Source organism: Juglans regia, chromosome 2, assembly GCF_001411555.2.
Source record: "Juglans regia cultivar Chandler chromosome 2, Walnut 2.0, whole genome shotgun sequence".
NCBI lineage: Eukaryota > Viridiplantae > Streptophyta > Magnoliopsida > Fagales > Juglandaceae > Juglans > Juglans regia.
Window position 1 is genome coordinate 17,984,037 of NC_049902.1, and position 72,089 is coordinate 18,056,125.

The 72,089-nt window shown below is 37.9% G+C and overlaps 1 protein-coding gene across 1 annotated transcript; it reads left to right on the forward strand.

Moving 5' to 3' along the window:
• Nucleotides 1-14,822: 14,822 nt before the first annotated feature.
• LOC108989934 (E3 ubiquitin-protein ligase HOS1-like) lies at nt 14,823-42,568 on the forward strand. The gene is made up of 10 exons (XM_018963706.2): nt 14,823-15,097; nt 27,845-28,235; nt 28,565-28,699; nt 28,784-28,959; nt 31,144-31,548; nt 31,616-31,774; nt 33,096-33,593; nt 34,349-34,486; nt 41,122-41,807; nt 41,944-42,568. Exons 1-10 carry the CDS (start codon nt 14,981-14,983, stop codon nt 42,110-42,112), a joined length of 2,874 nt encoding a protein of 957 aa, XP_018819251.1. The 5' UTR covers nt 14,823-14,980; the 3' UTR covers nt 42,113-42,568.
• The last annotated feature ends 29,521 nt before the right edge of the window (nt 42,569-72,089 follow it).

Here is a 72,089-nt window from a genome sequence, read left to right on the forward strand (position 1 = left end):
ATTAAATCATTACATATAATTAAATCAATTCTATTAATAGTAGTTATTATATCACCATATGTAAGATTAATAAAATCAATAATATCATCTGACTTTACTAATGATTCTCGTACCTTTTGCGTGAAGTAATATAGAAGTCCAGCTATGAACTTTTCCTTGCAGTATGGTTGTTGACAGTCATTTCTAATCATAACTTTAGTTAGAAATACATATTTATACCAACAAAAATCAGATAATTGAGGACATCTTAAATTAATTAACAAATCACTAATTTTTTCTTTCAATTGAATAGGAACACCAACGAAGTGTTTGGTTAATACATATATTAAAGTATTTACAGCATCTTCTAATGGTAAACCATCTTTTGTTTTAATTATTTGCATATTTTCATCATGTTTATATGTAGTTAATATTTTTATCCTTTGTTCATGTAAAATATAATGATCCCACCAGCCCTTTAATTGGCCAGTAAAACCTGTAACAATAATATGTGCTACTTGGTGATCAGTTTTTCTATTACTTTTATAAACGTTAGCAACCATAATCATTTTTTGGAAATGATTTAATATTTCATACTTAGATAATACATCTATATTCCTTTCCTATAATACATCTGGTGCAAAAGCAGATCTTACTATATGTTCTCTTTCTTCGAATTGCATATCAGGTAGAGTAGGCCTCGGATATCAATTACGAATAATAGAAACATGATATTTAGAATCCCTAACTGAAAAACTATTAAGATGATTTCCTCTAATCTTATTTATTTGTAAATCTAAATTTTTATATTGGTTTTCAATATTGCTTATTTTAGAATCAGATAATACTGGTAAGTCTATCTTACTTAATACATTAATATGAGGTTATTTTGAGATATATGTGGTATTAGTAATATTTAATTTTTATAATTTATTAGATATTTATTCTAATAAATCATTTTTGTTTCTGGATAAATAGTTTTTAGATGAGATGAGATTTCATGGAGAACAAATAAAGGGGTTTCTTTTGCTTCTTTAATAGTAGGATTAATAGAAGATATTTGAATTTCAATTCTTTCTAATTGTTTACTCATAACTTTTAGATATAAATTGGTGTAATTATTTTGTTGGATTATATTATCAGTGTTTTTACCTTCTATTGTATTATTATATTTTTTTATTAGTGTAACCAATATTTGAGTATTTCTTTGATTGGACTTGATGGCTTCAAAATGGGGTATTCTTCATAAACAATTTGATTATTTTCTTTTTTAATCCATTGATTTGTAGTCATGTTTATGGTTGATAATTGGTTTGATTGATAGATTTCAAACCATGTAAAGAAATCTATATTAATCTATATTCTTTCTAGATACTCATAATATTTTTCTCGAATATAATCTCTTTCTATTTTTGTAAAAGTCGAGAAAAATACTAATCTTTTGTGACTATTTTTTTTCTTTCATATAATTTTGTTTGAAATATTTTTTATTAATTTTAAATTCTTCTTTACTCAAGGTGTATATTTGGGTATCATCTCTAATTACTTGTGAATATGTTGAAGAAAAATTTTTCTTTTCAGGATTATAAGAGGTGGATGCCGTATCTGAATGATCAACAGTATATATTGGTGTATCAATAATATTTTCGGGAATAATTTTCTGAATCTGTGTGTTTAGATTTTGGAATTTAGTATCAAAATTTTGATATCTATTCCGAGAAATTTATGTAAGAAACTAGAAGGTGCTGGAGAAGAATAATGTGATAAAGATTTCTTAAAGGTTGAAAATCAATTTGGACTGTTCCGTCCATTTTTTTTATCTATATATTTAAGACCATCTTTAGAATTATTTTTTATTTTAGGTAATGAAGTAATGCTCTCTACTTGTCATTTATTAGGAAGAGTAATTTGATTCAAATTAATTTGTTTAGGAATTTATACACTAAAGTTTTGTCTACTAGATTATAATAACAATGTATATTCTTTTGGATTGGTAATAAGAGCTTGTGGTTCTAATGTTGTTTTTATCTATTATAATGAATCCTACATATCAGTATCAAATAATATGATAACCATTTTTTTTAATGTTTAATGTTAAGATATGTAAGATATTAGTATCAAATAATGAAAGAGAATAATTGAGATAATAATTAAAATAAACTGGACCTTGGAACAAGTTTGATTCTACCATGCCAAGTAATGAATCATGAAAATTATAGTGTCATCCATCCCTTAGACAGAGTAATACTTAGGTGTTTAATCTATTTCTAGTGATTGATTTTATAGCTATTTGTATTAATCTAATATGTATGAAAGAATATTTATGTTTTTTGTGATGTTTGATAACTTATGTAACGTCCATCGTTGTGGTGAGATTTTTTATAAAATGATTTTAAAAAGGACGACGAGAATTACCGTTCGATTTAAAACTTTTTACTTCCATACCCATGGTGTAAGACTCTAAGTTATAAAATAAAATGTGATTTGAGAATAAAAGAGTTTTACAGCAGAAAACATCAATCTTAAAATAAAAAGGCCTCTCATACAGTTAAAACTCTCGTGCCTAGACTTTTGTACTCTTCCCCTTGGGCCATGTCCGTCTCGAAGCGTACTGCTCATTTAGTTCCTGTGGAGGGAGGGGCACACATAAAAGCTAAAATGAGTCGAATACTCAGTAAGCATTACTTCATACCGTTAAAATATAATAACATAGGTTTTCATTCATGCATTCATCACTCTATACATACTATACGTACATGAGACATGCATTCGTTTGAAAACATCACTAGGCAGGATTTTTCTTTAAAAATTGTTTTATTTCCGTAAAACGTATCTCCCATCAGTGTCTTCATTTCTTCAAGAGTTTGATGCATTCATACATTCTTTTTTATCACTTTCTTTGGCCGGTACATACTGTTACGCCCCTTGTGTTGGGTTAGCGGTCTTCCTTTAGACCCGGACTCTGCCCATGGCCACGGGTTGAGAATCCCTTTCAATTAAGAGGCAACACTTGGTGCACTATTAGTACTACTTACCCGTCATTGCAATTTGCCCAGTCCTTTGGTACCCTTTTCATTTATTCATGTGATCGTTATATATTTTCATACATTAAACGTCCAGTCCTTTCTTTCAGTTCCTTTCATTCAGTCATTTCATTTTCATTTAACAGTTCTTTCATGGAAAAACGTTATTTAAAAGCATGGGTTTAAACATCATCTTTAATGACATTCATAAAGTATCAGTTCATAGGGATATTTTAACATTAGTTCATAGGGACGTTTAAAACACTTTCTTCGCATCATTTGAAGCATCGCTTAAAAGCACGAGGCATAGGCCTCGCATCTCATTTCGTGAAAATATATACAATAGATACCGCATATAGTCATTCATTCACATGCATACAATTAATATTTTGGTTGCATAAAAAGGGGCTGCCAAGAAGGGCCATACATACGTATACCTTTAAACACTTAGCACGCTTTTCATAAAATGCCGTTTCATTTCGTTTCGTAACGTGTCGTAAAGAAAAACGTTTATTTCTTCATTTTCATATCGTTTAGAAAATTCTAGAAGAGTATAAACATAATACTTACCTAGACTCTATGCCATACTCATTTCATGCAGTGTTCATGTGCGTGTCAGATGGCAACCTACATGCATACACATAACCTTGACGTTATTCTCCATCTAGTGCATAAGCAACTAAACTTAAGATATAACTACACTTTACTTGAAACACTCTCCTTATATCTCGTACTCTTACATGTCCCTTTACTATGTTAAAACTTTTGGGATCTACTTACGGTCACTACTCAAGGTCTTACCTCGAGTGCTCATCCACTAAAGTGAACCTCCACGATTCACCTTAGGATCAAGATGCCAAGACTTTCGTTTTACTCTTCCTATTGACCACATTCGGATGCATGATTCCGACCGACAAAGTCACGCATCACAATCCTAGACAATACACCTGTCACTATCTTCATGCATCTTAGCTCACACTAAATCCTCATTTCCATCCATACATGCTACACGGCTCTAAACCAACTTTGAGGCTTAAGCACCGTGCAACTATGCTTAGGACAGATTACCCATCACATATGGTGAATCCGTCTGACACATGTGTCTAACCAGATTACACACGTACTGTAATACCTGAGTCCCACTACGTAGGTCCTTATTTTATTTTATTAATTCTTTAAGTTAAATATTTTGAGATAAGAGTTTTTATTATTTTTTATTATTTTATTTTAAGATGAGTATGCTTTATTTTAAAATATGATTTATTAAAATAAAGCAATGGTATGATTTTTAAGACTTTGAAATATTTTCCCTTAAACCCTCTAATTTTTATCTATTCAAGAAATGGCCCAAACTCCCTCTACCATAGGATGGGTAAGTGAGGAAAATATCTCCCCACATTCAATCTCCATTGTTCATCTTCATAGCTTATGAGACAAGTTTTGACTAAAACAATTGAGACATTTCTCTCTTGGACTCGTAGGCTTCCTAAGCAAGCTACTAAATTTCCTTTTCACCTTTTCTTGCACCTGTTAGTTCTAAGGCAAGCAAAGAGAGAATTTCTCAAGCCCTATCTAAGCGAAATCCCTTCATTCACATGAAAGACCCTCTTGGTTTCCTCTAGCCCGCACGATTTCCTCTTCCTTCTTCAAACCGATTTCTTCCATTTCCCCAAGCTTAAGATCCAACTAAAGTTTCTTCAAGGAGAACGATTTTGCAGTCGTGAATATTTAGATTTCCTCTTCCATTTCTTGTTTGTTGCTCGTTTCCGTATCTTGAAAGGGAAGCCAAGTCAGGTAACGCTCTTATCCTCAAGATTTCTTGAGGATTGAAATCGTGCTAAGCAAACTCGTGCCATGTATTTGGGGTTTTTGAATTTATGTGTTGACCGAGTGTTGTGTGGTAGTTTTTAGACTGATTTCTCATTTGTTTCTCCTAATATTTGTTCTAATAGGGTGGTAACCGAGTAGATAAATGATAGCTTTTATGTGTTATGCTTTGTTTTTGTTTCCAGCCGTGTGTTTTGCAAGGCAATTTTGTTGTAGTCCTTGTATTTTCTAGAGTTTAAACCATGTTTTAATTATGTTAAGTCTTGTCTTTATGTGCTAAATTAATGGAGTTGAGGTTTATAATTTTAGACATACTTTCCTCAAGGTTTATGCCCTAAGTAAGCTATTAAGAATTTTAATTAAACTAGTAAGCTTGCTTCGGGAATTCTGAGTTGCCGAGTGTTGTATCCATTATTTATGCTATGTTTTCAGAAAAATGTGATGCTTTTCTTAAGTTTTCTACAACTTTAGTATCGTTTAACTATGTAGTTGAGATTTTGCTTAAGTGAGGGATGTTTAAAAGCATGGATGTACTAAGGCTATTAGCTGTCCAAGTGTTGCAGAATTGTTTCTGCAATGCATTCTGTTTTGGGGCTTAAACCAACCCATTTCATCCTCTTTGTTCAATTTCACATTTTGTTCAACTAAAGTTAAATTTTAGTATGAAAAACCATTGAAAACAAGTGACAAAATCAACCTTCTTGTGAGCTTTGGCCCTTTTATTGGATTTACCTTCCATACGATATTACAAAGTCATCAAATGTCCTCTTTGATGAAAATTTCAGACTTGTAGCAATTCATTGTTCCTTTCCCTTTTTAAATAAATTCCTACCATCTATGCATTTCTAACCTATGATTTCCATCTACCCTTCATGTAGAAAATAATGACTTTTAAAGGGATAGCAAACATGCTATTTACTTTCATGAGTTTCTTTAAAATGTTTGGAATGAGGATTTTAATGTTTTGACCTAGTGCCATGTATGGTGGGTAGCTAAATGTGTTAAAGTTGTACCTTGTAGATAATGTTCATTAAGTGAGAAAGGGTCTAAGAAAACATTTTAATTCCACATTGGAATTAAAGTGAGTGTGTAAGAGTGTCGGTTAGTAAAACTTAAAGTAAGATGTATATTAATGTGTTTATTCCATTTCATTGAATATGAGTTTATTTTCAAGTTCAAAGGAACTCACTGGTAAAGCTCGCAGTTAAGTAGCTATGACCATGCTTCTTACACAAAGTTCTCTTTATGAAAGAATGTCTCTCTCTCTTTTCAAATGTTCTTCTAAAGAAAGAGTAAATGTATATATTATGTACAAGCTCTTTCTTGATAGTCCCTGTTAAGCACCTTATCGATTATAATTGTGTGTATGTGTGTAAGGTAATACATGCACGTAGGTTCTAAATCATGAGATTTTCATACATACTCTCACAAGAAACTTATTGATTATTCCTATATGTGGTATAGTATGAAAATGTATCTTATTTATAAAAATATATGTGCATTAGACAGAAAGATGATGAAAATGTTTTGATTGCAAAGAAAATGAAAGGAGCATCTCATGCCTTATGCTTTAAGTGATACTTTAAATGATGTGAAGAAAATATTTTAAAATGTTCCTATGAACTGATGCTTTAAATGACGTGAAGAAATTGTTTTAAAATGTCCTTATGAACTGATGATTTATGGATGCCATGAAAGATGATGTCTAAGTTCATGCTTTTAAATGACGTTTTTTTCATGAATGAACTGTTAAATGAAAATGACTGAAAGAATTGAAATGAATGAAAGAAATGATTGAATGAATGAATGTCTTATTATATGAAAATACGTAACAGCCATATGAATGAAAAGGGTACCAAAGGAATGGGCAGATTACAATGTCAGGTAAGTAGTGTTGGTAGTCCACCCAGTGCTACCTCCTAACTGAAAGGGATTCCCAACCTGTGGCCACGGGCGGAATCCAGGTCTAAAGGAATACCACCAAATCTAACACACGGGACGTAATAGAGTGTACCGGCCAAATAAAGTGAAACATGAAAGCATGGTTATTTCTTAAAATGTTATGCATGAAAGCATAATTATTTCTTAAAATGTTTATACATGAAAGTAAGGCTTATTCCATAAACTGTTTATGCATGAAGATTAGCAAATGTTTATGTATGCACGTTTTCAAAAGAAAAGATTATGTGATTAATAAGTTAACAGCATGGTCAACTGCTTAGTATTCGACTCACTTTGTGTTTATGTTTTAAACGTCCAAATAATGACGAAAAGGCTGGAGAGTAAGGCATTACTGCAGAGAGAGAGGCAGACGCTTAATGTCTTCTCTGTTGGTTCGACCTTGCATGGATGATGGGTTATATGTATAGATGTTTTATGTTGGGACGAAGTCTCTTCTTAACTAGAACAGTTATGTTTTTTTATGAACGTATGATGGACTCTGAGAGTCTTATGGATAAATGTTTGAGTAGGATGTCTGTCAGGTATTCCCTTTTATTAAATTAGAAATTTAGAGTACATGTGTGTCATGTTCATGCTGATCGCGTATTACTAGAAAAGAAAAAAAAAAGACAGGTGTGTACGTCGCGATTCCACCATTTCCGAGGCGAGGTTGTGACAAGTAACTTACCTCTTTATCACCTAAAACCAAAATATAATCCGTTGATCACATGCTTGTATGGATAAGCCTCATACTCCGATACCACCCTTCTATTAACCAGGCTAGCATGATTATTCATGTTACCCACTGACTCACTCAAAAATGAGTAGCACAAAGGCTATCCCAAATGCAGGAGGGTGTCGCGTAATAATTAGGAATAAATTCCTAGATCATCTCTTCAGGAAAAGTTACTTAAAATCAAATTTGTTTAAAATGGTGAAAATATTAAAAATAAAGAAAATAAAAATGTTGGTATGTGCAATGGATGGAAGAGTGCAACAAGAATGAAAAAGGCACTAGTCATGGACTAGATTCATATTTTTGGATTTTTGAGTGTCGAAATGAAATGTAAAAGACTAACAAATTGAAATTAACAATCAAAGAATCAACTAAACTGAACAATCTTAATTAATAATCTGAAAACTAACAATAAAACTGAAATTATTTAAGTCCTAATTAAACTTTAATCAATCTAATATGTAATGGATCTAAGAGATTAATAAAACTAAGCTAAGAATTAAACTAGATTAGAAAGTAATTGACAAAATACGAACTGAAAATTGAAAAACCCCAAAATTAAGATTCTAGGGTTCATCCTTGTATTCAAATCACAAATTCTCAAAATTAATCCATAGCAATTGTAATCACTGTTCAATGAAATCTTAAAAGAGCAAGAAAAATAGCGATATTAAGTAAAATAAATAGCAAATAAATTGCCCAATATCTAAGCCAAAAATCTCAAAATTTCTCCATAACTTTAAACTAAAATTAAATAAATAGTAGAGAGTGAAAAGAGCAAGTCAAATGAATGTACATGGAGGTGGTAAGCAATGGAGGAGGCGGCTGGAGCAGCAATTGGACCCTGGAAAAGTTCTTCAAAAGTGCAGTACTGCTCTCAAAAAGTCCTCAATTTCGTGCTAATGATATGCTTAAATAGGGTAGGAAAGAAATTCTAATGATTTCATATTCCCGCACACAAAATCGCTTAAATTTTAGGACTCAACTTGACAGCTATGTACACGCTTCAAAAGTTTGAATTTGGAAATTCTTATTACAGGTAACTTTGTAGCCCTTTAAGATAGCTTTCCAAAGCATCAGGAATCGTATCAATCTGATATTTGAGCAGAAAGTTATGATTAAAATACTAAAGTATATCCATTCTGTCTCCTAATGCATTTTGGACTCTGATCCGAATTATTCTCAAACCCCATTATTATCCTTATTTGAAGAGTCCTACATTCGTTGAAAGTTATTAAGTTGTTCTAACATCTTGCCCACTTGAAAGTCATTTGAATTTGAAATTAGAAATAAAATAATAGAAATTAGAAATAAAATAAAATAAGAATAATAGAATATCAAAAATATGTTGTGCATGTGAATGAACATTGTCTAATTAAATCACAAGTTATAAATTAAGCATAAATCATGCTATTAACCAATTTAAATCACAACTCAGATTTATTCATCTTAACCATTTTTTCATCTAAAACCAATAATAATGTAATGAAAAAAATAAAATATATTGGTTCTAAATGTATAAAATATGCAATAATTCAGCTCAATCACCCGCTCCTCTTGACAGTTCATCTCAATACTTAATACGACAAGACTACTCCATTCATAACTACACCTTACGTCATGTCATAGCTCGAGACTACTCACAAACTACACCGTTACCTTGTCAAGTCACCTGACATCCCGCTACATCATTTCTATGTCAACTCCTAACTCATCACGAGTACGGTCCCTCACGTACTCTTGTCACATCGTGACATCTCATCATGTTCCCGTTGCGTCATTCTTACACTAACTCCTCACCCATCACAAGCACGACTTCTTGTTTAACGATGTCACTTCGTGACATTCCCCCATCATGTTTCTGCTGCACTACTCTGATACTATCTGCCACTTTACATATACTCCTAGCCATAAGTCAACTACACAATGACACATGTGACCTTAAGACTACAAGCCACATCATAACTACTTTGGGATACTGTTCCACAGTTCCTGACACTACTCATCATGCTTTACGCTCATCAGTCACGCAACCATCCTTATCTTTCCGACACCCTACACAGTGTATCGCTGCATCTCATGGAGTACACTCCACGTATTCTCCCTTCACACACGCTACGCCACATTACCACTACGTCATACATGCCATATAGTGCACTACTCCACCACATAGAGTACGCTCTAGGTGTACTCTTCTCATTCCCTATTACGCCATGTTACCAATACCGCACATACTTCACAATCACATTTCATAGCACAACCCACCACACTACACAATACACTTTCCAACTACGCCCAACACTTTACTTACACAGCATATCACATCACCACACTACTTAGTGAACTCCACAAATACTAATAACACTGTCCACAACCTAACCAACTAACTAACATTTAACATAAATAACGAGGGATAGAGAGTTATACCATCGACGGGATAACTCGTGTGTTGCTCGCTGTCCGGCATGGCCAGTGGCGTCGGAAACCACTAGCTTGGGTGGTAGCGATCACTACAATGACCTTACAATGGGACTATCTCGGGGACCGAATTTAGGGTTTTGGCTACTAGATCTAGGCTGTGCGAGGATGGCCGATATGGTGGGAGTCCGTGGGTGGCGGCTAGGGCCGTGTGCAGTGGGGGTTAGCCACGTACAGTGGCTGTCCACCATGTATGGTGGCTGTCCACCACGTAAAGTGGTGGTGTGGGCTTAGGGCTAGTTTAGGGGAGGGCAAGGGAAGCTGAGGATGGCCTCATGGTGGCGGAGCACGGCAGAGCCGTGGGTTTCCAAGGGGAACCTGTGTATCTCAAATAGGGGAAATGGAGGGGGGGAGCACGGATGGTCGTTGGCTGGCCATGGAGGGCTTGAGAGGGGTACGTTGGAGCTGTGGTGGCGAGGTGGAGGCAGCATGGCGGCCTATAAAGGCAGATCTGGGCCAAAGGGTGGAGGAACACCCGTGAGAGAGCGTGGGGAAGCTAGGGACTTCGACTATGCATGGGGGTGGTTAGGGGAGGTCATCGATGGAAGGGGGGCTTCTAGTGGTGGTGAGGTGGCCGTGGGTATAGTGAACCCGTGCATGTGGAGGCTGCGTGCCTGCAGTCTAGGGAGGAGCTACCGACTTCGGGTCAAGGGGAGGAGGAAGGGGGAGGTCAGGGGATGCTCGTGGTGGTGCTCGATGGCCTGGGTGGCTGTGTACTGCGGCGCAAAGGGGAGAGAGAGAGTTGTGGGGGGTTCACCTATGGTGGGAAGGTGCTCGCCGGCATGAGGGGAAGATGTCGGCGGTGGCAGTGAGGTTGGGCGGCGTGTTGCGGCGCCGGGCTAAAGGAGGAAAGAATCGAGTGAGAGGGAGAGGGGACGTGCAGCGTAAGCTGAGGGACAGGGAGGAGAGAGAGGGAAAAGGGAAAGTGAGGGAGAAAGAGAGAGGGGTCTGAGTTTTAATCCTAACCCTTTACCTTGGGAACTTCAAAATGATCTAACGGTATGGAATTAAAACACTGATTCAAAATGCGTAAACATTAACTTAATTAAAAATACTGAGAGAAATTAAGATAGAATATTATTTAAACTAAACTTTAGTTTATAAAATAATATTATTTCATCATTAATATAATGATGAAGTCTTATTTAATATCTTTAAGAGAATAAAATCATTTAATTAATTAGAGTTTTCAACATAATTTAAATCACATAACATTTTAAATAACTGAAATCATTTTAATAAAATTATATTAAAATGATTTCCTACAATTATAATATTTTTGGAGCTCTTCAAAAATATTATAATTGTCTTATTTAAATTCAGGCTTAGTTCAATAACACTAAAAATACCTCATATAAATATTTTCAGGGCATTTAAAATATTCGAGGGTTTTAAAACACTGGACTTATTTTATAAATCACATAATATTTTTAAAAACATGCCATCGAGATTCGGCACGCATAACGAGACTCAGTCGAATTTGCTTACTTCAGAAAAAAGGTGCGGGGTGTTACAAATCCCTTTGTTAATAGTTATAATGATTCATAATCATTATTTAAATTAATGATTTTTTCTACTATTTTAATAGTATAATTTGTAAGAAATGATAATTTAGAAGAAAAAGTAGAATGTTTGTATATTTGATTTTTGGAACATTAGGAATTGTCCAATCTTGTAAATTTCTTTATATATCTATTATATTGTAATCTTCTTGATTGATGTTATCAGATTCTATTGGGATACTAGTAGAGGATTCATTATGTTTAAATAAAGAATTCATTGAGACATATTTTTAAAGCAAATATTTCCTATATTCAAAGATAAATAAATAGATTAAGAACTTGAGAGAACACTACGAGGACCACACTTAAAGCTCTTCAGTATAAATGGGTTGACCAAAGGATTTTTCATGGTTTACCAGCACAAACTTCTCAATATACTTTATTTTATTTTTCTATAGGTTATCTTTGTTAAAGATTTGTATCAATGACATTTTTTTTTTAATAAAGTAAGGATACTCAAATGGTTTCTTATATTAATTTCTTTTATTAAGAAGTCGCAATAATCTTCCCATTCTTCTATTGCCACTTGTCTACTTTGAAATATATGATATTTAGTTATCATTAATGTATAGTCTTGTTTCATTAATTATTGTTTTCTTTTAAGATCTTTTATATTATTCATCATATTTTCTAATTCCAGCCTTAAATTATAATCTAGACATTTTAAATCATAAAGATCACAATAACAACACTATGAACATAATAATAATTCATCATAAAATATATCATAAATAAAACAACAAGCAAAATAAAACAGTCATATAATACTAATAAGAACAACAATATAAATATAAATATAATATAAAATAATAGCCAATGGCTCTGATACAAAAAACGTATCCCAGGTAATATTTCAGATAATATTAATATTAATGTTTATGTTTAAGATTAAAATGTTATGTTATGTTATATTAATTTTATATTATAATATTAAAATTTATATCTTATATAAAATGTTATATTAAAAATTATAAGATTTATTTTATGTTATATGACACGTTATATTAATTTTATGTATAATAATAATAGACTTGAATAATAGAATTCCATATTATATTAATTAGCAATTTAGCATATAATATATGTTATAATATAAAAAATTATGAATATATATTGGCCTGGTTCGGTTTAAACCGGTTTTCAAAATATGAAAATCGGTACCGCACCGGTTTAAAACCGATTTAAATTTTGAAGATCAGTATCACACCGGACCGCTTACAAACCAGACCGAACCGAGTTCGGTTCGGTTCGGTTCAACCGGTTTTTCGATTTTTTTTATACCCCTAGTGAGAACTAAAGAAGGAAGGAGGTTAAGACTTGGTTTTGTACAGTAGATGATCTCATCTCACCTAACCATTACAATTTTTCTAAACTTTTATATAAAATATAATAAACAATTCAACTTTTTCGAATCTCAAAACAAAATTAATATTAAAAAATTATATTCTTATAATATTTTATTCAATTTTTAATTTTTATTTCATTTCATCTCATCTGTGTAACTAAAGAAGCCTTAGAAGATATTTGAATTTGGACAATAATTGTTTGAAGCACAGTGAAAATTTGAAATTATTGACTTGGTATTAGGGGTGAAGAAGTTTTGGTCCGGAATGGAAAAACCGACTGGACCGACTAGTTCGGTCCAGACCAAGCTGGGCTAAAACTGTGAGTAGTCGATTTCGGTCCCACAAATGGTGGACTGAATGGGTTTCGGTCCAGTCATGGGGTCTGTGATTTTTGGACCAGACCAGACCAAATTAGTATATATATTTTTAAATTATTATTTTATATATATATTATTTTATTTTATATAATAGTTATATAAGTTAATTATATAATTTTCATCTAATCTATTATCATTGACATTATAAAATGTTAAATAATATATGCTATCAATTAATAATGTATCATAAATCATATGATAATATATGTAGATACACAATACATTTATACATATTCTACTATTTACACTTAATTAAAGTAATTAAGTAATTTTTTTTAAATACTTAAGTTGCAAGAAAGCATTAATAATCTATGAACAATGAAGTTATTTGATATTCATTAACCGTATATAAAATGTTAGAATTTTAATTTTTAATATAAGACATTTATTACTATATATGAAAGCGGAGTCATATAATTCTGACGTGACATTCTACCCATAAAAGTAGGCTCTACCTATTAAATTTGAAGTGTTATGTTTATGAAGAGGTAAACTTTTTAAAAGTAATATTTCATTATGAACCATTTAAGTTTCATTTCTTTTATTACATATAAAGATATAAACTGATTTAAGACTCCACTCAAAAGCAGTAATTCGATATTTATATTGTTTTGATGTGACATTCTACCCATAAAAGTAGGCATTCTACCTATTAAACTTGAAATGTTATGTTTATGTAGCGGTAATCCTTTTAAAAACAATGTTTTATTATGAACTATTGTAATTTTTAAGTTTCATTTCATTTCTTACATATAAAGATATAAACCGATTTAAGTTTCCACAAAAATGTATTATTATAACCTTGATATTGTTTCGTCAAATAAACTGCCCTATAAACTATTTCGAATTTCTTCACTATAAAATTTGGTCTCTCTCTAAATCTCTATCCCTCATACACAACGTACACAGCCATCCGCGCATTTGTGTGGGTTGTAGGCTCGTTATTAATAATTATGCATACTAAAGTCTAAGTTAGTAAGCAAGTAGTAACTATCAATATTATAAATATAATTATAGTTAAATATTTTTTTAATGAGTTAGTTACATAATCCACATTAATAATTTACTTAATTTAATTTTAGTAATTTAAATAATTTTTTTATTAATTTATTTGTAAAAAGAAAAAGATGAAACAAAATAAACAAAATAACTTAGGACCAAACGGACTGACCGGACTGTATCGATAGTTAACTGTCCGATTCTAGAAAATAATAGGTGCACCATCCCAAGACCGGACCGATTTACCCCTACTTGGTATCCCACAATACACTTTACAATTTACACCACTATATTTTAAAGATAAATGATAGTTAAAATCGTGAAGTACGAAATCGTTGCGCAATCTTTTTAAAAAAAATGTGTAAATATTAAATTTATATAAAAATAAATTAAGTTTTTAATAATAGACCTCATTTTTTTTTAAAAATAAATATATGATATTTACACATTTTACAACTGTATATAAGATTATTCAATTTTTAATAATAGAAAGTACGTTTATTTTATAAAATGAAAATAATTCTCTCTATCGTTACTCCAAAAATATACCTCACGCTCTTTTTCAAAACCCCTCCAATTCTCTCCGAGGACTGAGATGTCTCTTTGAGCGCCAATGGCTATGCTGTCCTTCGATAAAACTTAACACCCACCTCTCAATTTCTTTCTCATTCGCGTTTTTGGGAACAGTCTGCTCTCGGGCACTCTCCGTGAAATGGACCGGAGATTCAACGGCCCAACCGCCCCTTCGAGTTCCACAGCCGCCGCTGCCACTGCCACAAGATTGGGTTCTCCTCCTCCGCGACCTAACTATAATAGCCGAGCCGTTCAGGTACTCAATTCTGTTTAACCCTACACATGCTCGTATGCGTCCACTTCTTTATACCCTAGCTGTTTTGTTCTTATGGGCGCTCTGCTGCTCTTCTTTATTTGCTGCTTTAGTTATTTTTTTCGTTTTCATTATAGAAAGCTGAAGCGAGTTTTTCTTTTAAGTGACGCCTTAGGGTTTTAGAATCAGTTGCGTAGGGAAGAGGAGCATAATGGGTTAGCTCATTAGTACTTTCCAGTGCTTATGTCCAAACTAAAACTACTATTTGGGCTTCAACTGATGCAAATACGGCTTCCACAAGCACTAAAAGTGTTTTCGTGACGGTGACTATCTTAAACCTCTGGGTTGACTACCACCCCGGGGGTTTTTAGGAAAGTATTGTACTTATAAGAAAATGAATTCGTACCCGTTTGTTCGTGTTGTTACCTTCATATCATAGACTAAGGGCAGGTTTGGGGGGTGGGATGAGAATTTTGTATTTTGTTTTGAAGTTTAAAATATTATGTTTTAATATTATTATTGTTTTGGGATTTGAAAAAGGTGTATTGGGATTTGAAAAAATTGAATTGTTTATTATAGTTTGTATGAAAAAGTTGCTTTGTTATGAACCCAATTACATTGGGCCAGGTTGATGGGCCTCCAACCCAATGCTATCTTTTATTTTAATTGATTGTTAAAGTTGTTAGTGGTCCATGGGTCTAGATAAGTGGCCCATGGCCTTTTTGCTGGTAGTTGTCGAATTAGGGGTTTCTTTTAGTATATGTAGAGGGAAGAGGGTAGTGAGGGGGGGATCTGAAAAATATTATAAACTTGTGTTGTTTTCTTTTGGGAGGAATTGGGGACCTCGAATATCCCAAGGCGTAGCTATTATCATTATCTTCCTTGTTCTTGATTCCTTTTTATTGTCTATATTACTGTTCTTTACGATTGGGTACTTAACAATTGGTATCAGCTAGCAATCGATCCTCATGGACGGGGTAAGATTTAACGAGGAGAAAACAAAGTTGCTTAAAAAAATTTTAGATAAGTTGTTGGAGGTGAAAGAAATAATGAAAGGAACGCAAGAAATTTGTAAGGGAATGCAGCAAAGTTGTGTTGAGATAAAGCAGACTCTACGGAACTGGCAAGACGAAGAGGAGGAAGAAAATGGACCGAAAGATGAAGATGAACTTGTGGAGGAATACTGCTTGGTCTGGGAAGGCCAAGCTGCAGAGGAGGGTGTAGAAAGGGCTACAGAGGTGGAAGAAATCGTCCCTGCTTCTTCTAATACTCAGAATCCAACTCTGAAATTAATTCATAACCCTAGACTCGTTCGTCACCACCATATGCCTCACCCAATATCCGAACCAACCCAAACAATAGGCCATCAACATCGTCTTTCTGCCCTTAACCTCCAAAAGGAAAACACTACAATATTCTCATTCTTCAATTATGACAGATGTAGAAAATTCTTGGTGCAAACGTTAGAGTTAGAAAACGTCTTCAACCTCAGCGTACCGGTTCATTGGGATCCCGGGAAAGAACTTCTTGGCATCTCGGATGGGCTGCTTGCAGTGACTGCAGCCATGCTCAAGCTTCAGGTGGCATCGGTGCTACCGATGGATGCCTTAATCAAAGTTCAGAACTCGTTTGAAATCAAGAAATCCCAACAACCCACAGTCGAGGAGCAGTCCTTGATGCCATCGTGGCTTTGCAGGCTCTCAAGGGTGGGAGTGGTAGTAGGACATTTCCTCTCGTACCACTTCAACATCTCAAAAGGGGCAACGATTGCGCCTCAGCTATTTGTGAAAACGTCAATTAGAAGTGGTGTTAAAGGTCGACGAACTCTCCCATCTCTCATTCACACACATTTTGATTTTGCTAGAATGAGTGAACTCTTGCTTCGAGTGGGTGAACTGGGCATAGAAATAAAATTGAGTTCTAGCTCAGAATTGTTGTCTTTGGTTGAATCGGGTATATTTAAGGGTTTAGGATTTTGCATGATATGTGACTTGGCATTGGGTGTGTGGGGTTTTGTTGGAGAATCGGTGATAAAGCAAAGAAGTGCGAGGGAATGGGACGAATCTACTGTTGAGATGGCAGAGGAGGGTAAAAATGTGCTCACTGAGGGCGTAGATTCGGATAGCAAGTCTGTTGTGATGCGTGCTTCGCAGCTGAAGAGAAGAGAATTGGATTGGGATGACAGCTTCGGTTATTTCATAAAAAAAAAACCCTTGGCTCGTCGGTTGCTTGATATTTTGCCCCATAAAATTATTTTTAGGCCTTTTGATAGAGGAAGGAAAAAAATAATGGAGGGAATCCCTTCCACCATGAAAACAGGTGTACGGTATGAGAGAGTTCCAGGTGTTTATCACTGTGGTTATCCCTCTCAAAAATCATATGGGTCAGCTTCTTATTTGATTGTTCATCCTGAAGGAAATATACTTATAGACAACTCGAGATATGTGGAGAGACTTGCAAGTAATATTGATGAAGCTGGAGTTTCTGGTGCCACACTACAGGCCGTGAATCTAAGTGATGGAATCAAATTAAATCAGAATAGCTGCAGAAAGGTTTTCAAATGGGTAGTGAGACTGGCAGTTCTAGTGAACGATGCCAAGGTTGTGCACTTCCTACATGTTGGGGTTATTCATGGTTCGTTTGATAATGGATTGAAGACAAATAATATTCTGATCAATGAGCATTAGGTGGCAAGGTTGAGTGACGATGGGATGTCCATTATCTTGGAAGGAAGTGACAAATTTGAGACAAAAGGAATTAAAAACTGGGGTGCAGCTCGTAAGATGTTTGATGAAATACTCAAGAGAGGAAACCGAATCAAGGTCATTAAAGCTATTCCTATACTTGGTTTATTTTTTGGTGGTATGGTCCTCAATCAGTTTGGCTTGTTTGGAAATCTTACTGATGTGAAAGTTCTGCCTAAGTGGGATATTTCTTTGTTGTTCGAGAATGGCTTGGAGCTTTCATTGGCACGCCTGAAGGCTCTTGCAAAACTTGTCTTTGGGCCGGATTTGGTCAACTGCAGAAGCATTGATGATGGAGTAGTGGTGGGTGCGGCTCTCTCTCAATCTTTCCCAACTTTTGTTTTGCAGTTTCTTGCATCGAAGGGAAAGTTCCTGCTCAGACGAGTTTTCAATGCTGTTGTAGAAGCCAGAAGCTCAGAGGCTTTTGTTGCTCTCTACGTACTTATTGTTGCTGGAATTTTTATATCACCCAGGAGTTTGGCTTCAGTGTATACGCTGGGAGCTTTCTTAGGGACCTCCATTAGTTTGCAACTTCATTTTCGAGAGTGGCCAGAGTTGGTATCACTCTTGGCAAGTTTGACCACCATTAAGACATTGATCCTAACTGCAGTAGGCATAATAAATGCCACTTTATCAGATGCCACTTTGAGCATAATAAATTACAATGTCAAAGCACATATAGGTAAATCCACCAAGGGAGCATTCAAGTATTGGCTTGCTTTTTCAGCATCAGTATCATCCCTTGGTTTCAGCACTTACGTTGCCTCGAGGAAAACAGACAAGTCTAGTTCTACCATATCAATGGTATACACATCAGAAGGAAGTGAAGATAGTACCATAGAAGTGGGGCAAGGCAATTTGAGCATCAAAATTTCAACCTTGAGGATAAGGTTTTTAAAGGAGGGGAAATTGTTATGAACCCAATTACATTGGGCCAGGTTGATGGGCCTCCAACCCAATGCTATCTTTTATTTTAATTGATTGTTAAAGTTGTTAGTGGTCCATGGGTCTAGATAAGTGGCCCATGGCCTTTTTGCTGGTAGTTGTCGAATTAGGGGTTTCTTCTAGTATATGTAGAGGGAAGAGGGTAGTGAGGGGGGGATCTGAAAAATATTATAAACTTGTGTTGTTTTCTTTTGGGAGGAATTGGGGACCTCGAATATCCCAAGGCGTGGCTATTATCATTATCTTCCTTGTTCTTGATTCCTTTTTATTGTCTATATTACTGTTCTTTACCATTGGGTACTTAACAAAAGCTGAAGCGAGTTTTTCTTTTAAGTGACGCCTTAGGGTTTTAGAATCAGTTGCGTAGGGAAGAGGAGCATAATGGGTTAGCTCATTAGTACTTTCCAGTGCTTATGTCCAAACTAAAACTACTCTTTGGGCTTCAACTGATGCAAATACGGCTTCCACAAGCACTAAAAGTGTTTTCGTGACGGTGACTATCTTAAACCTCTGGGTTGACTACCACCCCGGGGGTTTTTAGGAAAGTATTGTACTTATAAGTAAATGAATTCGTACCCGTTTGTTCGTGTTGTTACCTTCATATCATAGACTAAGGGCAGGTTTGGGGAGTGGGATGAGAATTTTGTATTTTGTTTTGAAGTTTAAAATATTATGTTTTAATATTATTATTGTTTTGGGATTTGAAAAAGGTGTATTGGGATTTGAAAAAGTTGAATTGTTTATTATATTTTGTATGGGGATTTGAAAAAGGTGTAATGATGAGATGAGATGAGATGAGAATTTTGTGTTTTGTCTTGTGTCCCAAACCTGCCCTAAAGATGCAATTTTGGGTTTTAGGTGCTCGAGAATAGTTGAATTGCTCTAGAGGTTCTCACTGTCTCATTTTGTTCTTTAGATTCACATGATTGTTTTATGTTGGTTTTTGAAGAACATCCTATAGAAAAAAAATCTTTGTTTCCTAAGACACCAAAGTAAAATTTCACATGCTCACATTGTGCATTTAGCATACATGCCTGCTGTTATATGGGGGCTTTAATTCTAACTATTTATGGTGATGATCCTTTGGTTCTTAGACATAATATTATTTTTTTTCCATTTTGTCATAGCGTTGAGCTGGTTTGAGTACATGTCCTACATTATCGGAAGGAATCATATGCAACAGAATAACACATGGATAAAAATTCTTGTTATGCAAAATCACGGATTTGAGTCTTTTCAATAAACTAGATCTACAGAGGTCAAGACTCATACCCTTGGAGTGTGCTTTTCAAAATTTGAGATCTACCTTGTAGAACGGCTTTCCAGATTTCTCAGATTTGCAGCAATTGAAACCCTTCAGGTCTCCTTTCCTAGTCTATTTCGGCTAATTGAGAGTGGGCTTTCTAGAAAAACCCTTGATATGCATGTAGCACACATAGGTCAAACAAGGACCTTTTTCTTTGGAAAATCAGTATGCCATCACCCCAATGTTTCTCTTTCAGTTTTGTGTCTTGAGGATAGAAGGTTGAAAGAACAATGCTCTCGTACCCTCTCTACCCCGTGCTGCACACCCTCGAGAAAGACAAAATTTTCAGACAAAAACTTGCTCCATATCAGCCAAGGCCAAGCAGTGTGTATATAGATTGTGAAAGGATCTATAGGGTATCAATGAAATTATAACTTCAATAGGATAAAGACTTGGTTATCTCATAACTAGTCCAAGTTTACTATTAATCATTTTATATCACAAAAAATTATAATTGCACTCTAGAATTCATTTAATTACTAAATACTACGATTTGATCCCTACATAAAAAATCCATAGAGAACTAAAACTTAACCTCTTCCCAAATTGTACAAGCTTTTTCCAAAGTCACATTCTATTGAGTAAATAATTTTTAATAATTTCTTTCCTAAATACTCAGGCCTTTGATTTAAAATAATCAACTTCTATTAAATTTATCTTAAATGGATTTTTGTATCTCAATAAAGATCATAGATTCTTTCTTGAAAATTCATGTTTTCACAATGTTGAATGTTATTACCGAATATATTGAGATATTGACACAATAAGGTCTCAATTCTAATTCATTAAAATGATCTACATGTCACATTTGAGTTCGCAATCTTCTCTGGATTAGGAATCATGTGCTGTTGTAGTAAAATTAAAACTGTTATTAAATCAACAATATATTTTCAAGATAATAATTACTCTGCTCCAGTTCAATATACTCAAAGTATATGAACATGTCAATTAGAAGTCTCCAGTTCCATGATTAAGAGAAATCATCATAATTGACTTGTGATAATTTTATAGAATAAAATTCTCAACTTCATCTACTTATCAAAAAATATTTTGTTAGTATAAAAGCCATTGTGATTTATTTATTTATTTTTATAAGTAAAAATTTTATTAACCTCAATTGGCGCAATCAAGTACACTGGATGTATACAAGATAGAACACCTAGCTTGAAAGAAGAAATAGATATAAGGAAATCATGAACATTAAGCCCATTAAAATCTAAAGTTATTGCGCAGAAAAAGGCATGTTGAAAAAGAATCTTCTAAGTTCCTCTAGCTAATGTTACTTACCGTCGAAGTTTTGATAGTTTTCTCTAGATACCCCACAAAAGGCATGTGGGGGCCATCTTCCATATTGCTGCAATTTGCGGGATGACATGAAGACTTCTACAAACCACCCTTAAACCCATTCTATCCCAACTCTGCCAAAAAAATTATTCCATAGGGCACTGGCAACCTCACAATGAAGTAGCAAGTGGTCCATAGTTTCACCACTTTTCCTATTCATGCTAAAAGGCCTTTCTTCTGCCACCTTTAAGCTGTTATGAATATAATCCCTTCTTCATGATCTTGTCATAGCTCTTTCTTCTCCTTTCACCCCTTATTTTGATAATATGGGTGCTACTCAGCTCGCAGCCAATAGGAGTTCAGGTTTTTGCTCTCTTATGTCCCAGATTGTTAAAATCCAAGGATTCAACTGCTTAATTCTTATCCTACATCTTCTTTGTGATTTACTGGAGAATGACAATTTGCAGTTTGGTTGAAACTCATAGATAAATACATGGTGCAAAATAGAATAATCTGAACTACTATCATTAAAGTTTGAGAAGCGTGTCTGATATGAAACCATTTTATGCTTGTGCCAATGAATCAACAAAATGGCTCTGGTAAGCTTCTTCTAAGCTGAAGTGACAGGGCTGCAAGTCATTGTAAACAAGGTAATTTGCAGAAAAAATATAATAAGTGTGAAAACCTTAGGGATCGTACCCAAAATAGGGAGTTGGAGGAGTGATGTTAGACTGTTGGTTTAAAAAATATCATATTTTTTGTTGTAATTTATATGTTCAGCTTATAGACTTTTGATACTTCTATAAAACTTGTTTCTAGTGTTTGCATATCAAGAAATGCTTGATTTACCTATTAAAAATATAGCATGACCAGTTCAGTTCTCTAGATTGTCAATATTGGTCTGAATACCTCTTTCTACTGTTTTCCTTCATTTATATAGAAAAGGGTTACAACTGAGCATTGAAGCCAGCGCTTAATTGCGGCTGGTTTTACTATACACGTTAGTTGCTATTTACACGTTAAGACTATTTACGGTACACAAAGAGTCTATTTACTGTACACGTTATCTATTTATCTGATATACTATCTAGATATAGAAAGCATAAAAGTATCTCTATAGAAAGCATAAAAGTATCTCTATAACATCCCCCCTCAAATTGATGCTGGTGGATCAAGAAGCATCAATTTGTCAACCAAGAACTGATGCCGATGCCGATGCCGAGAAAGAGCTTTAGTGAATATGTCTGCAGTTTGACGTTCAGTGGAAATGTGAGGAAGTGTAATCACATGTTTGTCAAAGGATTCACGTATAGAATGGCAATCGACTTCGATATGTTTCGTACGCTCATGGAAGACAGGATTAGCGGCGATCTGAATAGCACTGGTATTATCAGCATGAAGAGGAGTGGGATGTAGCTGAGGAAAACCAAGTTCACCCAATAACCCACGAAGCCATGTGATCTCAGAGCATGCGGAAGACATAGCACGATACTCAGACTCAGTAGAGGACTTGGAAACTCTGTCTTGCTTCTTACTCTTCCAAGAAATGAGTGCATTGCCTAAGAACATGCACCAACCAGTGACAGAGCGACGAGTATCTGCACATCCGGCCCAATCAGCATCACTATATCCCACCAACTGTAAGGAAGATTCTTTAGGAAAGAACAATCTGCGTGTAGAGGTGCCCTTCAGATATCGGAGAATGCGACGAACAGCGGCTAAATGAAGATGTCGGGGAGCCTGCATAAATTGACTAACTTGCTGTACAGCAAAAGAAATGTCAGGACGAGTAATCGTCAAGTAGTTCAAACTCCCAACAAGCTGCCGATACAAGGATGGATCTGATAGAAGCTCCCATTCTTCTTGACGAAGCTTAAGATTTACCTCCAAGGGAGTAAAAACAGAGTTACCCGATTGGAGACCACCCAATGAAATAACATCCTGCGTGTATTTGTGCTGGTGTAACAACATACCAGTTGGAGTAAGTTGTACCTCAAGGCCAAGAAAATATTGTAGGGGACCAAGATCTTTCATGTGAAAAGAGGCCTTGAGATGCTGTTGTAATTGCTTAATTAACTCAGTATCGGAGCCAGTGATCACAATGTCATCAACATATACGAGAAGCAATACGATTCCTGCGGAAGTCTTGCGAAGAAAAAGAGAGGAATCAAACTGACTCTGAGTAAAGTGAAAAGCAAGCATGTTAGAGCGAAATTTGTCAAACCATGTACGCGGAGCCTGTTTCAGTCCATACAAGGATCGGCGTAGCCGACAAACTTCTGAGGAAGGTGTGGCAAACATGCCGGGAGGTGGAGACATATAGATTTCTTCTTTCAAATCTCCATGTAGAAAAGCATTCTTTACATCCATCTGACGAAGAAACCACCCTTGCGAGGCAGCAAGTGCCAAGATAGTCCGCACAGTAGTCATTTTTGCAACAGGTGCAAATGTTTCTTCATAATCAATACCATACTCCTGTCGGTTCCCAAGAACCACGAGACGGGCCTTATATCTGTCCAGTGAGCCATCAGCTCGAAACTTGATTGAGTATACCCATTTACAACCAATAGGTTTGACATCAGAGGGACAAATTATAAGGTCCCAAGTGTGATTGTCTTGAAGAGCTTGGATTTCCTCTTGCATGGCCTGCTGCCAACACGCTTGGGTGGATGCCTGAGTATAAGAGTGAGGAACAGAAATAGTGTCTAGAGTGGCAGTAAGCGAGGTGTGAGGAAAACCATACCTATCTGGTGGATGTGTAACCCGAGTGGACTGTCGAGGTATAGGAATTGTAGAATCAGGTGACGGATCAGTGTCTGGAAGGGGCGTTGAAGAAGGGGTAAGACGTCGATGATACACCATACCTGGTTGAAATCGCTTAATACAAGGAGACACATCATCAAAAGCTGGAAGAAGAGTAATAGGAGGATTAGAAATAACCTGAGACTGAAAGAAATATTGATTTTCGAAGAAAATCACATTCCGTGAGATTCGGGATTTATTTGCATGAGCATCATAACAAATAAATCCTTTCTGAGAGGGACTATATCCCATAAAGGCACACATGACAGACTGTGCAGCAAGCTTGTGATGCTCAACAGGTGGCAGATGAACAAAACAAACACACCCAAAGGTATGAAAGGATTGATACTCAGGAGATATGCCAAATAATCGAAAATATGGAGAATCATAATCTAAAGTAGGAGTAGGCAAACGATTGATCAAATAGACAGCAGTAGATAAAGCTTCTACCCAAAACTTAGAAGGTACAGAAGAATCAATCAATAAAGTACGGACGACATCTAAGAGATGACGATTTTTACGCTCAGCGACTCCATTTTGTTGAGGAGTATATGGACAAGAACGCTGAGAAATGATCCCCTTTTGCTGAAGAAAATTTTGAAAAGAATGAGACATGTACTCCCCCCCTGAGTCGGAGCGTAAAGTTTTGATACAAGTACTGAACTGTGTCTCAACAAGCGCAACAAATTTTTGAAAGACAGAAAACACGTCAGCTTTAGAACGGAGAAAATATATCCAGGTGAATCGACTATAATCATCTATAAACGTCACAAAATAACGATACTGACCATGAGAAATAATAGGACTCACACCCCAAACGTCAGTATGCACAATCTCAAAACAGTTAGACGCACGACTACCATGTGCAGGAAAAGGTAAAGTTTTACTTTTACCAAGACGACAAGTAGCACAATCCAAAGATACAAGAGAAGAAGAAAATGAATCTTTATTGCCCAAAAAACCATGTTTCATAAGATGAGTCAAGACAACAGAATTAGGATGACCTAATTTCTTATGCCAAACTTCATTAGTATTGGCAGTAGTCGTACAAGCAAGAGAAACAACATTAGGAATAGAAAACTGTAAGGGAAATAAACGTCCTACTTTAGGCCCCTTAGCGATCACCGTCCCTGACACCTGATCCTGCACAAGACAACCACCACGAGAAAAGTGAACATCACAATTATTATCTACCAATTGTCCAACAGAAATCAAATTGGTAGACAATCCAGGAGAGACAAAAACATCGCGAAATGAAGAGCCCAAATTACCAACAACAGTAATAGGAAGAGTACTGCCATCAGCAATCTGAATATTTTGCATGCCTCTATACTTACGAACACCATGGAGACCCGTCATATTACCAGTCATATGATTAGAAGCGCCTGAATCAACAATCCAAGAAGTTGAGTTAGTACCCGTACCTTGCAGGCCTAAGGCCGTAAAAGCAGACACAATCATCTGTTGGACCATTGCTGGTGTGAGAACAGATGAATCAGAGCTTACAGTAGGTGGCGCAGAAGATGAAGAAGAAGACTGTACAGCCGCCTGAAAAGCTTGAGATTGGCGATTCTGAGGCCGTACTCGACAATCTTTGATGAGATGACCCTCTTTCTTGCAGTAGTTGCAAACTTTCTTAGGACAGTTGCGAGCGATATGACCAAATTCCTTGCAACTGAAACATTGCAACTTGTTCTTTCCTCTCCCTTGTGCTGCATAAGCTACATTCATAGTCTCAGAAAAGACCTTCTCAGAAGTCATACCCATCTGAGTGGATAATCGTTGTTCTTCCCGCAACAAATCTCCCAAACAAATATCCAAAGAAGGAACCGGATTACGGTTCAACAAACCAGCTCGAACGGTCTCAAATTCGGGTCGAAGCTTCATTAAAAACTGATCGCGTTGACTCTCAGCATGAACTGCTTGAAGAGCCGCGAGTGCCGTAGTGGGAACCTTAGCATGAACAATGGCAGAATACTCGCACCAAAGGTTAATAAAACCAGAATAAAATTGTGCGATAGGTAAATTGCCTTGACTATAAGTACTAATTTCCAATTCTAATTGGAACTTCCGAGCACTATGATCTTGATGGTAAATACGGTGAAGATAATCCCACATAGCTTGAGCCGTAGTAAAACAACGAAGATTGGTCACAAGGTGAGACTCAATCGTCCCTAATAACCAAGAAATTACCTTGGCATCCTTGACCTCCCATTGAGCAAATTCTTTTTCATTAGTAGGAACTTCAGTAGAATTATCAATATGATTTGATAATTCTTTTCCTTTTAAAAACATCTTAAACTGAAATTCCCACGTAGGAAAATTCTTTCCAGTAAAACGAACAATAGTATTTTCAATAGACATGATGAAAAGCACTTAGAGAAATATGCTTAAGTAGTCAATCAAATAAGTGGTAAGATTAGAATCACAATAAACCAAACTCGAAGTCACGGTAACAAGGAGGAGCCCAAACTAAAATGCCCAGACTAAAAATAAAGGACCCAGAGGCACAAGAATAATAGGCACTGCACGAAACAAGGGCCCAAAATCAGTTGTTGGAGAGAAATACCTTACGGACGAAGGAGAAATACTTCGACACCTGCCCAGAAATTTTCGGAAACCAGCAGAGAGAGACCCAACCAGAAAATTACCCAACTCCCAGAGAGAGCCGACTGCAACACAGTCACCCAGAAAATTTCGGACCGCCACACAGAACCTGCCGACAGTCTCAAAGCCACCCACAGATGCTGTCAACCACCACAGAAAGTGCCGACTGGCGCAGAAGCAGCACTCCGACCACCTCACAGCCACCCACAGATGCTGTCAACCACCACAGAAAGTGCCGACTGGCACAGAAGCAGCACTCGTAACTCCCAGCGAACGTCGACAGCCACAAAGAGGCACAGCCACCACGAAGGACAGAGTCCAACAGCCACCAAAAACTCAAACCACAAGGTTTGACTCCACAGAAGTCACCGAGACCCACTAAGAGCAAGAAAGAACTTGCTGAATCAGAGAATAAAACATTCTCCCAAGAATAGCGAAAGAAAATCGCACCCTGTGATTAAGACCAACGCTACGGAAATCAAAGTGGCTCTGATACCATGTCAATATTGGTCTGAATACCTCTTTCTACTGTTTTCCTTCATTTATATAGAAAAGGGTTACAACCGAGCATTGAAGCCAGCGCTTAATTGCGGCTGGTTTTACTATACACGTTAGCTGCTATTTACACGTTAAGACTATTTACGGTACACAAAGAGTCTATTTACTGTACACGTTATCTATTTATCTGATATACTATCTAGATATAGAAAGCATAAAAGTATCTCTATAGAAAGCATAAAAGTATCTCTATAACATAGATGATAATCTCAGTGAGCTCTGAAATGTTCCCATTGAAACGTGGTTAACAGTGAGATTGATATCATATTGATTCTCTTGTATACATCTAGTGTACTTGGCTACACCTACTGATATTAATAAAAGCTATAAGACAAAAAAGATCGATATATTGACATTATAGTATTTCATGCTCCCATGTATAGAATGGACCATAACATATCATGTGCTGCTGCTTTAAAAAATAAGTATGCTGATTGTAATGTGATTGATTGATGAGAAACTATATCATGAGAAACTATACCTAGCTTCTAATTTCAATTTCAGGAAGCATTGGAACACTTGGCATCCATTGACCTGTTTGAGTTGTGTGATGAGGCAAAAGTTGAACGCTGTCGGGCAACTAGAGACTTGGGAAGCTGTGGACGCTATGTACACAATGTTTTGATTGCGTGTGGTCATGCCGCTTTATGCGAAGAGTGTAGTCAACGGTGTGATCTTTGCCCCATATGTAGAATCCCACTACCAAAGATTGGCAATAGACTACGGCTCCGCCTTTACTATGAGTGCATACAAGCTGGCCTCATCTCCAAAAGATCTGATGAGAGATTTCAAGAGATTGAAGATGGGGACAAGCAACTAACTGCTGATGTCCAACGCCTCTATTCCTTGTTTGACGTTGCCCTGGAGAATAACTTAGTTTCTTTGGTTTGCCATTGTATCCTTTATGGCTAGATTGATATCCTAACTTTTTTTCCCTGTTTCTTGTAGACTTATAAATTAGTTTTGGATTTTAACACTTTTGTCTCTACTATTACCTATCAAAAGATTTTTTTTTTGTACATTTCTGGCTGGAAAATTCCCTTCAACATTATAATTCCTTTCTTTATATCATTATTTTCTTCCCAAAATCTGAATACGTAGTAAAAATGTTATATGTGTAACTTAATCTTAGGTATTCTTATTGATAGGTTACAGGCATGTGTAACTTCATAACATTATTCTGTTATTCTATTGAAGGTTATGTTTCTTTAACAGAGTTCACAGATGTAACAGATGTTTGTATGGATGAAAGTGCTGTGTCTAGTGACCCTGTCATTGCTTTCTTGTTGGATGAAGTGGTTGTCAAGGATTGGTGCAAGAGGACTTTCAGAAACATCGCAACAGAACTCCAAGTAATTTGTATCCTTAGAGCAATATTTTGATGCTTGAAGTGTGCACACTTTCCATAGCTTCAAGTGTTCTCTTCTTAACATTTTTCATTAGATAACCTTGAAGTGGAAGGGATGAAATCTAGGTTGAGTTTTCTACTCAAGTGTTCTGTACAGCTGACTGGAATATGCAATGTGCTTGAAGTTTTGGAGTCATCTTTTAAGGGCAGTCTTTCAGCACAGCTTCATGACTTGTGCCACCTGCAAGAGAACATATTGAGGACGAAGCAGGTTTTAATTGGGAGTTACTTTTGGTGGAGCACGTATATATACCATTTACATGTTTTAGCTTTGATGGCTGACCTGTTTCGTATTTATTTTAGGATGCCTTTTATCTTTGTGATGATAGTGATAAAAAGTCTCTTTCTAATTTGAAATAAAATAGTATTATTTACTTGCGATATATGGCATTGATTTTTTAGAGTCCTTATGAGGTAGTTATTCTTTTGGTTAAGTCTAAATTCCTAATCTTGAACAGCAAGTGAATTATCACAATTGATGGGATGGGATTCTTTTAGAATACAAGTAGTAGACCTATGTGATATGTAGGAATAACAAAATTTATTAAGAGAAATGATATTTGCAGTCCTTGGGTGTGCAAGCCCTACACACTCCCTTTAAAAAAAGTGGATAAATCTGGGACCTACAGGAACAAAATTATTTACCCACTTTTTTTAAAGGGAGTGTGTAGGACTTGCACACTCTAGAATTGTATCTGCATTACTTATTTATTAAACAAAAAAGTGTATTTTGTTGGAGGGCATAATTGTTGTTAGAGAGCATAATTGTAATTAGTATACCCCATTAGGGTAGAAATGTAAAAATGTAAGCTAAGTTATATGCGTAGTGCTACATGTACTTACAATTTTATGTCAAAGATCCATTTTATCAGTTTTATTTTTAAATTCAAATTTTGAATTTCAAATTTAATAATTTTCAGTATATCAATAGCTGACACGCCATCACGTATTGTTATGTATGTAAAAATTGTAAGTACAAACATCATTTTCCAAATTATATATGGTGCAATAGTAAGAGTGTAGAATCAGATCTTTGAACTACCTATCATTTTCCCCCTTCTCCATTTTCCATTGTTTCTCCCAAAACCCTAACGTAACATATTTGACTAAGGTATACTTTACAAAATAGATGAAGTCTTGAAGATTATCAATGTTAGAAACCCCTAGGGGTTGGCTCAAGTGGTAAAGGCCATGATCTTGGTGGTATGCTCCCTCCAAGGTCCAAGGTTCAAATCCCACTGGGTGCAAACAATTTCTAGGGGCCATCGGACTAGGGAGTTTTCTCTTTGAATTACCCGAGGTGCACTTGCGGGAAACTCCTTGCCGAGGACTTGTGCACTCCCGGGAAACTCCTTGCCGAGGACTTGTGCACCCCCGGGAAACTCCATTGATGTCTAATATTCGTTTGAGCATCTTGATCTTCTCTCCCTTTACTTTGTTTCTATGCTAGTGGTGTGAAACCTTAGAAACTTTGTTCTATGGAGAGAGACCAAGAGCTCTTAACAAAGTGTGCAGTAACTCTGGCTATCAAGAGCACTTAACTTACTCGAAAACTCTTATAAATTTATGTATCCATTGGTTGATAAAAGCATGAGTTGATAATTTAAAAAAAAAAAAAATACGCGTTAGAAAATTTATAACTCTAAAATGAAAATTACTAAATATTATATTTTGTTAAGGCCTCGTTTGTTTTCACAACCCATCTCAACTCAACTCATCTCATCATTACAATTTTCTCAAATTTCTATACAAAATAAAATAAACAATTCAACTTTTTCAAATCCCAAAACAAAAATAATATTAAAAAAAATATATTCTAACAATATTTTATTCAACTTTCAATTTTTATCTCAACTCAACTCATCTCATCTCATCTATGAAAACAAATGAGGCAAATAAATTTGTTTTCAATAACATATATTATTTAATTTTTATATAATTACATATATGATGGTAGTGAATGATGTTACTAAACAAGAGCAAAGCTCCCTTCAGGAGAAGGTAGAGGTATTCTTTTGGATTCGACATAGAACTGAAGGGTCTTTCCTTGGATTGAACAAAAGCTCTATTTTGGAGAACTGAAGGGACTTTTTTTGGGGAAATAAAACAAAATTAGCAAATCATAAATGGTAGCAAACCTTTAGGCTTCAAAATTGTTATAAGTTCAAATGTTTAAATGATAAAATTTACGCTCATTTGAAAATTATAAATGTTATAGATTCTTAATGTGTATGCCCTGCATTGTGATTAGGCCAGTGTTAAATCATTTTGTGGCAGGAGTTTTGAGTAAGCATTAGGGTCTGATTGGATTTCTTCAAATTAAACTGCCAATGACCACTTCTCTATATCTGCCCATAATTGATCTTCTCTCTCCATATTGGTTTTCAAATTTCAGCATATGGAGATAATGATGTGGTGCATAAGACATCAATTTCTGGAGAATGTGAGTTCTCGATATGCTAATTTCACGTCATGGCGTTCCCGTGTCTGTGAACGGAAATCAGCTGCAATTAAGCGATCATGGCCTGATGCAGTAAATTTCTCTGCAGAGCCCACTAGACAGGATGGTTCCTTGTTCATTGAAGATGCTTTGGTGAATCTTGATATTGAGCAGGGCGATTCAGAGGTAACAGCAGAGAAATTAGAAGCTGCATCACTGGTGAAAGGTGGAGTCTTGTCAATTCTCCGGTCTAAGATAGAAGGATTGGCAGGGTGCTATCCTTTTGAAAATCTTCGAGCTGCAGTTGATATACTCTTCTTATGTGGAAGTTCTGATTTGGTGGTTGCAAAGCAAGCAATTGTATCCTTTTCTTACCAATTATGCAAGCTGTAAGTTTACAAGATTTTTTTCCCTTAATTTATGGCAGCTTCTCTATTTTCTTTTTGATCGACATTGGAAAATGCCTGATGAAACGTGGAGACACATTGTGGAAGATTTTGCAACCAGCTTTAGCATCACCAGGCACTCATTGCTGGAATCTTTAATTTTTTATCTGTTGGATGACCACACGGATGAGGCTCTGCAGGTAACATTTGAGTTTGTATGACCATTTGCTTTTTGTCAATTAGATATATGGTTAAACCAATTGTAACTACTTCAGTTGAACCTCACTTAAAATTTTACTGCATTATGAGTCTGAGGATTCAATCGGTGTACAATAATGTTTTCATAAGTATTTTTATATGAAGGAATTAAGGGTTAGAGATGAGATGAGATAGTTCTAGATGAAAGATGAAAGTTGAAAAAAATATTGTTAGAATATTATTTTTTAATATTATTATTGTTTTGGAATTTGAAAAAGTTGAATTGGGATTTGAAAAAGTTGAATTGTTTATTATATTTTGTGTGGGAATTTGGGAAAGTTGTAATGATGAGATGAGATGAGATGAAACACCTTCTGAATCCAAACAGGGCCTAATTTTTCAATGGTTTATATCTAATAATAAAATCTAACCATATACATATCAAAACTTTTGGGGCTTTAGGTGGCCTGGCGCCCTTAACACTATCACCTCACTCTTGCTAGTGGGCACTAAATACACCTCATTGATTGTCTAGGGAGATGAATTTACCAAGTTATTCTCTTTGGGAAAGCGAGTTTGACTTGGAAAAGGTCTCGCAGCTTAATAATCTAAAGACCTGACATAAAAATAGATGGTTGGAAATAACTTTGTAATACCCCAGGTTTAGTATGAGTATGGTGAATAGGATCCTGCATTGCTTGGGAAGAAGTTTTTGTCTAATATAATGATTTTAAAAAGTTCCAAATGTAACATTGACTAGTGCTTTTGGAGTATAGCCCGGATATGGTTTAGGCCTTCCTTGATTAACATTCATTTGGAACAACCTAGGAAAGGTCTAAGTCACATCCGAGCCTATACTCCAAAATGACTAATTAATGTTACAATTGGAGCTTCTTGAAAATCATTATAAAAGGTGAAAACTTTTCTTTCTCAAACGATGTAAGATCCCATTCTCCACCCTTGTACTAAATCTGATGTATTACAGTGTATTTATCAAAACTGGATTACTGAAAATAAGTTGCATATGTATGAAATTCTTTATTAGATGTGTGCCCTAGTCTACACGGGATTAATGGTGCTGCTTGTCTAAGCTGAGATAACTCATATTGGATTATGTATTAATCCTAAGTTGGTGTAGCATGCTATCTTGTTTTCACTCAAACATAAAATAGCAACATTTCAATGTTGTAGCAGGTGAGACTCTAATTAAACTATTTAAACAGTATAACTGTTTTATTCTCTGATGTTTTATTGGCTATCTTGTTTTTTGGTGCTCTCTATCATTTGATTGCTAATTATATTTCACAAAATCCTATTGCTTAGGAAGCTTGTCGCTTTCTTCCAGAGATCTCAGGCCCCACAACTCATCCTAAGATTGCACAAGTGTTGTTAGAAAGGAATAATCCCGATACAGCTCTGATGGTTTTACGGTGGTCTGGGTGTGATGGTGGATTGCAGATGGTTTCGCTTAGTGAGGCCATAACTTCTGTTCGGGTAAGGGTGGAGTGTGGACTTTTGACTGAAGCATTTACACATCAGAGAATGCTCTGCACCAAAGTCAGGGAGAAGAAGTTGAAGCATGGACCATCTGGGAATGCTTCTGATAATTTCAAAAGTGAGTTCAGGAATTGGGTGGAATGGGTGGACATATTGGTAACTGAAATCTGTTGCCTTTGTATACGAAGGAACTTGGTAGATCGAATGATAGAGTTGCCATGGAATTCTGACGAGGAGAAGCATATCCATAAGTGCCTGTTGGATTTTTCTATTGAAGACCCTTCAACAACTACAGGAAGTCTTCTTGTCATATTCTATCTTCAGGTATTGACATGGTTTTAAGTGAAGCTAGACTCAGGAATCAACAAGATTTTAAGTTTGACTTAAATTTGAGTAATTGGGTTAAGCATCTAACGCTACTGCATGGTTGCTGATCATTAGAATCATGCAATACAACTTCTTGAAATAATCGTTATTGTCAATATTGTTTTGTTAAAGTCTGTGGTAGCTTTTTCTGTTTATTATTTTTTCTTACACATAACTTCTTTTTCCTTTTTATTGAATCATATTTCGTAAGTTTGTACTACTGAATTGCTGGATGAGCTACAATTGTTGTTCTATGTCAAAATAAATATTGATCTTTTTAGTTGGCGACCACAATAATTTGTTCAAATGACTGCATGATATCTCACAATTAAAGGTATCATATTGAAGCCCAAGAACTCCATTTCGGTTCATTTTTTATTCATTATATCTTTTAATGAAATAACTTGTGTATCCTTTTTCTTTGGGATAAGGCTTTGTTGAGGAAATTAATACTGTTTTACTTGGTCTCATAGTGTTTTTTCATATGTTTACATCTTATTATTATTATGAATTACTGTCAGATGTTGACATATCTCTGTATCTAATAGATGTGTGGATTATTTTGTGAATTTTTGTTACTTGGAGCTGTCCGTTTTTGCTTCTTGAAACAAAATGTCGTACAATTTTATAATGACTTGCTTGTTTATTTTATTTAACTACAGTTTTTGAAAGGATATTCCGAGTTACAAAATTATTTTTGTTTATCATTTCAGCGCTACCGATATACTGAAGCATTCCAAGTTGATCTTAAACTTAAGACTGTGGAACAGGATTTCATTTCGAAGAGTTCTGTTGGTAAAGAAGTTTTGTCTAGAATGAGATCAGCAAGTCACTGGAGAGCAAGTTTGATTGTAAGTTATATTAACTTTCTAGATGGAATCTTACTTGTCACGGGAAAAAAAAAACATTCTGTATGATTAGTTTATTTTAGAAAGAACAAATGATGAACTCTTTCCTTCTCTCTCCCTTTCAATATTTTCTCCCCCTCTCTCATGACTTCCTGTGGTCTTATTTCCGGCCAAAATAATCCATAATCTTCCCTTTTTGTTTTTCCAATCTTTTTCTCCTCTTCAAATCTTTCTTTTCATTTCTTTTCCTTCTTTTTTCTTCAGTTTTCGGGTTTCTAATTTGGTTGGGAACTATTTTTCTTTCTGGTGGCTTCTAAGAGAAGTTTATCGGTGGACTCAGATTTTCATTTTTTCCATCATGAATGAAGGGTTGATGCGTATTACCGAAAGAAGCAGAAAAGTTAAAAAATTTGTTATCATTGGTAAGGTGAAGGCGAGATGGTTGGAGAAAATGGTTGTTGCATGCACTGCATCCGGAGGTAGTGAGTTCTATAAGACGTTGCATTGAAGAGAATTGAGCTTTTTTGGCACAGTGATGTGTAAACTACTATGGGCTTTATTTGGTGATAGCAGAGTATGGTGATGGTGGCAGGAAAGGTTTCATTGTCATCCCTAAGGGTGTGAATGGGAAGGGATTGATGTTTTCTGAAACTCTCAAGGATTTGGGTTCTCTGAAGTCCCCGTTCCTATCACCAATAACAGAGGAAGGGTGGATTATGGTGTAAAAGTTCAGGCTTGTGGTGGGGGTCGAGATCTTTCCAAGTCGATGTTGACAAGGCTAGTTTGGGAGGAGAAGGATCTTACAAGGCAGCGTTAATGAGACTCGATGTCTTTCCCGGCCATTCCATTCAGTTTCTGACGGAACACAATAGGGGCTATTGGGGGAATGAGGTGGCAAAGGTAGGTGGTGGATTAGTCCATGGTGTAAAGATTGCTAACACCTCCAAACAAACACATGTTTCAACAGGTGGCGTGGAGTCTTTGAGGGAGGCATATCAGGTCGGGTATAGGAAAAGTCGTGGTTGGAGTTGATGTTTTATCTGATCGAAATCAATGAGAAGATCAACAGTTTTCTTTTGAGGATTGATAAGGAGATGGGCGTTAACTTGCATTTGGGCCGTAAGTTTGGGGTGGAGGTGTAGGAAGAGGGTGACTTAGGGGTTGTGGGCTTGGGTATTAAAAAGGGGGTTGGTATTCAGGTGGGTCGTGTTTCTTGTGATAATAAAGAGAAGACTTCAGTCAGCTGTAAAAAGGGGCCCAAATCCAGTTAATTGGATAAAGGTAAACAAAAAGTTGGACCAGATGTTTAGAAGTCAGCCTGGCCCGTTTCGGTGTGGCCGTATTCAGGTCTAATTCGGGTTCGACCTCAAACAACATTGGTCAATCATTGATGGAATCTCCTCCTGCATTGGGGTTGAAACAAAATAGATAGCTGGCCATTTTTGCCCCCATGAATAGTATTCAATCATTGGAATGTTCGCTGATGGACTCTCCTGAGGCTTCGCAAGTGATTTTGCTGATATTTTCACGTTCGAAGGCTTTGCCTGGAACAGAATGTGAAGGCGATATTTTTCCTCTTAATTTTATCTCCAGAATCAGAGGGAAGCTCCGAGAGTGTTTCTAGGTGCGGTGATATCATGTGTGGAGACTAAGATTATTATTTTACCTCTCTGGTGGGGATGATTTGAAGCTTAGGGGGGAAGACCAGAGGCTTGTTGAGATGCAATTGGTTATAAGGGATATGGAGAGTATGGATTGTAATTTTATTGAAAGGGAGAAGGTGGGTGATGATCTCATGCCTTTATGTACTTTGCTCCTGGGTGTAAGTATGGTTGGGTGCTCTTTGAAATGGGTGCTTAAGAAAGTTAAAGAAATTTAGGAGTGCTAGGGGATCTCCTGTAAGGGTTTTGAAGACTAGTTTAGGGCCTTACTTATTGCCATTGAAGCGGGCCATCGTCTTTGAAATCAGCGTCGAAAAAAGTAAGAATTGAAGAGACTTACTTGTGCAATAAATTATGATGCCAAGGAGGGGAGTGTAAGTCGAGGAAGGAGTAAGGGGAGGGCTTCAAATCTCACTTTATGAAGCCCAAAATACTATCGTGGAATGGTAGGGGCTAAATGATCTTAACAAGCGCCTTCATGTAAAAAATTTACTTCGCCAATGGAAGGTTGATGTCATTTGTTTACAGGAAACAAAGTTGTAGTTTTTTTATAGGAGAATTATCAAAAGCTTATTAGGATGTCTTTACGTGGGATGGGTGTTCCTTGCCTCTGGTGGTATCATTGTGATGATAAGAGGATTGTGAAATTTGAGGAGTGTATTGGGTGGCTTGTTTTTTCAGGAATTTGGAAGATGGTTTTGAGTGGGCTTTTGCAAGTGTTTATGGGCCTAATCTAGATGGTAGTAGAAGACTTACGTGGGATGATATTGCAGGGGTTTATAGCTGATGGGATGTGCCTTGGTGTATTGGAGGGGACTTCAATGTTACTTGCTTTCCGAGTGAGAGGTCAGGGGAGTCTCGGTTATGTCTGGCTATGGGAGATTTTTCTGATTTTATTTTTGATATGGAGTTATTGGACTTGCCTCTGGAGGGGGTGTGCTTTCACATGGTCTAATAACAATTGGGCATGGTTGAGATTGGACAAACTTCTTGTCTTTCCTTCTTGGGAGGCTCATTTTCTGGAGTGTTGTTAGAAAAGATTGTCTTGGGTATACTTATCAAAAAAAAAAAAAAAAAGATTGTCTTGGGTATGTTCAGATCATTTTCCTATCATATTGGATTGTGGGGATATTCATGGGGGTAGCAAGTATTTTAAGTTTGAAAATATGTGGTTAAAAGCTGATGGTTTTGTGGATATTGTGAGACAATGGCCTTCTTACCAGTTTATTGGTACCCCGAGTTTTGGCAAGTAAGCTTAAAGCTTTAAAGAATGATTTGAAGAAGTGGAATATGGAAGTTTTGGGAATGTCAATTGTCAAAGAAAGTTTCTCTTCAAGGAGTTGCAAAGGTTGGAGGATAGGGCTGATTGTAGGAGTTGAGTAGGAAAAGTTCAGTGACTGCTGAACTTGAAAAACTGAATTTGATGGAAGAGATTTTGTGGAGGAAGAAATCTCTGGCTCTTTGGTTGAAAGAAGGAGATTGTTGTACAAAGTTTTTTCATCAGGTGGCCAATTCTTATCGTAGGAATGATGCCATTGAGATGCTCTATTATGAAGGTTGTGTTATTGATGATCATTTGATATAAGAACCATGTGGTTCATTATTATGAGACACTTATCTCGGAACAACATTTGTGGAGGCCAAAACTTGATGGGTTGGTTTTTGAGACTACTAATATTCTGAGTGCAAATTGGTTGGGGAGAGCGTTTGAGGGGGGAGGTGCATCATGTGGTAAGAGGGAAGGCTAGAGATAAAGCCCCTGGGTCGGATGGCTTTTCCATGGAAGGGAGATATTATGAGTGTTTTTCATGAATTCTTTCCTTGCAAAAAGTTAGAGAAAAGCCTCAATACAACATTCTTAGCACTCATTCCTAAGAGGGTGGGGGCGTCGAATGTCAAGGATTTTTGTCCCATTAGCCTTGTGAATGGGGTGTACAAGAATATTTCCAAAGTACTTGCTAATCGTATGAGTACGGTTATGGAGAAGTCAATCTCGAAACCTCAAAATGTGTTTGTTAAGGAGCGAAAAATTCTTGATTCGGTTCTTATTGCAAATGAATATTTGGAGAGTAGATTGGGAATGAGAGTGCCAGGTATTTTATGTAAGCTGGATATGGAGAAGGCTTATAACAATGTGAATTGGGATTTTCTTTTTTACTTGAGAGATGTGGTTTTGAAGAGAGGTGGTGTATGTGGATTAAACATTGTGTCACCATTGTTCGGTTCTCTGTTTTGGTAAATGGTACTCCTGTTCTTTTTTTTAACATGTGGTTTGAGACAAGGGGACCCGGTGTCCCCTTTTCTCTATGTGATCATTATGGATGTGCTTAGTTGGATGTTGGAGACTGTGGTTGATGCGGGATTTCTATTTGGCTTTTCGGTGGGAAGCACTAACAATGGTTTTATTAATGTCTCTCATCTTTTTTTAGATGACACATTATTGTTTTGTGATACGGAACCAAGTCATATTTAGGCAATTAAGGCTCTTTTGATTTGTTGTGAAGCTCTCTGGTCGAACTTGAGGAAGTCTGAGATGGTGCCGGTGGGCAAAGTAAGGAACATTAGAAGTTTGACAAGTATTTTGGGTTGCAAGGTAGCCTCATTTACAATGAAATATTTGGGTCTTCCACTTGGGGCCTCCTTCAAGGCCAAGGCTACTTGGGATGGGGTTGTGGAAAAAATTGAGAGGAGATTGGCTGGTTGGAAAATGTTGTAATTGTCAAAAGGGGGAAGAACCACTCTAATTAAGAGTACACTCTAATCTTCCCACTTATTTTTTTTTTCTCTTTTTCCATTGCCGGCAAGTATGGCTAATTGAATTGAACAACCTTTTTGTGCTTTTTTGTGGGGTGGAATTGAAGAGGAGACTAAGTTCCACCTGGTTAAGTGGAATAAGGGATGCACTCCGATTTCTAGTGGAGGGTTGGGGATTCGAAATATGAGGATTTTTAATAAGGCACTCCTTAGGAAATGGTTATGGGAGGTACCATCAGGAAGGGGAGTCTTTATGGAAGGTTATTATTGAGTTGAAGTATGGGAGTTTGCTAGGGGGTTGGTCTTCCAATGAAGTGAGAATTGCGCATGATGTAAGTTTGTGGAAGAACATTAGAAATGGATGGGACGTTTTGTTCGTTTTATTAGTTTTGCGATTGACAATTGATCCAGGGTCAAATTTTGGCATTATATTTGGTGTGGTGATTCAGCTCTTAAGACCATGTTTCCTTCTCTTTTTCGGTTGGCTTTTGATCAGGAGGCGTTGGTGTCAAAGTTGTTGGATTGTTCTAGTGGATCTCCACAGTGGAATGTTCGTTATATTAAAGCTGCTCATGATTGAGAAATAGGAGTTATTTCTGATTTTTTCAATTTATTGTATACTTTTGAGTATTGGTAAGAATGTGGACAGAATGCTTTGGATGAAGACAGGGAGTCGGAAGTTTATTGTGCGATCATTGTACAAATATTTGTCGAGTCAAAATTATATTTCGTTCCGTTGGCATTTGGAAAAGTAAGGTGCGGCCTAAGATTGCTTTCTTTGGATGGACTGCATCTCTTGGGAAGATTTTGGACAATTTGAGAAAGCGTGGTCTTGTTGTAATGGATTGGTATTATATGTGTAAGAAGAGTGGAGAGTTGGTGGATCACCTTTTACTTCACTGTGTGGTGACAAGGATGTTGTGTGTGGAGATCTTTAATAGAACGGGTATTGATTTGTTTGCCTGTTGGCAAAGGAGTAGGGTCAATTCCCATATTGTGGATGTATGGAGGATGTATGGAGAATGATTGCTCCATGTATCATGTGGTGTTTATGGATTGAAAGGAATGGTCGAAGCTTTGAAGATAAGGAACATTCTCTGGATGAGCTCAGAAGTTTCTTCTTCCATACTTTATCTCTTTGGGCCTCAACTTGTGTTTTTAATGGAGCCTACTTAAATGATTTTCTTGTATCACTTTGCAGCTCTTAATTTGTAACTAGGTGTATACTGTTTGAATACTTCCTGTGTACTTGGGTTATGCCTATTTACTAGTTTCAATAAAATGTTATTTTACTTGTAAAAAAAAAAAACTTTATAGGTGTAACTATAGGTATTAATAATATAGCAAACCATGTTAATGGGGGAGCAAACCTTGGGTCAGTTCACAAGGGAAAATCTTTGCTGCTCCCCCACAGCCCCAGTACAGGTCCCTCTGCCTCCCTTTTACATATATAACCTCTTCCACCATGCCAATCCATTCCATCTTCTCAAGAATAGCCCCCAAACAGACTTGGCCTCGAAGTGAGCATCCAATGAGAGGCCAATATATGTCTTGGGCAGGGAAGTGACCTTACTATCAAGAATGCTTGCTAAGCCATCCACATCCTTCAACCCCAAGGGGTGGTGAAGTGGTCCTGGGACAAACCGTCGGACGTCTTAGGTTCAAAACGGACTGGGGAAGTTTTCTTTTGAATTACCAGAAGTGCACTTGCAGGAAATTCCTTGTTGAGGAGGGCCTGGGCATCCTTGGAATTAGTTGGGACTTTGAACTGGACACCCCGATGTCAATAAAAAAAAACTATCCACATCCTTCACAGAACCCATTGGAACCAACTCAGCTTTTGCTAGATTACTCTTTCAACCCCAATACAATTTCTGGACATTGCAAGGATAGATTTGATTTTGTTTTCTGCATTTTATATTTTGTATGCTTTTTCTTGAAGGAACTGACCTACCCTCTTAGGAGTGAGTTAAGATCATGCATCTTTGGACAATGGATGTTCTATTATAAGCCGAAATCTAACAAATTATCTTTGAGCACACCACAACGTACACAACTTCAGCTTGTCAAGACCTTGTTTGAGAATTGGAAAACTTGGGCCTAGTTTGAGCCTGATAAATAAACATGTATACATGGTTGATATTTTATATGCTCTTCTACAAGTATGTTATTTGAGAAAAGATATTTAATGTACATTGTGGATGGGATTGCTTCAATAAACAGGATAAATGCATGGAATTGCTGCCAGAAGTCCAAAGGCAACAAGTAAAGTCTGGTCAATTGCCTGAGATTGCTGCTAGTTCTGGTGAAAAAATTGAAATGCCAGGAAAATCTGATTTCACCATGGTTCAAGAGCTAACCTCAACAAGTTTATTGATTCCTTCGTCTACTGATTCTTCTCTTGGTCTTGGGATGGACCCCCTGACTCCTTTCTTGAGATCATCGGTTTTTGAAAATCAAACAAGACTGCATGGGTCTATCAATGGTCATCACTCTGATGTTATCAAGTATGGTTCCCAATCAATTTTATATGGAAGGGGACTTAGACCTAGAGGTAGCATCAACAAAGATTTCAACTTAAATGACTCAACTCCTGAAACTCGTCGAGTTAGTCTCATGAATGCCTCACCATCAAGAGAAATTAACAGGGCTACCTTTGGCAATCTCCAAGACTCCTCCCCTGAAATGGAACAAAATGGTTTCATTAACCAACTCCAAGATGCCAGTCCTTTATATTCCTACAGGCTTAGCTCTAATCCAATGGGCACACCTAGCAGCAACCAGAGCTTGTTTAAAGATTCTGGAGGTGGCTTGAACACCAGTTTCACTGGTAAAAGGATCCAATCCGATAGAGATTATAGACTCTGGAACGGGGCATCTTCAGATGATCAAATGGAAATCTCTTGGAGGTAAATCTTACTTCTTATGTCTCCTCCTTTCACGTTGAAGTCTGTTAGCCTGCTTTGTTGCTTGTACAGTTAATTGCAGATGCACATATTCTCTGAATTTGAACTCACTCTTGTTTATATGATCTCTTAAATTCAGCCATAGAGGGAGTGACTCTGCTGCCCAAGACAACGGTATGAATTGTGGACCGAGATGGAGGTCTGATGAGACCAGTGACGAGGAAGAGGAGCAGAGTCCAGGGGGAAGTATGGGAATGGCTTGTCAAACGACGCCCACAAGAATTAGGAGAAGTAGACTTGCCAGGTAAAGATTGCATCTGCCAATTTTCAATCTTTTGATATATCCTTGCCCTTCCATGGTGGCTTCTCAATTTGGTCTGGGAAAAGGGAAGCTGCAAGAGCTAGCTAGCACTGCAACAGGGTTTGTCTTTCGAGTAAAAGGGTTCATACTGCGATCGTTTCTGCAGTTTTCATGGGTGGAAAGTGGACGAGTAAATATAATTCTTGTATACAGTTGTGCTATTAAAATCCAGTAAGAAGATAGGGCATTGGCTCATTTCCTTTTCCTCTTGTCATTGAACTAACAAGAGGCGAATTGTGCTTTAGGAGGAACAATCTGTGCAGAGTCTGACGATTTTGTATTTTTGTTGAGGCAAGTCAAAGCTTTTCAGTCTTGTATTTTTATTGAGGCAATTCAAAGGTTTTTCAGTCTTTTGGTACCACTTTCAACGTTTTGGTAAGATATATGAAACAATTTACCTGAATCGTGTTCTAATGTTTGATTTCCATAAAGTGTAATGTTAGATACTGTCTTAAGGTGTGTAAGATCCGCGTACTTCTATTGAAATTTGTAAGGTATCAACACAAGATACCAGTACGCAGCTTGCCAGAAAATACCCAACTCACTCAAAACAGAGATAAAATCAAGAATCGACTTTATTGATTCTTGAGCAAGGTTTTCGAGGAACCTTGAACCTCTTTACAAGAAATGAACAATATTTAAGGTAGACGATGAATGAATCATTCTGATGAATTACATTGTATTTATACACTGAAGAAGATGAACAAAATGACACCGTATTGAAATAGAACTACTGCCTTCAATCCATTATTTCTATTACACTTCCCGCCTTCAGACTTCCTTAGCTGTTGCGCACCGTTTCACTTAATGCCTTCTTCCTTCATTTGTTGCACATCGTTTCATTAATATTCCAAACACATCGTTTTAATATTCAATTCCTCATGACACCAGCTCTCAGTTCCCACACTTAGCCAACTTCTGCTGCTGCACATACATTCCCCCTCAACACATGCTGCACTACTACACATCCTTATGATCCTTACATTCTCCACACCTTAAAGGACCTTGTCCACAAGGCCCTAACACTTTCCCCCTTCTCAGAGAACCTTGCCCACAAGGTGTGGGTACAAGTTCCTCAACTTCCACAAAATTTCCCACAAACTATCTTCAATTGGAGCACCCACCCATTTGATCTATACTTTAGTTGCTGCTTGATTGTCAACTTTCTTCGTCCTTCTCTCCAATATTATTTCAGGTTCAAGTTGTACTTGACCCTATATGTCAACTAGGGGCAGAACTGGTAATGGAAGAACACCCTAGCCTAATTTCTTTTTTAAACAAGAGACATGAAAAATAGGATGGATTCTTGATGAACTTGGCAGATCCAACTTGTAGGCCACTGATCCAATTCTTTCAATCACCTAAAATGGACTGAAGAATCTTGGGGACAACTTCAAATTGTGTCTTAAAGCCACTGTTTTCTGTCTATAGGGTTGGAGTCTTAGGAAGACCCAATCCTCTACCTGGAATTCCCTTTCACTTCTCTTTAAATCAGTAAAAAAACTTCATTCTATGTTGAGCTTTCTGAATATTTTCTTTTACCAAAGACAACAACTCATCTCTGGACCTTAGTTGCTGATCTATAGCTGCATTAGCAATGGTTCCAGGTACATAAGTCATCAACTTTGGAGGAGTATATCCATAGAGGGCTTCAAAAGGGGAAATTCTAATTGAGGAGTGATAGGTGGTGTTGTAATACCATTCTGCCATAGTCAACCAACTACTCCATTCTCTTGGTTTATCACTTGCATAACACCTCAAATAACATTCCACATTCTTGTTTAAATTCTCAGTTTGCCCATCAGATTATAGGTGATAAGCTAGACTATAGTGAAGTGATACACCCCTTGCAACTTAAACATCTCTTTCCAAAAAGAGCTTGTGAATAATGGATCTCTGTAAAAAACGAAGGACTTAGGCATTCCATGAAACTTGAACACTCCTGAGAAGAAAATCTGAGCCACCTTAGTTGCTGTGAATGGATGAGACAAAGAAAAGAAATGAGCAAATTTAGTTAATCTGTCAATCACAAAAAAAAAAAAAAAGACAGAAAAACCATTGGAATTGGGAATGCCTTCTATAAAATCCATGGATATATCCAACCATGGAAACTGAGGAATTGGCAAAGGTTGCAAAAGTCCTGCTAGCTTCACTGTCTCATGTTTGCTAGACTGGCATACTACACATTCTCTGACCAAGGCTCGAATGTCATCTCTCATCCCTTGCCAATAAAACTCCCTTCTAGTTTTCTGAAGTGTCTTCTTATAACCAACATGCCCAGCCTGAGGACTGTTGTGGATATACTCAAGGATTTTTGTTTTGAAAGGAGAGTTAGGAACCAAGACTAGTTTCTCCTTCTTTAGCAATAACCCTTGCTACAATCTATAGTTTTTAGGTCTTGACAACCCACTCTTGAGTTTCTGCACAATCTCATCTAACTCAGAAGATAGTTTATAACTATCATTTAATTCCTCAATCCATAAAGGAGTAAGAAATGTAATTAAGGCCAACATAGCAGAATCTTCTTCATTCTTTCTTGACAACCCATCATCAACTACATTCTCCTTGCCTTTTTTGTAATCAATAGTAGAATCATACCCAAGAAATTTAGATAGCCACTTTTGCTACAATTCAATACCAATTCTTTGCTCAAGGAGATATTTCAAAGCCTGTTGATCTGTTTAATCTTGAAAGATTGCCCTAACAGATAAGGCATCCATCTACTCACTACTGATACAAGAGCTAGAAGCTCATTTTCATAGGTTGATAACAATAATGCCTTTCCTCTCAATGCTTTGCTATAGAAAGTAATAGGTTGCCCCTCTTGCATAAGCACAACTCCAAGTCCAATACCTGAAGCATCACATTCTATAGTGAAAATGTAACGCCCCAAACCCGGTTGATCTGGAGAATTACTACATGTCTCTTAAGAACTTATTTCCCAACACAACTAAAATAAAATTCCAAAAGTTTAATAGCAAAACTCAATATCAAGTGTTCTAAATAACCACATTGAAAACTCCACAAATTCATTACTGCAGCAAAAGAAACTAAGGAGTCCATAATCTCTCAGTAGTCATAACAAACCAACTAATAATTTCATAAATCTTACTAAACCTAAGATATAAATAAAACTCAAAGACATTAAAACGAAGAACATCAGAAGTCCTTCTAACCACATCTTCTCAGCTTAAACACGTCACCAATCTAATCCAAGTCCTCATTTGGACTCTCCACATCATCTGAAAAATATTATGATGATAGAGGGTGAGTTATCAACAACTCAGTAAGCAGGAGTCATATGCTAGCGTGTAAACATGAGCATTTACAAAATACAATATGCAGAACAAAATATTTTACAGAGTTATCATACAGAACAAACATGTTTTTCCAAAAGTAATGGAACGATGGTTTTAAGATAAGTAGAACCCGTAATACTTTGGCATAATATAAACTGAGTATCATCATCAGATCAAAACAGAGCATCAATGTAACACCCCGTATTTTTTAGTGTATTTTTTTTTAATTGAATGATTATTTGTTATTAATTTAAAATTTGATTATCTTGTTTTAAATTTTCAGATTTTAGTGAGTTTATTTTGTTATGATTTTTAATTTGTGAAAATTAAATTTGACATGTTTCCTTAATATTAATAATTGTTATGCATTTAAATTCTCTTAATTTAAATTAGTTTGTAGGTTTTAAAAATTTTTGTATTGTTGGATTTAATTATTTTATTTTACTTAGTCACTGTATTTAAATTTATTTTATTTAAAACTGTGGTGTTGAAATAATTTTTTGTTGGAATTTTGTGACCCAAGTTGTGAGTTTTGGACCTCACTTCTTTTCCCTCTTTTTTTTTTTCTTTTCCTTTTCTTCTTTTTTTTTTTATTTCTTTTCTTTTTCTCCCCTGGTTTCCCTTCCCGCGCGGACGTCTCTCTCTCTCTCTCTCTCTCTGTGCAACCGTTCCTCACCTAGCCCGCCGCCGTCGCGCCGCCGTGCGCGACACTGCCCACCCCATCGTGCTCCCCACCGGCCGGCGACCTCACCCCTCCAATTTCAGCCCTCCTCGCGCCGCCGTTAGCCCCCACGCACCACACCAAGCCGCGGCACTCCTTGCGCCGCTGCGCGGTCGCACCACCTCCGGCCACCATCTTCTCACCACATCATCATCGACCTTCTAGCAACCTAATGCACCCATCCTTGGCTCCGATCTGTCACCGGTGAAGCCCATCTATCTCCATCTTCGATTTGAGCTTTTTGGCATTAAATCGCCGCCCACGCCGCCACCCACGGCCAACCACCACCACCACTAGCTTCACCGACATCCCTAAGCCCTACCCTATCAATCTCGGGTCTTCGTTTACACCCGTTCAAAAGTGGGTTTTTGAGACCCACGGCCACAGTGCATTTCGCACTGTTTTGTTGCTGCGTTGCCGCTTCTAGCACCTTCGTGATCTTTCAAGAATTATATTATAGCATTGTAAGTATTTTTCCCAAAGAACTTTTGAGATTTAAATGTATTTTTGCGCTAATTTATATTTACTGTGAATTTGTTGGTTGTGCCGGACTGAGTCCGAGGAGTAAGGGGGTCGGTTGGATTGGATGATGGAATTGTTTGTGTGAGATTGGCTTATGCTTTGAAATTTGTTGGCTGTTTCGGGTTTAAATATTGGTGTTTTGAGTTTGATGTTGGTCATGGTGGATATTGGTGATTTTTAAGAAGTGATGGTATATTTTGGGATTATGAGGGTTTTAAGTTTTGAGATATTAAAATAGGTTATTTTAGAAGTTTAGGCTTAATTATCGAAATCCGTGATTGATTGAAAACTTACGGAAATTGTGTGATTATTTTTATAGGTGATGATTTATAGTCGACTCGACTTTTTTGAGGAAAATTCTGAAAAAGCTAAGAAGTCCAGGTAAGCGGGGTTCATATACTAGTTTTGCATAAAAGAAATAAAATGAGGTTGATCTTGAAAAATAAGCATGTTTGTTTATGAAAAGAAATGATCTGAAATGAACCTTAGGTGTTTATTCTGCATATGCATAAATTCTATATAAGAGAAAGTGTTTTTCTGTCATGACTGGTGTAGACATGAGCTAGTTTTGTGCACTTTATTTCTGAACTATGTAAAAGAGCGAATAAGGAATTCTAAAAGTTTTTGTTATGAACAAATGAGAATACTTTGTTTATGTTTATCTCGAACATGTGAAATGATTTGAAGCTTTTCAGTGTTTTGTTTTGATATGATGTGTCATCTGAAAATCTTGGCATGAAGTTCTGATTTTGTATATGTGTGTAACTGGATTTTCGATGAAATCCGTTCTGTTTCTGTTAAGGCCCAGTCACGGGTATAATGGTGGTTTATAACCCTACCATGGGGGTGAAACATGGAAAATGGCCCAGCCACGGGTATAATGGTGGTTTATAACCCTACCACGGGGGTGAAACATGGAATATGGCACAGTCACGGGTATAATGGTGGTTTATAACCCTACCACGGGGGTTAAACATGGTATTGTCCCGATGTGTTTATTAAACGATGATATGATTATAAGGTGTCAGTTTAGAAATGCCAACGGATTCTCTTTTTGGAATAAGTTTATTTTTCTGAAAATTTCGCTCTAATGTTTTTGTACAAGTTTTGTTTCTGCATTCTGAAAGTAAATGTTTTGTTCGGCTTATCAAATGTTATAAATGCTCATGTTTACATGCTAGTATATGCTCTCTGCTTGCTGAGTTGTTGATAACTCACCCCCTTATCTCCATAATATTTCAGATGACATTGATGGTTCGGCTGAGGATCAGTATTAGAGTTTATGGAGAAGATTAGCAGTGAATGGTTGTTGGGTATCTCGTGGTATTAGTGTTGATGTTGGAAGTTATTTATAGTTCTTAAGTTTGCTTCAATGGATTTAGACGGTTTATGGAGACTTATGTTAATGTTTCATTATTTTTTAGTTTGTTATTTGAGACATGAAGAAGAGTTGATTTTATTTGAGTTGCTGGATTGAAAATTGGATAGATGAGTTTATATGGTTCATTTAATTGAAGTATTTACGTTTGATTTGAGATTTGAAAAAATATATATTCTTGAATTTGGAAGTACTCTAGCCTTGTTAGAGTTGATTATCAGGTTATATGAGTTAACTCTCCGGACCCTCGGGGACGAGGCGTTACAATCAAACAGAGCAGAGACCATGTTTCACCCCCGTGGTAGGGTTGTGCTAACCCCGGTGGCCAAACCAGGCAAAGACAGAGGTGAAATCTTTCCTTTATTCTTCTCGGAGCCTCGAGTGTGCACACAGGAAAAACTACAATAAAACCACTTTGTTTCCAAAGTGGGTGCACTCAGAGACAGAGAAGTTGGTACCAACCCAAACAGAGCAGAGCATAACAGAGCAGAGCAGAGACAGAGTCAGATATAAATACTAGTACACCATGCCAAAGGTTTTCAGATGTTATATCAAAATATACAGAGTACTAAAACAGAATCAGACAGTTTACGCACACTGACAACAAAAGCCAGAACATCTTTCTAAATAAATGCACAATTTTCCATATTCTCAATATCGCTCCCTTTTTCAGATTTCAGAAAAACACATGATAGAATTTAGCTCATGTCTACACAATGCATGTCAGAACATATTTACTTTTTTCACACAAATTTGATGAATAATGCAGATAAGTGACCGAGGTTGATCTTTGTTTTCACAAGTTCCCATCATATCACGAAATATGCAAGTTTTCATAATGTCAACCTCAGTCCTATTAACTTGTATAAAACCTAACATAGGAATATCGCTTACCTGGACAACTTAGCTTTTCAGAATTTCCTCAAAAATGTCGAGTCGAATATAAATCGTCACCTATAAAAATAATCACATAATTTTCATAAGTTTTCAATCAATCACGGATTTCGATATTTAAGCCTAAACTTCTAAAATAACCTATTTTAATATCTCAACACTTAAAACCCTCATAATCCCAAGATATATAATCACTTCCTAAAAATCACCAATATCCACCATGACCAACGTCAAACTCAAAACACCAATATTTAAACCCGAAACAGCCAACAAATTTCATAGCATAAACCAATCTCACACAAACAACTCCATCATCAAATCCAACCGACCCCCTTACTCCTCGGACTCAGTCCGGCACAACCAATCAATTCACAGTATATATGAATTAGCGCAAAAATATATTTAAATCTCAAAATTTCTTTGGAAAAATACTTATAATGCTATAATATAATTTTTGAAAGATCACGGAGGTCCTAGAAGCGGCAACGCAGCAACAAAACAGTGCCAAATACACTGTGGCCGTGGGTCTAAAAAACCCACTTGTGAACAGGTGTAAACGAAGACCCGAGATTGATAGGGTAGGGTTTAGGGATATCGGTGAAACTAGTGGCGGTGGTGGTTGGCCATGGGTGGCGGCGCAATAGGCGGTTGAAGTGCAAAAACACCCAAAACAGAAATGTTGATGGTGGGGCTTCACCGGTGATAGATCGGAGGTGGGGTTGGGTCCATTGGGTTGCTAGGAGGTCGAGGATGATGTAGTGCGAAGATGGTAGCCGGAGGTGGCGCGAAGGCGGCACAGCGGCGCAAGGAGTGCCGCGGCTTGGTGATGCGCGTGGCAGCTAACGGCGGTGCAGTTGGGGCTGAGATTACAGGGGGGTGGTCGCCAGTGGCTAGGGAGGACGGTGGGCCGGGCAGTGTCACGCACAGCGGCCCGAGGCGGCAGGGTTGGGTGGATGAAGGAACTGACGGAGAGAGGGAGGGGGGGGTTGCGGCGCGCGGGAAGCAGGGGAAGAAAAAGAAAAAGAAAGAAAGGAAAAGAAGAAAAGAAGAAAAAGAAAAGAGGAAAGAGAAAATGTAGGGAAAGAAATGAGGTCCAATCCCCACATCTTGGGTTACAAAAATGATCAAACGGAAACGATTTTAAAACAGCAAGTAAAATAAAATAATTCGAACGTAATGATTAAAATGAAAATAAATAATTAAACCCAACAATAAGTTAATTTAATATGAAAAAAAAATTAAATGTATTACAATAATCAATTATAAGAAAGCACTTCAGAATAATTTCACAAAATTAAAATCATAAAAATAAATCCATTAAAAATCCAACCAATTTTAAAACAAGGGAATAAATTTTTAAATTAATAACAAATAATCTTTCAATTAAAAATACACTAAAATACGGGGTGTTACAGAAAACTTTCGAAAAGTCAGGTAGCCTCAAAACAGGAGGTTGAGTCAGTACCTCCTTCAATTTCTGGAAAGCCTTAGTTGCAGATTCAGACCAATGGAATGCATTCTTCTTAAGCAAATATGTCAAAGGGGCTGCTATTGTACCATAATTTCTTATGAACTTCCTATAGTACTCAGTCAACCCTAGGAAGCCCATTAATGCCTTTAAGGAACCAAGTATGGACCAATCAACCATTGCAGCCAGCTTAGAGGGGTCTGCTCTTACACCTTTAACTGAAATTAAGTGGCCTAAATAGTTAATCTCTTGCAAGCCAAACTTGCATTTAGACCTCTTTGCAAACAAAGTGTGCTGCCTGAAGACTTCCAAAACCATCCTCAAATGCTTCAAATGATCAGCCAAAGAAGAACTGTAAACGAGGATGTCATAAAAAAAATCAAGACAAATTTCCTGAGAAAAGGCTTGAATATGCCATTCATCAAGCTTTGGAAAGTTGCAGGTGCATTAGTAAGCCAAAAATGCATTACTAAGAACTCATAGTGGCCCTCATGAGTTCAAAAAGCTATTTTTTCAATGTCCCCTTCCTTAACCCTAATCTGGTGGTACCTAGATCTAAGGTCCAGTTTTGAAAAAAATTTGCACCAAATATTTCATCTAGTAACTCATCAATAACTGGAATGAGAAACTTATCCTTGATGGTTACTTAATTAAGTGCATGTTAATCAATGTACATTCTCCATGAACCATCAGCCTTTTTCACCAAAAGAACAGGTGAAGAAAAAGGGCTTTGACTAGGCCTCACAACTCCAGATTTCAGCAAATCTTTAACAATGTTCTCTATTTCTGTCTTCTGATAATGGGGGTATCTATAAGGTCGAAATGAGATAGGCATAGTGTTATCCTTCAAGAGGATTTGGTGATCAAAACTCCTCTCAGGAGGTAACCCTATTGGTTCAGCAAAGATGTCTACAAATTCATCAACTACTGCAGTCACTTCTTCCACACAATTGCTCATTGGCTGACCAAAATCTTGTGCCACCAATTGGAGAAACCAACCTTGTTGGTTAACAAAAGAAGACTTCAAGTATCCTATCCCCTCACACAACTTCAAATCTGCATTCAAGATTGGTTCAAATTTACCTCAGACTGACCAATTGTAAAGCTCATTGACATAGTAGAAAAATCCCAAATAATGGGCCCCAAAGTTTTCAGCCACTGAACTTCTAGAACCACATCACATCCTCCCAAACTAAGCACATGGAAAGGAATTAGGAACTTAGAGTTTTGAAACTTAAGAACTTCTTCACATCTCCCATGACTAAAAAGAGTAGCTCCATCTGCAACTCGAACTTGCAAACTAGTGTCCTTCTTAACTTTTAGATTGGCTGCTTCAATAACAAGAGGGCCCAGAAAGTTATGAGTGGGTCTAGAATCCACTAATATTTCAACATAAACATCACCAATTCTCCCTAACAGCTTCATTGAATTATTACTTATGCATCCTGACAATGCATGTATAGAAATTTCCATCCCTCCCTCATTGTTGTCAACATTTGCTTCTGATTCCACTTCTTGATCATTAGACTCTTGCAACAGAGAATCTTCATGCCCTTCCCCATGTAACAAATACACTCAGGCTTTTTGCAAACATGAGCTGGGCTTCACTTTTCATCACAGTGGTAGCACAACCCCTTATTCCTTTTCTCATCCATTTGTAAAGAGAAAATCCTCTTGACAGGTCCTACAAATCTCTGACCTCATTCATTAGGCACCTCAAAATGCCCCTTTTCAAAATTACTGCCCATAACTCTGGTTGACTTCCTTGAAGCCACAACATATTCTTCTTGGATCTTAGCTAATCCAAATGTAGCATTAAGGTTAACAGGATTAAGCATTCTAACTGGCAATCGAATTTCATCCCTCAACCCACTCAAAAAACAACTCAGCTTATGCCTTTCAGAAAGACCCTTAAGTCTATTAGACAAAGCCTCAAATTGAGCCTTATAAATGGTGATTGTACTGGTCTGCTTGAGGCGAGTTAAAGCCTCCATAGGATCATCATAGGCAGTGGGCCTGAATCTAACTTGCAATGCCTTAAATGAAAGTATCCCAACTATTAAAGATCCCCCTATCTAAGGCATCCTGGTACCAGACCAAAGCCTCTCCTTCCATGTGATACCCTGCTATCACTAACTTTTGATTCAAAGGTGTTTGATGGTAATCAAAAAATTGGGTTGCTTTAAAGATCCAACTTGAGGGATCAATGCCATCAAAATGAGAAAATTCTAGCCTCACTCCTCAAGGTAAAATCAATCTTTCTTCCCCACTACCATGCACATCAAAATTTTGAACTACTAGTTGACTTTCAACCAAGGATTTAATCAAATCAGACAATTGTTCTAACCTGTCAGCAATACTATGGATTGCATTGTTGTGATCATCCAGTTGCCTCTGAACTGCTTCTTGTTGTTTCCCTTCAACCTGGGCCCTGATAGCCCCTTGCGTGCCTTTAGCCATCCAACTTGTAAGGTATCAACACAAGATACCAGTACACAGCTTGCCAGAAAATACCCAACTCACTCAAAACAGAGATAAAACCAATAACCGACTTTATTGATTCTTGAGCAAGTTTTTCGAGGAACCGTGAACCTCCTTACAAGAAATGAACAATCTTTAAGCTTGAAGATGAATGAATCATTCTGATGAACTACACTGTATTTATACACTGAAGAAGATGAACAAAATGACATCGTATTGAAATATAATTGTTGCCTTCAATCTGTTATTTCTGTTACACTTCTCGCGTTCAGACTTCCTTAGTTGCTGCACACTATTTCACTCAATGCCTTCTTCCTTCATTTGCTGCACACCGTTTCATTAATATTCCCAACACACCTTTTGGATGTTCAATTCCTCACGACACCAGTGCTCAGTTCCCACACTTAGCCAATTTCTGCTACTGCACATACATTCCCTTCAACACACACACTATACTGCTACACATCCTCATGATCCTGACAGAAATAAATCCAGCCTATCATTAAAAAGTAGATTTTTTTTCATATAGGTTTCAAATTTTTTCTACTTTCTTCAAAGGGAGTGCGGGTCTTGCACACTTTAAGACTATACAAAATTACAAATCATTTTCTTCTAGAAAAGGAACTGTACTTGAGTGACTGAAATATATTATAGAGAAATACTTTAGCTACAAATATTGTAGCACTTCTCTTTGTGTCTATATATATATATATATATATATATATATATATATATTATATGTGTGACTTGAAAAATCCTGGACCCTCAAGCACGGGTCACCAACCACCACTTCTAAATCAGCCACTACACCATCCCCCAACCAGTTATCAAACCAAAAACTTGAGTCCCCCCATTGGATTAGACATTTAGAATTACTCAACACAATAGGAAACACCTTTAAAATTCCTCTCCAAAATCTCGAACCCCTCCCAGACGATACCATCGACACTAGATGTGAATTACCAACGTATTTTTCCTTAAAGAAATCAGCCCACAAGGAACCCTCCTTTAATAACTTCCAAGCAAATTTCATGAATAACGAAGTTTGGACATCCGAAAGATCCCGAAATCCCAAACCCCCTTCCTCCACCGGCAAATAAATCCTTTTCCAAGAAACCCATTTTCTCTTCTTTTCCTCCACACTCGAACCCCATTGAAAATTTGCAAAAATCCCCTTTAGCTCCTTAACTACCCCTTTCGGGACATTCATCATAGAGAGCAAATGAATCAGCAAGCTATTTAATACATGTTTCAAGAGAATAATCTTCCCCCCAAAGGATAATAGCTTTCCTTTCCATCCCGCAAGCTTTTTTTGCACTCTTACCAATATCGGCTCAAATAACTGACACAACATATGGCCCACATACAATGGCACTCCTAAAGAAATACAAGGCCATGATCCTTCCACAAAACCAGCCAAACTCTTCAAATCTTCCTTCCTTGACAATGAGAAAGATGAAGAAAAAATATAGACGATTTACTTGGGCTCACCTCTTGTCCCAACATCTTCTCATACACCTTCAATATGCACATAGTGTTACGAATTGAGTCTCTACCTCCATTCGAAAATAACAAAAGGTCATTGGCATATAACAGATGCATAATAACTCTGCCCCCCATTGGCTGAAACGGCTTTATTCTACCCAATAAAAACTCTCGATGCAACAAACGAGACAAAATCTCCTCCGTCAAAATAAAAAGATAAGGTGATAACGGATCGCCTTGACGTAAACCCCGAGAGGATCTAAAATAACCCTTCAAGCATTCATTTAGCGTAACTAAAAAAACCGGCGAGGAAACACAATTATAAATGATAGCTCGACACTTCTCAGAAAAAACCCAATCTGTTCAATACCTCCATAAAAAATCTCAAATTCACCTGACCATATGCTTTTGCCATATCAATTTAATCATTACCTTCCCACCTCTAGCTTTCCTATTCAGACCACTCACCGTTTCCTGAGCAATGGAAATATTATCAAAGATCCTACAACCTCGCACAAAAGCCACTTGTTCCGGCGAAATAATCCCTTCTAAAATTGGAGCCAGTCGATTCACCAACAGTTTTGATAAAATTTTATACACTACCACATAAACTGATTAGACTAAACTGAGAGAAGGAAGCCAGTACTTCCACCTTTGGAATTAAAACAATGTTAGTTGCCACAAAAAATGAAGACAAAGGGATACCTTCAAAGAACTCACGTGCCATATCTAGTAAATCAGCCTTCACAATTTCCCAAGCCAAAACAAAAAAACTTGCCCAAAAACTGTTGGGCCCAGGACTACTATCCTGCAGAATGGACCAAAGAGAGGCCTGAACCTCCTCCATAGTCGAACTACTCTCCAACATAGCATTGTCCATCTCAGCAACTACTGGTGTAAGCAAACCCAAATCAGCCTCATCCCACTCCACCTGTCCATTCTCCAAAGCCATCCTATCAACATTCTGATTCTTCTTTTTAACTCTCATAGTTGCATGAAAAAAAAAGTTGAGTTGGAATCGCCTTCCGTAAGCCACTTAATACGTGACTTTTGACAACCCATAATTTCCTCTCTATGTAAATAATGAATGTGATGTTGCTTACAACTAAGCAACTCCTCTTCCACCTCCTGTGAATAATTTGAGATAACAACCTGTTCTAACTCTCCCAGCCTTGTTTCAATGTCCTGTAGTTCACCCTCAACTCTTCCAAAAACCTCAACATTCCATTCTTGTAATTCTTTTTTGAGCCGTTTCAATTTTTTACGAACAAGCACCACAACACATCCCTCCACTGGCCTGCACCATGAAGACTGAACTACCTCCAAAAAACCCTCATGAGTCCCCCACATACGTTGAAACCTGTAAGGCCTTACACCGCTCCTACTCTCTCGCGCCATAGAAATCAACATCGGCGCATGATCTGATGATGTTCTTGGTAAATACTCAACCCGGGCATCAACAAAAAGATTTATAAAATCTGTATTCACCAATACCCTATCTAGTCTGGCCCAAATACATCGACCACCTAGCCTCCCATTACACCATGACATCCTCTGGCCCTCAAACGGAAGCTCTAATAGACTGCAATCTTGAATACACCCACTAAAATCTGCCTTAGCGCGAGGAGCACGAAACAAACCTCCTACTCTTTCATCATAACTTCTAATAGTATTAAAATCCCTTGCCACCAACCATGGCTGTAACCCAGATCAATCCCGCTCAAAGAAGCCCATAACTCATGCCGATGAATCTGAAAGCAGCTTGCATATACTACAGTAACCAGTGTGCACATCTCACCCCTAACAAACTAGCTTGTCAGCGCCTGATCTGAACATAAAACAAATTCAAAATCCAGCCCTTCCTCCCAAAATAACCAAACTTTACCTCCAACTGCAGCATTATTCACATAGTGTGGAAGTTTCATCCACTTTGCCTACCTACCACATTTAATTGAAACAAGAAAAGGTTCTAAAATAGCCACCACCGGAGGATGGTATTTATTTAATAAACGCTGAAACCTACTCTTCGTCAAAAGAATTCTCCTAATATTCCAAACTAAAAAATTCAACACCATTAATAAAATTTATTTGAGTGCGTCACCCTATCAAGGGCAACAATAGGCTGTTTTTTCTTGGCCCCTCGCGATTTTTTCCGAGAGACATTCAACTCCGTATCAGATTCATAACATTTCCGAGCCATCTCCACACCACCTTGACCCAACTCATCCTCTGATAAAGAAAGCCCCAAGTCATTCTCCCCTCCTCTGCCATACTCCCCCCTTTTTGCCAAATGGACCAACTAAAACTCCATGGCTTCATCAATGACTTTAAGTGAACTTCTAGGAGTCAAAATAGCATCACACAATTTCGCTCGTTCCTCTCCCTTAGTTTCCAGCTTAGTTTGATCAAACCAGTTTCCCCTGCTCATTTCAGTAGCCAACACTGGCCCGTCTGCCTCTTTCTGTAAACCATTGTTAATCCCAACCATACCCCCAGAAGATGGAGCATCAAACCTGACAGCTGGATCCCTATCAAGTCCCTCCATTTGAGCCTGAACATGATCACAAATCTGCCCACATCCGTCTACATAGAGGACCTTCGAAATTGTCGTAGCCCCCTCCAAACCAAGCTGCTTAATACCTTCCAGTAGCACCTTTCGTTTTGAAGGTTGCACTTCGACTACCTTTGCTGCTGGCTTCTCTGGTTCCCTCACCCCCATTGACTTCCAGACTTGTGCCAATTTATCCTTACTGTCCTCGCCGTCAATCACTCGCATCTTTCCCTTCTGCTCCCTCTTAGACCGACCACACTTGCTCTCCTGGTGCCCCTGTCTATGACACCTTGAACAAAACATAGGAAGAGACATAAACAACCTCTTGGAAATGGCTGGTTGCCACCCCTGGTGGACCAATCCAAAATGAGTGCCTCACAAGTTTAGAGACATCTCTACACAAATTCATGTCGCCTTCGGACACATAACACACGTTGTCGCATTATCTCGTTTCAGAAACCTTCCAAATCCACCCCCAATGCTTCTCAAAATAGAAACATGGAAAAAATTTGGAGGTAGCCCTGGTAACGTCAACCAAACCGGAACCATTGGAGAATCCTCTTCTTCTCTAAACACCAGCGTCCAATGGAATACCTTGTAAGAGACACCCATCATGTCTAAATTTCCCCTGCCATCACCTAAATAAAATGCTCTTCATTTTCCAAACGAACCAAAACATTCCTAGGATTCCTGAGTTACCCCACCACAGGAACAGATTTCAGACCCCACCAATTGGCGAATGAAGCTACGAATATGGTCCAGAGACGATCTCTTGTGGAGGAATTTCAAAGCCATCGAGAAACGGAACAGCTCTACCGAAAGTTTGATTTCCGCCTTAGAGAAGAGGAAGAACATCTCACCCTCTGTAAACCTAGGCTCCCGCATAGGCAGATCCACTTCTGGAAGAGGTTGTGGCCGTGCACCCACAATATCAGCCAGAGACTGACCAGGCAAAGCCGCACCTGTCAACAACGCACCTTGATTCTTCTTGTCCGTAGCCTGTGCTCCCAAAACCAGTAAAGAGTCACTCCCACCCTCCATCCGCCCCAAAGAGGCGGCGGCGGAAGCCATACGTTAGAACCCTAGGCGATCCCCAAACTGAGAGAGAATTCTTGCCATGCCATGTCAGCATGCCAAGGATGAACTTAGAATCTTTTCAATATATATAATTACTGAGCTCAAGTTGCCCATTAAATGACCATGATAGCTACGACATGATATTGGTACATCCCTTAATTCTCTTAAACATTCTCTCCTTTCTTTCTACAACAACTTATAAATGACCACCCCTTTCCTCCCCCCTCCTCGTCCTCCCCCTTCTCTCCTTCTTCCTAAGACTACTACTTATACCTATTTTTTTCATTATTCATTCTCCACTGGGTTGGAAAACTGTAGCATGCATCATCACCCCATCATGCTCGCTAGCCACTGATCTTCTAAACTAAAGCAAAAAAGTTGACAAAAAATTAGCACTTGAGCTTCAAACGCCTCCTAGGTTGTGCATGAACTTAACGTATCACAACATACTAGATCTGGCCTAGCTCTATAGATTACACGCATGGTTTGGTTAAGCTTCTCTCCTCTTAAATCTTTCATATTTGGTTCTCTTCTCCACACTCTTGCAAGATCGTGAGCTGCACACGTCGATATTGCCGTGAATGTCCTTGGTAAGTCACCTTTAATTCAAACTCTCTATTATAGTTATCCGTCTAGTTTTTTGTTTTCTTAACAAAGAGTTTGAAGGAAGCGGGTGACGAGATCTCTATTATTAACACTGGAACAATAGATTGAAGTGATCCTTTATTGGTTGCAATTTCAAGCTATATTCGAGTAGTCCATTAATTAGGCTACAAACCGATTTATTTTAAGGCTGCGTTTGGATGTTGAGCTGAGTTAAGTTGAGTTGAGTTCCTTATGAATATTAGTGAGTTGAGATGGTAGAGTAAGTTTTGTGGGGTCCACCTAAAATGAGTTTAAATGTGTTTGAATGTTAAGACGAGTTTAAATGTATTTATGAGAAGTTAAAAAAGGTTGTGAGTCTCACGTGTAAAGAAGTTTTGAGTTGAGATGAGTTTAGTAATTTGAGAATTGAGTGTTTAAATGTTAGACTAAACTTAAAATTAGACTAAACTGAGTTGAACTCAAATGAATTTAACAACCAAACGGGGTCTTAGAGGTCCCTCCTTGTTGCCAAGGAACAAGGGTTTGGACTCAATTTGTTGGATCTCTTGGCCATTTTTTTATGCTTACATTGCATATATTATTATAATGAGGTCTGTTTCGGGGTCTCTCACCTCTTTCTCTAGTATTTTTGATTTTTCTTTATGTAATCGTTGATTAAAAAAATGACAACAATAATGAGCAAAACAACTCTAGTTGCAATTCTAGTAATTCAGGTGCCATTTCGTTTTTTTTTTTTTTTTTTGTAACATTAGAATGATGGTATTTTTAGTTATATGGATGGACATATGGTGTTAAATTGGTTTTGTATTAATATAAAAGAGTAATGCTAGATATAATTTTAAAATATGCAAGTCCTGTGTAGTCACTTAAAAAATGGGATCAACTATGAAAAATTGAGTTTTTTCATGTGAGTTCTAGGCGTTCCTCACTTGGTCTCAAAAAGATTACACTAGATTTGCATACAAAGACTACAAATAATTCTTCATATAAAACATTGCAAGCATTCAAATGGAAAAATTATGACTATTAAGAGTTTCTTATTTGAAAACATTATCATGAAGAGTTTTGTTAATTATATAAGTCGATGTTTAAACATCACTTACCATGAAATTGATTACATTTATTAAAAAAAAATGCAAAAACATTTACTTTTTTTTTATGTTAGCTGATATAGTAGCCTACGCATTAGTGGGGCACTTTGTGTATCAATAAGCGACTTTGCAAATAGATTTTTTTGTATCATGAATACTTCTTTAATTGAAACCAAGGACCAACTAGGCAACTATATATTTATGACCCGCTATTTTTATCGGTCAAATTGACTAATGCTAGACATTTTAAGTAACTTTATGGTCAATCACACACACACACATATAAGCTTTATTAAAATCACAAAGTTTGAAAGTTTAACGAGGAAATCAGGTAGTGCAGATTTGCACTTACAATCAGGGATAGAAGGCAGGAGATACTCAAGATTAGAGAGGAAGAATGAGTTCTGTCTGAATATGAAACGAGGTTCTCCTTTTATAGCATAAGGAGTTCCTGTTTACAATGATTAAAGTAAAACAATAAAAGTAAATCCGTGAGTGAACAGTACGAAAGACATGGATTCTATGGCCTCTATCGGTATAAATAGCAACTTGCAAGTACGAGAAAATCTCTCTGATCCCTAGACTCTTTCATTATTTACAAACTTCCAAAAGACGATACTAACTTTGGCATTGGAGACTCCCCGACTCCAAGGCCACCCTCTCCCAGTTGCCTTTTTCGATAATAGTGGCGCTGTCTGTGGGATCCTTGTAAATCTTGCGAGTACTTCGTATGCCTGCGACAATCTGTTCCTGACAACTCAGAAGAGACACATATGAAGCCATGGAAGTAAGGCTGAAAACTATAGAGGACTGGGTGACGAAGTTGACTGATGAGGTGCAAACACTTCAATGAGGAGCTTAAAAAGCCTTAACGAGGGTAGGATGAGGAGGCGGAGCCCAGCAATAGTGAGCACGTGGTTCCCGAAATATGGGAGCTAGAGTAAACATGAAGGGGGAGAGGAAGAACATGTAGGACGAGCTCTGCAATCTCAAAGGAAAATACAAAGAGATTGCAAGGAAAGTGGGCACATCATCGTCTATGGACCAACTGCTCACAAGCACTGGTCTACCTTACATGGAGGAGGTGATGACTGTGCCCTTACCACCAAAGTTCAAGGTCCTCACCATGGAGATGAACGATGGAGGGAGGGACCCCCTTGAGTACCTAGAAATCTTTAGAGCTCACATGACATTGCATGGTTTCCCCGGGGAGGTGGCATGCAGGGCGTTGCCGCTAACCCTAAAGGGGCCAGCACGAGTATGGTTTGAGTCTTTGGCGCCCGACTCTGTAGACAGTTTTGGTGAGCTGGCTCATCTATTTTTGACCCAGTTCATGTCAAGTTGACGAAGGCGACGCCCAGCAGCGTACCTCTTCACCATCAAGCAGGGAGAGGAGGAAAGCTTGAAGACGTATCTATCCTGGTTCAATAGGGAGTGCATGACCATTGATGACCAGGACGAGAACATAACCCTGGCGGCGCTTCAGGGTGGGATCTAGCCCCAGTTCATGGCTGAGCTGGAGAGATGGACTCCTGTGACGCTACAGGAGTTTATGGACCAGGCCGATAATTTCATTAACACCGAAGATACTCTTCAAGCCCTAACGGAGCAGAGGAAGAATAAGTTAAAGCGAGCAAAGAGGAAGGCGAGGGCCCTAACCAAGGCTAAGGCCCAAGATAAGCCGGAAAAGAGCTCCCAAGACAAGAGAAGGGAGGAAGCTTAGACGAGGGGACCAGGACCTCGCCTCGACCAACCCACTTTCACCATCCACGAGGCCGAAACCTCCACTGCCCATGAAGACGACGACTGAGACATTGTCCCCCGCTACTGCACATACCATAGGTCCACCTTGCATAACACCGAGGACTGTTTATCCCAACAAGGGAGGAGAGAGCATGCGGAACAGATAAGGCAACACTATCCCCCCGCTGAAAGACTGGAGCAGGAAAGGAGGGGAAGGTTGAGGAAAAGGAGCACTGGCCGAGTCGACCGATGAAGAAGGGAGGAAAGCCCTTAGCAACGACCACCAACACGAGGGTCGCATCAAGATCGACCCCGCTCACTCCCCTGGGGGGGACCTCCACTTGGGGAAATTCGGACAATAGTGGGAGGATTCGCAGGCGGGGGGCACATCCTCCTGAAGCAAGAAGGCACACGCTAGGCGAGCTCGTTACCACGAGGTGTATTTGGCAGAATGCCACCCTGCCAAGCACCGAAGGGGCAAGCCGACTCCAATCATCTCCTTTGGGGAGGCAGATGAAGAAGGGGTCCTGTACCCCCATGATGATGCGGTGGTGACCATGTTGGTTGCCAACTTCACCACCCGCAGAATCCTCATTGACAACGGGAGTTCCGTAGACGTCTTGTTCTGGGAAGCCTTCACCAGGATGGGAATAGATGCTGCCAGACTGCATCTAGCTCCCATGCCGCTGAAGGGCTTCTCCGGGAATATGGTTCATCCTATGGGATCCATCACTCTGTTAGTCCTCACGGGCAGCACCCCCTGCATTGCCTAAATTTTGGTCGACTTCCTAGTGGTGAGAACCCTGTTGTCTCACAACACCATCATCGGGAGGCCCACCCTCAACAGCTTGCGGGCTGTCTCATCGACCTACCACCTCAAGATGAAATCTGAGGCTACAAGTTTTGGCGAGGGAATGCTATGTCCAGAAACTGAAGCAGAAGGATGATGTGGTTACCTAGACGGCACCTCCAGGAGGGAGTAGGTCATGAACCGTTGGGAGAGCCCTGGCAGGCCTTAGTTTGTGACTTGCCCTGTCGAGCTGAAGGGGGAGCAGGAAGGAGCATGGTCCTAGAGTCTGAAGCAGAACGGGGGAAAGCTCTCCGACTGAAGGCTCCATCTTCCTTTATTTTGTAATGCATTATTTAAATACTGTAAATTCTTGCTATTTAATGAAAGAAATGATTTTCCAGGACAATGCAACACATCTACTTCGAACTTTTGCATTATTGACAAAACACCAACAAGACGATCTACAATTAACGTAATCTGCAAGGATAAAATCATTGCCAAATCAATGCCTACCTTCCTTACAATGTCAACGAATGGGAGCAGGTCCAGTCCCAAACTGCTCGAACAACGTACCTCTTGTGGGATCAAGGGGAGAGCTAGGCAAAAGGCAACTCTACCCTTAATGTGATGGAGAGCGGGTCCTAATCGTAGCGAAGAGCGGACTAGCCACATCGCTATCCGAAAAAGTTACCTCCTTTGTAGGGTACCAAAAGGAGGAGTACGCCAAAGGCTACTTCATCCTTCCTGTGGTGGAGTGCTGCCAGCCCTCGGCACCTAGAAGATAAAGACTTACCTTCCTTGTGAGTGTCAACAAGCCGGAGCGGGTCTAGTCCCAAACTGCCTGAACAGTGTACCTCTTGTGGGATCAAGGGGAGAGCTAGGTCAAAGGCCGCTCCACTCCTCCAGCGATGGAGAGCGGGTTCTACCCCCCGATAGCCCAAACAACTTACCCTAACCCCTATTGTGGCCAAGAGCGGAGTAGCTATATCGTTGTTCAAGCTTACCTTTCCCGCGGGATACCAAAGGGATGAGTGTAGTCCCTAAGGTTGTTTTGTCCCTCCCACAACGGAGTGGGCTAGTCCTCAGTTGCCCGAAGACAAAAACTTACCTTCCTCATAAGCATCAATAGGCGGGAGCGGGTCCAGTTGCAAATTGCCATAAAACTTACCTCCTTGGTGGATTCAAAGGGATGAGTCACGCAATAGGCTGCTCTCCCCCTCCCGCGGAGAAGTGCTGATCCAGCCGCCCTGGCAGTTCGAATAAAGCCTTCAAATATGTATCCGGGTAACATCTTTTTACGAGATTGCCTCCCCTGACTTTCGCCGCGAACAAAGAGTGGGTTCTACGCCATTCTGACCCAAATCTTACCTTTCCATGCGATGTCAACGAGTGGGAGTGGGTTCTATCTCAAACTACTCAAACACATTACCTGCCTGCAAGGTAGCATGTGTGAGTTGAGCTGGAGGTTGCTCAGACCTCCAACGGAGGAGAACGGGTCTATCCTTTCAGTTGTCCGAACAATTACCCCGACTCCCATCACAACAAAAGAGCAAACCAGCCCCACGGTCGTCCGCAGAAGTTAACTCCTCAGGGAATCAAAGGGGCGGGTCTTACTTGAGGCATCCTGACCTCTTCTTGATGGAGTGCGAGCCTAGTCTTTTGGTTACACGAAGTGAACAAAGTCTCCGAAGATGAAACGTCGAAGCAAGGGGCTACACGATGTCAATGAGCAAGAGCAGGTTCAGTCTTAAACTACCTGCGGGCTAGCAGGGGTGAGTTGAGCCAGAGGCCGCTCGGACCCTCCCGCGGAGGAGAGCGGGTCCAGCCTTTCGACTGCCCGAACACTTACCCTGACTCCTATCACAATAAAGAATGAGCCAGCCCAACGGCCCTCCAAAAGAATCACCTCCTTGAGGGTTAAAGGGGCAGGTTGCTAAGGCATCCTGATCTCTCCCCGGTGGAGAGCGGACCAGGTCCTTCAACTGCCCGAATACTACACCAAGGAACGCAAACATCAACAACCTGACAAAAGCGGCAAGCAAATAGCATCACAGGCCAGAGGGCCTAGGTTTGAGAAGTCTAACTCTTACGAAACTAAGGTTAAAATTATGATGACATTCTTATCTTCCAATCAGGGATTAAATGCACACTAGCAACGGACGGGAGCGGGTCCTGCTCGGATAGCCTACCTCCCCGCAGACCGAGGTGATAGGTTGAGCTAGAGGCCACCTTGTCTTCTCACGGAAGAGAGTGGGATCAACCCCACGATTACCCGAATACCTATATTGGCCCCCAGTGTAGCAAAAAGAAGCCCGACCTCTCACCCTAGGAGGCAATCAAAGTCTCCCTAGCGCAGCTTAACTCTTAGGGGTAGCGGACGAAGGCCAATGAACACGGACAACACTTCTCTTTTCTCTTTCGGTTACATGCCAAAATAAAGCACATCAAAGCAAAAAGGAAGAATAGAGGGACTAGGCGGGGTAAAGCACATCCAAGAGACAAATGACAAGAATGAGAAAATCGGCGTAAAGGAGAACTCGGGAGACATCGGCCTAGTCAAACAATATTGCCAAAGGCCCCAAAGGGACATCTACCTAACAAGGGCGAACGAAGACAACACAAGCAGAAGAGCGGTCGGCTAGCAGGATCGTCAGGAATAGGTTAGGCGCTAGTGGGGTGGACCGTAAGTATGAATATCATCCCCCACCTAACGCCAAGCCCATAATTTCCTGTGACAAAACTCCCTAGGCCAGCCGTAAAATAAAAAAATTAAAAAAAAAAAAAAACATAGAAGGAAAGAGGGCAAATTGGGAAGAGCGACCCTTAGCGTTGATGGCACCCTCTTGTGGACCAGAGACCTCAAAGATCACTGATACTGTCACCTGTAAGTAAGGGCTCGAGATGCCAACATCGTTGCTTGGACGTTTGAATGCCAAGTGCTGCCCCATAAAGATGGCCTGGCATTTCCAACCTCTAGAGCGTCTCCCCCACCGGAAGTCGTGGGTTGGGTGGATATCTTAGGGGTCATTTAGAAAGAAATAGAATGTAGTAGAGAATGGAGAAGGGAGTGTAAGTGAAAAGGAGGGGGAGTTAGGAGAATACAGATGACAAGAGGATTACAGTGCGGTGAAAGGAGATAAGACCATAATCCAATCGCATTTATGTAGGAGAAAGGCAGCGATTACTCTCCCATGCCTCGTGGCAGAAGAAGAGGTACAAGTTGATTCGAATCTCGAAAAATACGCACCACGAAGCGACGTGAAGGCGAAGAGCCACATGATGCCCTCGATACTGATACAATTGAAAAGACCCCATCAAATTTATTGAGAAACGTGCCAACAAAAGTGGGAAGGGAAATGGAATCAGAATAGCCAAGTGACGAGGAACCACCTTAAACTTCAGAGCAGTGCACATGTCAGCAGAGGGACCCCGGCCATGACGTCAAGGCGGGTTTAAGATTGAAAAATAATTCCCACCGTACGAGTCCGATGAGAATTAACGGGGTAACTATAAGGAACTTTTCCCCCTCTGTCTTAGCGGGCTTGAGGAAGGCAACTAAGGGAATAAGAAACAAAGGCCTAGCCCCAGAACGAACAAAATCTTCGGCTTGGCCCACGAGCTGGCTCCCCTTTGGACGCAACCTCCTTAAGGGAACGTACTGCAGGAGGATGGGATTTACTGTCCTGAAAACTCCTCAAACAATGCCCAGCCCTTGAGTGCCTGTGCGCGTAATGGGCGAGAAGTAAGAGAGACCCCTCGATCAACTAACATGGAGACATAGACGGACCACAAAGGACGCGAGCAGGATAAGGCAAATCAGGGGAACCATGCCGCATTAATGGGACCACTATCCGAGCTACACGCCACATTAATGACGTCGTCACGGAAGCACGTCGCATTAAAAGACTATGACAAAAGGAACAGTACGAAGGACACAGACTCCATGGGGGCAAACACGATTTGTCCCTCTAGACTCCCGATATAAATAGTAACTTCCTGGTACGAGAAAATCTCTCTGATCCTTAGACTCTTTCATTATTTACAAACTTCCAAAAGACAATACTAACTTTGGCATCGGAGACTCCTTGATCCCAAGGCTACCCTTTCCCAGTTGCATTCTTCTCTATTTTTGTAGACCCAATTTTGAAGACTCGAAATGCTGGAATCTGGCCCAAATGCATACGAAACATAACGTTAACAATTTGAATATCTCTTTTAACGCAAGACGTCTTTGGATTTCAAGAAGCATGCAAGTTTGAAATGATAAATATTTACTCTCGTGTAAGAGTGCAACAAATCCATGTAAATCATATTGTAAAAGAACTTGCACCCATTAGTCTTAACCATGAGTTTCAAAACAATATTTTCCTTCGAGGAAAACAGCGAGTCAAGGAAAACAAGTCTTCTTGTCACTCCACAATTTTCTTGATTTGGAGGTGATCATTTTTCCAGATGATGATAAATGAAAAATAAAGTCCTCAAAAAATAAAAAATAATTTCTCTTAATACAAATAAATGATTCACCACATTCACAAGATAAATATCTTAAAAAAACTCCGATCGTAATCGAGAACTTTAGCTAGTATTCCATAGTTATTCGTAGTTAAGACAAATGAAGGTTATATTTGGTTGTTAGAGTCATCTCAACCTTTCTCAAATCAATAATTGATGGAATCTACTAATTTTTTAACTTTTCATAAAAAAGTTAAAACTCATTTCGGTATATTTCATACGTTCAAATACATATTTCTACTTATTTACATTAAAATACATTTAAATGAGACTCAGAAAACATTACTATTTATAGATTAACTCGGATCGTTTGAGATCACCTCAATGTCAAAAATAAAAAAACGAGAAAAAAAAGTTACAGTGCTTATCTAGGGGCCGGAAAGTAGACTTTGGACCCTCAAGCTCCAAGTGTTTTGTATTTTGCATTCAGATTATTAAAACTGTTATGTTGCGCTAAATGTAAAATTAGTTTTATTCAAATTTAAAAAAGTTAGATTTTGAGTTAAGGAACCCCAAGCAAGGAAAACAAAAACACACATGTTTCTGTCATTTCCTCAGGAATCTAGCAAGTTACGTCCTTTTCAGAATATGGCATCCAAATCCTGATTTTTACACTTCCTAATAAATATATATTCATGTAGGCAATAGCTGGAGTACGCCGCATAGTGCACTATCGATCCTTGGAAGGGCAGGGAAAAAAGTATGAATACTTCTTCTCATTGTGCATTCTCATACCACACACCATATATAATTTTTTAATTTTTAATTTTTTTCTTTTATCAAATATGTAGTTTATGAGTGATGAGCATAAGAACTCAATCAGTTTAAGAAGAGTAAAAGTAAAAAATAAAAATAAATATAGTGTGTGGTGTGTGGTGTGTAAAAATGATGAGTAACCAAACCAAAAAATTATAGGTAATGCTACACCCACCAATTTTTTATTTGACCTTTTTATGAGTTTTTTATATAAGAAATAAGAAAAAAATAGTTTGATACGTGACGAGCTCATGGAGTGACACGCGTCATCTAGTAATTAAGATAGACAAAAAAAGTGACGGAGGGATCTGAAATAAAAAATTTAATCGTTTGGTTATACAATTCAGATAAGATGTGATGAAATATTTTGTTAAAAATAAAATAAAATATTGTTATAATATAAATTTTTAATGTTATTTTTATTTTAGAATTTGAAAAAGTTAAATTATTTATTATATTTTGTGTGGAAGTTTGAAAAAGTTGTAATGATTATATGAAATAAAATCAGATAAGATAAGATGTGATAACACTACAAGGTATGAGCCTTTTACCAGCGATTATGTATCGCTGGCTATACCTTATAAATCGCTGGCGTACATCTACCCCAGCGATTTATAAGTCGTTGCTAATTCGCCGGTATTAAAGCCCCACTTTAGGTCTAGTCCAACGGAACCCAAAACTCGCCGCCTTATATTTATTATTACCGGCGATATTTTATTCGCCGCTTCATGTTATTAATCGCCGCAAACTCAATATAGGATTGAGTTGTTAAACGCTGGGAAAGATATATAGCAGCGACTAATTTTTGACGCTAAAAGTGAAAATATCGCTGCCAATTATATTTGCCAGCGACCAATCCAAATCGCCGTAATATAACTTCAACTGTGTAGTTGCATTTGGCAGCGATTATTAGTCGCCGCTTTTAATTAATACCCGCGATTTGGTAATCAGATAAGATAAGAAAGTTAGGTTAGCAGAGACTTTAAATATATAAGTTCGATGAAAAACTCACCATAGGCCAAATGTTGGGATAGGAAAATAAATGTTTAACTTGAAGATGATTTATGAGTTTGGCTAGCTAGGCATCTCAGAAGGTTTAAACTCCAACAAATTTTCAAGGATAATTGGCAAACAAAACTTTATTGGGAGCTACAATGTTTATGACATCATATGATGCCATATGTCCCAAAAAACTTTTAAACCGGGGGGATTCATCAAATGAATTAACGTGAGCCAAGTATCGATGAGGACGCTAGCTACATAGTCCCTAGTTGTCCCCTCTTAAGGTTGTAATGTGTATTGATATATATATATATATATATATATTATGTATTTATCAATCCTGGACTAATAAAGGTGATTGTGATAGTAATAACCGTCGATGGCCAACTACATGTCTAAGCCCCTTCACTCTCATGTATATATATATATATATATATAAATATATATATATATATATATCCATGTGTGTGTGTGTGTGTGTGTGGGTATGCATGAGATATACACATGATATATATAGACTTGAAAATGAACAACATCACCCAAAACAAAAAACCAATTCCAAGAGAGTTTGGTAAGTAGAATACACTTGACTTAGAGTGATTATCTAAACATAATCCATAAAAATATGCAAACTCAGAAGGTCTAGCATATATAATAACACTCACAAAAAAAAAAGCATCCATCTATGTTTTGAGAATGAGCAAAATAGATAAAATATCGTCTTGAAGTTGTGTATGGGTATTTCTTACCTTCAATCCCCAACTAAAGGAATTTCAGCTCACACAAGAGTAAAATGGCTCCTCAACAAGCTTGTTGTTTCAGTCAAGTGTTTTTTAATTAAAAGCACAACACGTCCGCCTTACAATCTGCACCCAACAGTACCAAGTAATTTTCAGAACAAATCTCAATACCAAAATATAATACAAACAAAATCAAGAAACAAAAAATATATATATATATATACTAATAAAAGCCAAAAAATGTAGGAGCTAGAAGATTTAATCACAATATCAAAGACCTTTACCAACTATATAATTTCACGTACAAAGCACTTTCCTTACATCCTCTTAACTTAGGGAAAATCAACTACAAAATACAACATCAAACCATGTAACTTCTATCCATAGTTAGCGCAAAACCAAACTTGGAAACTCCTCATTTCAAGCAGACTGAGATAAATAACTTAAATTGATCAAAATTGCATGTTTGCTGTCCAATAAAGGCCATTGAGTTATCAACATGAAATATATATGGATGAAATTGACAGTTGGGTTAACTTACACATACGTGGACTTTATCCTGGAAAAGGGTGTATTTTCAAGATGTTGGATCAATTCAGACAAAAGGATACAAAGAGATAATGCCCATCGAAACAAATAATTTTGCTGCAACCAGATTTAAAAGCAAAACTCGCAATCCCTAACGTCTTCACTTACAAAGTAAAACTCAAACAGTTTGAAAAAGTCCACGTCTTATCTGCTAGAAAATTAGTTATCATCCTCTACAGTTGTATATATAAAATGTTCATTCATGACCTAGCCTAGTATTTAAATGTTCAGTACTTCATTATTGGGCTTCCTGAAGGATATGAGACCAAGGTGGGCTTATGTTATGAAAATAAGCATAATATATATGCTTATTTTTGAAGTTCAAATCATTTTTAAGTACTGATAAAGTGTGTGGTCTTTATATGGGGTTTGCTATTGATATGTTTGCAGCACCTAAAATAATTAATAACAATTAGAACTCGATAAGTTTTTGGGTGGGGGAATAACTACGTAAGATATGGTTACTAGTCATGGTTTTCTCATCTCATATAGGGACTTTGAATCTGGTCTTATATATTAGATCATATGCAAGGGGAAGCTACACTCAACTGTGCTCTTTGATAAATTCAAGCAGTTCTGCTTAGTGCTTTTAATCTTCTAGTATATATATTATATATACATATAGAAAGTATTAGGATATATGGTAGTACTCACGTCTGCATTATAGTCACAAAAGAACTAGCATAAATAGGACTACTCCCCCATTTATAAGACTATTTCAATCTAGTATATTTTTCATTTGCTGGCTGTAATGGGCTGAAACTCCCAACTGTACAGAACCAGCTAGTAACATAATGGAAAATTAACATTGATTCCTCCATTGGCTTCTTCATTGCTACATGTGAAATATTTTTACACATTACGACCAACGCTTTTTTTGTTTTTGTTTATTTCAGTTTTTTCCAACGGACAGTGAGTGAATTTGAACCCAATTAAGTGTAATGCTGGGTTAGAACATGCTTAAAGCATCATACTTGTAATACCTTCACCTAGCAAAACAGCAAATTGCAATTATCCCTTTCAAGCAGTAATAGCACAAACAATTTTCAATGATGAAGGGAACAAAAAGTCGAGGGATTTCCAGCACAAGTTTCAGTTTAGGTTGTCCTATTTAAATTAATATATTTCTTTTAAGCCGTTGAGAATTTTAAATTAATTATAGACATATCTCATCTCATTTCCCCATTCACAATTTTTGCTAGAATTGGTACATGTTCGGAGTTCTCCATGCAGCCTTCCTCCTGGTCATTAACCAACTGTGATTTAATCCCCAGCTGTAAAACTGCCACTGCTGGTTCCAGGAGGCATCCTAACTGTCAAGCATTTTGGTATTGGAGGGGCAGGATGTATTGGCTTCTTGGAAATATTTGAGAACATTGGGCACCCCTAATAATATGATTTAGTTTTCCATGCTTATGCAAACTAAGATACTGACATCATTGGAGGGGCAGGATGTGTCTGCACACCTGTGATATAGCGATCATTCAGGAGTGCATACACATATTCAGAGCATCTCAAAGTCACACAACCTCAACAGCTCCCTTTAGCATGCTTCTAATCCATATGACAGTGACATTATGTTTGAAATAAGTTCAAACCAAAACCTTGTTCATACCCACCATGACCTTTGGCCCCACCTCTACATATGATGCTAACTTGATAGGTTTCATGGAGGAGAAGACACTGAAACAGATAGACACCTCATGATTTGAAAGGCAATATGGAAGGTGATTGTATAAAATGCCTTGAATTTTAAAATCATCACCACCACAGAAAAATATATATTTAATGAAACGAATGGTGGGTGGCAAAACATGGTCCTCTGGTTTTCTGGACCAAACATCCCTCCATATCTACATCCAGCATTTATTCAAATCATAAATGAATCCATTATGATTTGAAACTCCCTTCTTGTTTCACTGCAGATAGAACCATCATGCTGGCCCTCCTATATATATACATAAGCTCTCCAAACATGTAGTTAACAGCTTTTATTCTTTGAATTAATCCTTGTCTGGTTTATGTAATTAAAGATTCGATTCTATAAAATTTCTAGCCCGGTTACTATCCAGCAATAAGAGCTAGGCTTTGCCAATTGAACACTCAACCATCCAACCATCCATTCTTTTCCTAATAAGGGACTTTGATATGATCCAGCATTTATAGATAGAGTCTAAAAAATTAGGTAATTTTAGAACTGTTTTTTCATCGTAGGTAGTA

Coding starts and splice junctions, on each gene's coding strand:
- LOC108989934 (XM_018963706.2), top strand. CDS start 14,981: ATGGACCGGAGATTCAACGGCCCAACCGCCCCTTCGAGTTCCACAGCC. Junction 15,098..27,844: donor ATAATAGCCGAGCCGTTCAG/GTACTCAATTCT, acceptor TTTCAATTTCAG/GAAGCATTGGAACACTTGGC. Junction 33,594..34,348: donor TTGTCATATTCTATCTTCAG/GTATTGACATGG, acceptor TTATCATTTCAG/CGCTACCGATATACTGAAGC.